The 60,948-nt window shown below is 38.4% G+C and overlaps 1 protein-coding gene, 2 long non-coding RNA genes and 1 pseudogene across 4 annotated transcripts; 3 read left to right on the forward strand and 1 right to left on the reverse strand.

Annotated features, from left to right (window-relative positions):
- Nucleotides 1-12,138: 12,138 nt before the first annotated feature.
- On the reverse strand, nucleotides 12,139-13,558 carry LOC148733639 (uncharacterized). The gene is made up of 2 exons (XR_015999837.1): nucleotides 13,431-13,558; nucleotides 12,139-13,013 (listed from the first exon to the last, which is right to left on the reverse strand). It is a non-coding gene; the product is annotated as an uncharacterized LOC148733639 (long non-coding RNA).
- Nucleotides 13,471-17,534, forward strand: LOC148733640 (uncharacterized; annotated as a pseudogene). Its single transcript, XR_015999833.1, has 5 exons — nucleotides 13,471-14,077; nucleotides 14,554-14,624; nucleotides 15,133-15,239; nucleotides 15,917-16,025; nucleotides 16,555-17,534. The product of XR_015999833.1 is annotated as an uncharacterized LOC148733640 (transcript).
- An 11,538-nt stretch (nucleotides 17,535-29,072) lies between these two features.
- LOC111325340 (uncharacterized) lies at nucleotides 29,073-60,248 on the forward strand. Its single transcript, XM_088756442.1, has 19 exons — nucleotides 29,073-29,089; nucleotides 31,518-31,628; nucleotides 31,968-32,063; nucleotides 32,976-33,104; nucleotides 37,893-38,036; nucleotides 39,435-39,554; nucleotides 40,091-40,213; nucleotides 41,137-41,256; nucleotides 41,486-41,638; nucleotides 41,775-41,897; nucleotides 42,429-42,602; nucleotides 43,448-43,642; nucleotides 44,850-46,198; nucleotides 46,390-46,531; nucleotides 53,030-56,902; nucleotides 57,302-57,466; nucleotides 57,736-57,921; nucleotides 58,697-58,863; nucleotides 59,324-60,248. Exons 9-19 carry the CDS (start codon nucleotides 41,614-41,616, stop codon nucleotides 59,432-59,434), a joined length of 6,510 nt encoding a protein of 2,169 aa, XP_088612568.1. The 5' UTR covers nucleotides 29,073-29,089; nucleotides 31,518-31,628; nucleotides 31,968-32,063; nucleotides 32,976-33,104; nucleotides 37,893-38,036; nucleotides 39,435-39,554; nucleotides 40,091-40,213; nucleotides 41,137-41,256; nucleotides 41,486-41,613; the 3' UTR covers nucleotides 59,435-60,248.
- On the forward strand, nucleotides 51,919-52,620 carry LOC148733641 (uncharacterized). Its single transcript, XR_015999839.1, has 3 exons — nucleotides 51,919-51,958; nucleotides 52,050-52,136; nucleotides 52,588-52,620. It is a non-coding gene; the product is annotated as an uncharacterized LOC148733641 (long non-coding RNA).
- Nucleotides 60,249-60,948: the final 700 nt, after the last annotated feature.

The raw sequence follows: 60,948 nt of genomic DNA on the forward strand, positions 1-60,948 counted from the left end.
AAAAATAAATAGATAAATAAAAAATAAATAAATAAATGTAATAATAATAAAAATAAATTAAAATACCAAGGAACAACATCATTAAAAGGAAAGAGACAATTCTAGATGTTTCAATTGCTGATTAAGGATAGGTTTTTCCCACTTAATATGCAATGCCTCTGATCTTAATTTGGTATTTTGAAGGGGCAGAATCTAAGATCGTGAAACATTCATTATCACAAGAGTCAAGACAGGCCCTTGATGATTGCAGGTTCTTGTAAATATGCGAAGTTTTGTCCGACAAGAGGTGCTCACGAACTCGTGTACAAATGTGGTGAGTGGTCTCACCAATATAACTGACATTACAGCCAGCACATGAAAATTTATATATGACACGCGAACGTAGACCCAGCGGTACTGAATCTTTCACACTGAACATGTTTCTGAGTTTAAACGTACTGAAGACTAACTTAATATGTAAATCAGTTCTACAATAACGTTTGAGTAGTTGTCTTAACTTAGTCTGAGCGATGTTCGAAAACCGACCAACGTAGGGAAGTTTATAATAGTGCGCAGAAGGTTTACCGGAGTTAGAAGAGGCGTTCTGCCCTGTAGGAGGATTCTTTTTCTTCGCTAGATACCTGTAAATGATCTTGTCTATGACCCAAGATGGAAAACAATTTTTCCGTAGCAAGAAAATAAGTTTCTTGACATCTAGATGAAAACCAACCCAGGAATTATTGATCTTATATGTTCTGTCAATCAACGTTCTGACTAAAGCTAAAATAATTAGTAAGAAGGCCAGTAAACGTCTTCTTGCGATATACACTAGTGACGATGGATGTATAATTGTTGTCTAACAATATGTCTAGAAACGATAATTTCTTATCAATTTCCTTTTCCATTGTGAAACGGATACTAGGATGCCTGGCGTTGATATAATCAAAGAACACGAGCGCGTCCTCCTCGCTATTGAACAAACAAAAGGTGTCATCAACATAGCGTCTGTAGAACAGAACTTCAGAGAATGAATAGTTATCTAGCCAGTTTTTTTCATGATGTCCCATAAAGAGGTTTGCAAGTACTGGAGCAAGTGGGGACCCCATGGCAACCCCATCTATTTGATCATAAAACACACCCTTAAACAAGAAACCAGTCTCAGCTGTTGCGAAGGTAAAAAGTGTTTTTAGGTCAGCGGCGTTTATCTTAAGACCAGAGTTACCTTGATAAATGTATCTGATCGCCAGATCAATACATTCATCAAGAGGTATACTAGTGAACAGACTCTCAACATCGAAAGATACCATGAACTTCCCTGAGGTTGATAACTGGTTGATTTCATGTACAAAAGAAAACGTGTCGCGGACGTTGTATTCACGCGGGACATGTGGCACTAGAAGATTACAAAGGAACTTAGATAAATTGTAATTGTTGGTACCTATTGAAGATACTATGGGTCGAAAAGGAGGTGTTTCATTAGGCTGCCGAGCCTTGTGCATTTTAGGTAGCCCATAAAACCTGGCTGGTTGAGAACCAGTTGGATAGATTCTCTCATAGGTATCTTTGTCTAAGTGGCCCTTATTTTTAAGCGCTCTTAAAAAACGTTGTAATTTACCCTCTCTTTGTAATGTAGGATCGTTATCATTAACTTTAAACTTAGAAGTGTCACTGATAATGGAAAAAATACCCTCTTCGTAGGCTTTCCTGTCCATGACAACTAAGCCATTTCCTTTGTCAGGCTTCAGTATTACAATGTCCTTGTTAAACAACAAACATATGAAACATATGTATGAACTGCGGTTATGAGACGTATATGTGAACGATCCTTCGCAGTAAAGCACTATTTGAGCAATAGTGAAAATTTCAGGCCTGCACGGGATTCGAACCACTGACCTCTGCGATACTAGTGCAGCGCTCTACCAATTGAGCTAACAAGCCAACTGGGAGCAGGCCATCAAATTAATTCGACATAAACCCGTAGATGATAAATCAAACAACAACAAACATATGAAACATATGTATGAACTGCGGTTATGAGACGTATATGTGAACGATCCTTCGCAGTAAAGCACTATTTGAGCACTATTTGAGCTCAATTGGTAGAGTGCTGCACTAGTATCGCAGAGGTCAGTGGTTCGAATCCCGTGCAGGCCTGAAATTTTTTTCAGGTGATTTTCACTATTGCTCAAATAGTGCTTTACTGCGAAGGATCGTTCACATATACGTCTCATAACCGCAGTTCATACATATGTTTCATATGTTTGTTGTTGTTTGATTTATCATCTACGGGTTTATGTCGAATTAATTTGATGGCCTGCTCCCAGTTGGCTTGTTAGCTCAATTGGTAGAGCGCTGCACTAGTATCGCAGAGGTCAGTGGTTCGAATCCCGTGCAGGCCTGAAATTTTTTTCAGGTCTGATTTTCACTATTGCTCAAATAGTGCTTTACTGCGAAGGATCGTTCACATATATAAATGTCCTTGTTCTTCCTCAAATCCTTTAGTATCCTACATTTCTTTAAGTCCGCTGCAGCAAGGTTGGTGTGAAGAAACGTACGAATGGGCCAGATGAGAAAGGTCTGCGACTAGTTTTCCCTTTAGCTTCCTGTCGAGTAGATTTCTGACCATGGTGCGATTAATCAGCTCAAAACAAGAGAAGACATCCGTTTTGCTAATGTACCTCTTGTCGGACAAAACTTCGCATATTTACAAGCACCTGCAATCATCAAGGGCCTGTCTTGACTCTTGTGATACTGAATGTTTCACGATCTTAGATTCTGCCCCTTCAAAATACCAAATTAAGATCAAAGAGGCATTGCATATTAAGTGGGAAAAACCCATCCTTAATCAACAATTGAAACACCTAGAATTGTCTCTTTCCTTTTAATGATGTTGTTCCTTGGTCTTTTAATTTATTTTTGTTATTATTACATTTATTTATTTATTTTTTATTTATCTATTTATTTTTTGATCTAGTCAAGCGCGCGCTATTTACATCTTTCGCGTTTTTAACATTCAAATGTAACGTAAGCACTGACACGTAGTTTGTAACGTACCCTAATTTAAATTCAAATGTACAACAGTTAAATGCTCATTTGCAACTGAAGATGACATGAGAATGTCGAAACATGTCTTGTAAATTTAAACTCAAAGTTGTTGTTTCTTTTTTGAGAGTTATTGTCACTCTGCTGTCTTTACGTCCTTTTAATATATATTACCAAAAGGACGTAAAGACAGCAGAGTGACAATAACTCTCAAAAAAGAGACAACAACTTTGAGTTTAAATTTACAAGACATGTTTCGACATTCTCATGTCATCTTCAGTTGCAAATGAGCATTTAACTGTTGTACATTTGAATTTAAATTAAGGAACGTTACAAATTACGTGTCAGGGCTTACGTTACATTTGAATGTAAAAACGCGAAACATGTAAATAGCGCACGCTTGACTAGATCAAAAAAATAATTAAATAAATATAATAATAATAAAAATAAATTAAAATACCAAGGAACAACATCATTAAAAGGAAAGAGCCAATTCTAGGTGTTTCAATTGTTGATTAAGGATGGGTTTTTCCCACTTAATATGCAATGCCTCTTTGATCTTAATTTGGTATTTTGAAGGGGCAGAATCTAAGATCGTGAAACATTCAGTATCACAAGAGTCAAGACAAGCCCTTGATGATTGCAGGTGCTTGTAAATATGCGAAGTTTTGTCCGACAAGAGGTGCTCACGAACTCGTGTACAAATGTGGCGAGTGGTCTCACCAATATAACTGACATTACAGCCAGCACATGAAAATTTATATATGACACGCGAACGTAGACCTAGCGGTACTGAATCTTTCACACTGAACATGTTTCTGAGTTTAAACGTACTGAAGACTAACTTAAGATCTAAATCAGCTCTACAATAACGTTTGGGTAGTTATTTGACCGCTCAACCGTTAATGGCGACTCATACGCTTCAAGAGCTGCTCGCACTTCTGATATTACAAGTGAAACAAGACCGCCACAAATACGGTTTCCCGAAAACAGCATGCCTCAAAGGCCGAAATCTGCCTTCTTTATGTCAAACAAGAATACAAGCGCCCGCACTGTGTTTGATGCTTTTGCCGAGTGTAATGTCTCTCCGACCGACATTCAGTGTTTACAACGTAAACACAACGGTGAAGTTGTGGTCACCTTCAAATCTATTTCCGCCAAAGAACAGTTCCTGCGCCTAAATTCTCTCAACATTGATTCCGAACCTTTCGCCCTTCAAGACATCGACAAACAGCTCACTTTCCTAACTATCTACGACGCTCCTTTCGAACTTTCTGACCTTGCAATAATTAAACGCCTTACGCCCTATTGTGAAGTCATTCATTTTAGCCGAGGAAAACACTCGTACGCGCCCAACATTTATAATGGTCTCCGACATTACAGAGTCCGTACCATTAAGCCCATCCCCAGTTTTCTTCGTTTTGGGAAGTACCAGATTTTTATTAAATACAACGGTCAGAACCCAACCTGCCGAAAATGCAATCGTCCAGACCATTTCAGCAACGCTTGCACAAACAAAATTTGCTTCAATTGCGAAGGTGTTGGCCACAAAGCCCGTGATTGTTCACGCCCCTTGTTGTGCTGTATTTGTAAGCAGAAAGGTCACTTTGGCGTGAACTGCGAATACTCCTGGGTGTTCCCAACAATTCATGGCACTCACACTGACGAAAACCAAGATGTAAATATTGACGAAGAAATAGACGAAAACCTCCCTCTCGCCTCTGTTCTCCTGCCGCCAAAATCATCCATCAACGAAAATTGTACGCAAAATCCTCCACCATTCAACGACGAAAATTGTGCGCAAAATCCTCCACCATCCGCCGACATCTGTACGCAAGATCCTCCATCCACTCCACCGCCCTACGATTCAACGAGACTCAGCCACCCTCTCAACCTGAACAGTCTGAGCAACATTCTCAACCCGAACAGCCTTCGCAACAATCTCAACCTGAACAGCAACACTCTCAACCCGAACTGCCCTCGCACAATCTCTCTGAACAATCTTCTCAACCGTCATCCGTCTCTTCTGATTTCCCGATTCTGGATCCTCATGGTTTCATTGCTCCCACACCCATCAAGCCGTTATCCCGTAGCACACCTGCTCGCTTGCCTGATCTGTCTCTTGCCTGCACTCGTAAACCTACTACACCTACGCTCACCATTGGAAAGCCACGCTCGTCGATACCTGTTCCTACCACAGCCTCGTCTCATCCACTGTATAACCCTGAAACCGAAAATGATATGGAAACCACTCACGATCTCAAAAGAAAATCATCCGATGTATCTCCAAGTCGAAAGGAAACTACCCCCACGGAAAAGAATAAAGGGAAAAAAAAGACACTCTAAAAAGTCCAAGTAAGTTTTAATTTTTTTAAGTGAGTCTTTTTTCCAAGTTCCTTCAAACTCTTAACTATTAATGCAAGGGGGCTAGCAAACCCCCTTACCTACAATTTCTTGTTTGATTTGATCGAGAAGTCCAACTGTGATGTCTGTTTTGTACAAGAAACGTTAATTCATTCTGAATCTACTATCAAATCTCTATCCCGTAGATGACTGGGCCGTAGTTTTTGGTCCTCTGCCTCCGGGAAACAGGGTGGTGTCGTCACCTTGATTTCTTCGAAATGCTCAAACGAAATCGTATCTTGGAATAAGGACTCACAAGGTCGTATTGTCAGTGTTTTGATCAGGTGCAACGACTTTAATATTAATGTAGTCAATATCTACGCTCCTACCAATCCTACCGAACGGAAAATTTTTTTTGTTTCGATTCACGAATTTTTTATTCCCTCCTCTGCGACTATCGATAAATTTGGTGGGAATATCTCTATACACAAAGACTACGAATCTTTAAAAAGTGATTTCGCGCTTTCAGATGTTTGGCGAAATTTGCATCCAAGATCAAGAGAATTTACGTGGTTTAATTCCATACGGTCAATTGGGAGTAGACTTGACAAGTTTTTTATTTCGAAAGATTTATTATCACCTAACTTTAAGTGTGACAGTCGCCCTTGTTCGATATCAGACCGCGATTTTGTTTTCCTTACCTTTGATATTCCCACCGCTGTAAAACGCGGTCCAGGCGTTTGGTGTTTTAACAACTCTCTTTTGAACGATAAGGATTTTTGCGTTACTATAGAGAAACCAATTATGATATTGTACGTTTTTGATCTTGTTTTCCGTGTCTCCAAGATTAGTGGGAGTTTTTAAAAGAGTCTATTAAAGAAGAAACGATTTCCTTTTCCCGTGAAAAGTGAAGACAATTGCAAAGAGACCAGGTGATTTTGACGAACAAATTGATCCGTCTTCGTCAACGTTTAGTTGATAGAGACAATTCCGTTATCCCTTTAATTTCTGACAGCGAATGTCATTTGAAAGCCCTTCGAACTAAACAAGTCGCAGGAATCATTATTCGTAGTAGAGCAGAATGGCTAGAGGAAGGTGAACGCCCCAGTCGGTACTTTTTTAATCTATAAAGAATTAAAGCTCAACGATCCCACATCTCTTCGGTTTATGATTCTACCGGTATCGAAGTCTCCTCCCAAGAGGAGATTGAAAAAGCTCATATCGATTTCTACGCTCAGCTCTTTTCCGAAGAACGGAAAGATGCTGCTCTTCTAGGAGATCTTTTATCTTCTCTATCACGGAAATTAACTTTTGATCAGGCGTCTTCTTGTGAAGGCGAGATCACGCTTGACGAACTTACTCTCGCTATGAAAAATATGAATAGGAATAAATCGCCTGGCCCTGATGGCCTTTCGGTTGAATTCTACGTTAGATTTTGGGATCGTTTAGCTCCACATTTATGTCGAGTGTTAAATGCAAGTTACCAAACCGGAGAGATGTGTGATTCCATGAAGATGAGCAACACACGCGTTATTTTTAAGAAAGGAGATCGTAAGAATCTGAAAAGTTGGCGTCCGATTTCCCTCTTAAACGTTGATTATAAGTTATGCTCAAAAGTTCTCTCTCTTCCACTCTCTAAAGTTCTGGACTATATCGTTAACCCTGATCAAACTTGTTCTGTGCGCGGACGCAAAATTACTTCAAACTTACATTTACTTAGAGATGTCTTAGATTACATGGACCGCACGAATGAAACCGGCATTTTGCTTAGTTTAGATAAAGAGAAAGCCTTCGATCGCGTTAATCGCACCTTTCTGCAAAGCCTCTTACCCCGTTTTGGTTTTGGCCCGTCTTTTTGTTTTTGGATCAACACTTTATATAATGGCGCCAATATGCGTTTTATTGAGATAGAATAAATATATGAAAATCATATATTGAACTGCGGTATTTGATATGTATGATGCACGATCCTCGCAGTAGATAGCGCTATTTAAGCAATAGCGAAATTCAGACCTGAAAAAAATCAGGCCTGTACGGGACTCGAACCACTGACCTCTGCGATACTAGTGCAGCGCTCTAACCAATTGAGCTAACAAGCCAACTGAGAGCAGGCCGTTAAGTTGATTCGTAATGAACCCGTGAATTTCGCTATTGCTTAAATAGCGCTATCTACTGCGAGGATCGTGCATCATACGTATCAAATACCGCAGTTCAATATATGATTTTCATATATTTATTCTATCTCATTTATCACTTTCACGGGTTCATTACGAATCAACTTAACGGCCTGCTCTCAGTTGGCTTGTTAGCTCAATTGGTTAGAGCGCTGCACTAGTATCGCAGAGGTCAGTGGTTCGAGTCCCGTACAGGCCTGATTTTTTTCAGGTATGAATTTCGCTATTGCTTAAATAGCGCTATCTACTGCGAGGATCGTGCATCATACGTATGCGTTTTATTGTTAGTGAATGGCCAACCGATGCGATTCCTTTGTCTCGTGGGGTAAGACAGGGGGATTCCCTGTCTCCCCTACTCTATGTTTTGTGCCTTGAAACTCTCGCATGCAAAATTCGAAATAATCCTGAGATCGAAGGCTTTCTCCTTCCGGGCGCACATGGTCTCTGCTATAAAGTTGGAAATCATGCTGACGATACGACCTGTATAGTGAAATCTTATCGCTCTCTGCAAGTTCTATTCAAAATGATTAATATTTACGAGCGTGGCTCTGGGGCACGCCTTAATCTCATGAAAACAGAGGCCATGTGGTTGGGGGCGTGGCGTACGCGCGACGACCAACCACTTGGCCTCAAATGGATGACAAAAATTAAAATTCTAGGTGTTGTTTTCGGCCGCGATACTGAATTAGATAACTGGCAGCCAAAACTAGAGAAATTAGAAAAACATCTAAATTTATGGAAATCCCGCTCTCTTTCTCTTGTCGGCCGATCACTCATCGTTAATACCCTCGGAATTAGCAAGCTCCTATATCTCTCTACAGTTTTGTGTGTCCCGAAATGGGTCATTTCTAAGGTGAACGCTTTAATCTGGCTATTTGTCTGGGGTTCTCGAATTGAAACGGTTAGCCGAGCGTCCTGCCACCAATCTCTTAGCAGTGGCGGTCTCGGCATTTTGAATTTCCTGATCAAAGGTAAATCTCTTAAATTAGCCTCAGTAATTTCCAATCTAGATGATCGCGAATCAAAATCCTTTTATTTGGCCAGATATTTTCTAGGCTCTAGGCTTGCCTCCTGTCGCTCGGAGTGGAGCTCTCTTCGAGATAACTCCACCCCGAGTACACAGATCTTGACGCCCTATTATGAGAATGTTCTCTCGGCTCTCACCACTCTACGTGGGATTCTCTCCCGCACGGAGTGGTGGGATTTTGAATTTCTTCCAAGAAATGTTATCGAACTCTCTTGAAGGAAAACTCCACATATCCAATTCTTCATCGCTTTTGGACTCCCTTCCTTCCGATTGACTTTGATCTTGACAAATTTTGGAATTTAGTGCGAGATGGCTTTTCTGAAAATTATAAGAACGACACACTCTGGAAAATTGTACTTCGCGCTATTAAGGTCCGCGATTCTCTAAAGAATTGGGGATATATCGACGCAGATAAGTGCGCCTTCTGTTCCCGTAAAGAAACTACAGAAACTATAGAAACTATAAACAAACACTGTTTTCTCAATTGCCCCCGTGTGAAATCTGTATGGACCCATTTTTCCCCTATTATCTCCTTTATCCTTGGAACTAGCTTTCTCCCACCCTGTACCTTTGTTTTCTTTTTTCGTTGGACCCCCGCTAGTCCAAAACAGAATCGTATTGCTCGCTTTCTAATTAAGACAATTCTCTGGAAATTTCGAAATCAATCTACCTTCCACAATGGGAATGACCTCCCTTAGGGTATAATTCGCTATGCCCTCAGCGAGACCAAAAACAGAATTGCGTGCGACTTCTTCCGACTCTTGTTATCAAACTTTAGAAAAGCTTGGGAGTCCCCATCAATCTGTACAATTGATGGAGACTCCTATAGAATACTTTTGTAAAAAGATTACCTTAAGCTTTAGTTAACATTTGATTAAATCAACTTGGAGTTATTTACAACTTAGAATTAGCATTAAACAATCCTAGAGTTACATTAATATTTGTCTACGTTAGCCCTAGGCATACCAATATTATAGATTAAGCTTATATCAATATTAGACCTAACTATTTTGGAATTATTTATAACCTTACATTAATATTAGTAGTATTTAGTACTCGTATATATTTAAAAACTCTTGAACTTTGGAATTTTGGACTGTTTATTAATAATTAGTTGGAGCCAAGCCCACGTGCGTTAGCACTTTTATTTTGTAACTTAGGTGGTTTTTTATGAATAAACCCTTTTCAAAACTTTAAAATATATATAACCACAGGACGAATGTTCTTATTTCAGTGCCTTTAGGCAAAATCTAAAGCAGTCTTAAAGGTTGAGTAAAGCTTTAATCGTCTTTAATTGTCAAATGAAATATCCGAAAGCTAACTCTAACCTTTAATGAATCTTTAATTGAACATAAGTTTAACTTTAGTAGCGCAAATCTTTCAGTATCCTTTAAGTGGTTTCTTTTTTGGCACAAAAGAGGGTGTTTCATTAAAATACATTTAAGTTGACTTTAAGGTGAGATTTAAATGAGTATAGCTGTTCTGACATCTTTAATTCATGCATTAAAGATAGTCTCATTGTAATCTGAACTGTCAACAGAATATTCATCACAAATCAGCCAACACTTGCACTGATGAGCCAGAAGAGCAAATTTTGTTTTACGTGCAGCAACGTGAGCTCACAATTCTTTCTGGGGTCGAAACATCTTATTGAAAGCGACGGTTTCATTTTTGCATCTCCTTTAAAGAGCGCATGGAGTGCGATGACAAGTCAGGAAATGTTTTCTGCGCGCGCTTTAATGGCTTCGAATCACGTTCAACTTTCGAAAGGCATAAGCGGAAAGGTAACGGAAAGAAATTAACAGATACTTTCGTGGCGACTTCAAATTCCCGTGATTTCACGAAATTTCAAGTTCATCTGACTATGAAGGTTAGTTAATTTGAATATAAAAAAAGTCATGTGTATGTATTGATACATACCTACATATATCTTTACGTCTTTAATTATTACATGAGAACATAACCGCTATTGAACGTTGCTTGAGACGATTAACATTGAAACTTCCTCGCACTCAATCCCTGAAGATTTTTTGAGGTCGGAGTTGTCTACTGCCGGTGGGCATGGACGCCCCATTGAGAAAGTACCTTCGTAGACTATTGCGGCAAGTTTGTAATGTTTCTGGTTCATATTATTTGCCTTTGTTTTCTTTTGTCGTGTGGCTTATTTCTTTCTCCGTATTAAATGTAAGGCTTACAATCTTTCTCCTTTCCAGGAATATTGATTAAAAAGCCTGAGGTTTGAATCCTCACATGCGTCCACTCAGAAGTTTGTCTTTCTGCTCTGCTATAAGAACGTTTGGTAGCGATGTTAAATAAATTGAGGTTTGAATCATCACAAAGGTCCACACAAATTTCTTCCTCTGCCCAGCTGATAGAGCAGATGTTCCTTATGAATATTGACCCAGCTCTTACTTTTTTTTGTCTTCCAGCTGATACGGTGATGCGCAATTTTTCTGAGATAATTGATTTTTGACTGATATGATATAAACAATTAGTTCTCGTGGCCCCTCTCAAGTTAAGCTACAGTCACCATTCCGTTCTGCAAATGCCATAATTTTTTAATGTTGTTCAGTTAAAAAGCAGATACTCTCCAACCTGGCTTTAGTCTTTTTGTATTCCTTTGACTTTGAATGTCAAGGGTGCCGGAGAAAAGTAAATCCCCGCTTGAACACAGACACAGTCCTCTGGTGGTTACAGCCGAGAACCGACTTGTCTAGCCTCCGGGTTTGAGACCTATTTAACGGCTCAGTGCTCGTATCAATCAATGAAAATAAAAAAATCATAAAACATAAAAATAAAAACGATACGGATACATCATTGCCGAGGTACCAGAGGGTAAGAACAAAGTATGGGCAATCTGCACTGCACCTCTCCTCGAGACGCGAAAATAGACAAGCACTGAGAGGAGCGCACGAAACTCTCCTCACAGCTGGGATCACCTTCTCTAGGCTGACTGCAGGAGGTTCGAATCCTCGCAAGGGACACAGATTGCAATGGTTTTTCTTTCACTATCCTATAGATGATACCATTAGCTTTCTGTGATCCATCTTGTCTGCTGGGAATGAAATGTCTTCTTCTGAAACACTATCCTCAAGCTGAAAAAGAAGTGTGCTTGAACTAAATTTGCAATAGCTATAAACTGAAGCTAAACTCAAGTATTTGTTCCTGACAAAATTCCATGCAAGTGTGACGTAAATTTGACATTTGCTTTACATTTACCTTGCTCATTGAGCAAAGCTGTTCATTTGCTATAAATTTGCATTGGGATCTAACAAAAAAAGAAATAAAAACCCTTATTTAGTGGCCATTTGCCAGTTCCCTGAGGGTGGCCCATTTACTGGGTTCAACTGTATTCAGAATAAAATTTAATGTAAATGAAACTGGAATTAAATGTGATTGATCTATTTACCTTTGCTAGAAATCCAAGGGAAATAATAATTCAGGCCACAGGCCTGCCAATCATCCACTTAGAGGCTGATTACATGAGTCAGGCTGGCCTGCCCACATAATGCCATCCTAGCAAAGAGTGAACTCGGCTCATGTAATCCACCCTTACTAAAACAACTAATCGGACAAACAAAAGTGGCAGGCCTCTGCCTACCACAGACATAACATTTTATTTTCATAAACACTGCGAACATATATTGCACAAAACTAACAAATTATTTTGACTTCGGCCGAACAAATTGTCTACAATACAAATAATGTGTTCTATAGCTCATGTCTCCAAAAGTCAAGTCACAATAAATCCTAAGAAACTGTCATTTACAATTAAACTGAATAAATAGCTTTATTAATCAAAAGCATTGGTATGCAATTAAAGAATGGGTAAAAGAAAGACTTCTGTCACTTGAAAGCACTGATTTACAAGATGTGCCACTTTTTCACCTGCCAACTTACAAAATGCCATTGAGAAAGCTTTCTACACCCATGTTACTGTCACAATAAATGGGAATTTCAGAGAAATAATTCAAACAATAAAAATGAATACGTAATAGTTTGTGTTTCCAGCACTCTATAAAGGCAACAAAAAATAACTGTCTGTATCAAGCATTACTATAATGAGGTTAGCACTTTTGGTTATTCTCTGTAGTTGGTCTTTTTCTTTCTTTTTTTTTTTTTTTGTATATGTATTGTGAAATTTTTATTTTCATGGATCAGTGTAAATTTTGTTTCATATATACAAACAATGTTATTTGTGGAAATCTCCCTATGAAGCTGACAGACAGTATTGATTTTACAGAAATACATATTAATCTGTTGACTTCGTCCAAAGCTTCAATTCATACAGGGTGACAATTTTACATACACATTGGCAGTACAACAAAAGCACTGACTGACAAGATGTGCCATCTCATCATCTGCCAACCTATGATGTGCCATCGAGAAAACTTTCAGTGCCCTTGTGGGAAAAAGTCTTGGCAGGAAAAGAGCAGATTCCTCACTCTCTGAAAAAAAAAAAAATACAGAACCTAAGAAACAGTGAACAGCTTCAAATATTTAAGCTAATAGCGCTATCTACTGCGAGGATCGTGCATCATACGTATCTAATACCGCAGTTCAAAATATATAAACTTCATATATTTCATTGTATCTGATTTATCACTTTCACGGGTTTATTACGAATCGACTTAACGGCCTGCTCCCAGTTGGCTTGTTAGCTCAATTGGTAGAGCGCTGCACTAGTATCGCAGAGGTCAGTGGTTCGAGTCCCGTACAGGCCTCATTTTTTCAGGTGTGATTTTCGCTATTGCTTAAATTAGCGCTATCTACTGCGAGGATCGTGCATCACACGTAAATTTCCTGTGTTACAAGATATCCTTGACCTACACACGGCTAGATTTTCAGATATATTTTTAACTAACCCTTTTGAAACTTTGGTATCGGTATGAAGCTGTTTACTTGAACAAGTAGAGTTCGAACGTGTAGTTCGTGTTTTCCCGCCTTTCTGTTTCCTTGCTTCCAATTACACTCGAGTCTTCATTTGTACTGGCCAGCGTTAGCTAGGCACAGTACGATAAACATCACAACGAGGCAATATGTCAACAGGAGGTCGTTGTTTGGTTTTAGAAATATTAATTCGCGCGCTTTTTTGAACCTCAATATTCCGTTTGACTACTTTGTTAACAAAGCATCACAAAGCATCCGAGAGAAGCACTTGTAGTGTGGTTATTTTACCGTTAATTCGTAGTTAAAGCAAGTAAGAAAAGAATATGGCGGAAAGACGATTGCACGATCAAAACCATGATGTGGTTCCAGCGGCGAAAAAAGGAATAAAGTGTCCGACGATTGCATTGTGCTGCTGGAGGAGTTGATCCGGAGCAATCACGCTCTGGCGAGCGAAAATGTAAAGCTTCGGCAGCAGCAAGAGCGCAGCAACAAAGAAAACTCTGAAGCGCTTCAGCGGATCGAGGGCCGTCTTCAAACTGTTGATAATAATGCAGCCAACGTCCGTCGGCGCCAAAACAGAAGACAAAGGCGAACGACGGTAGTAGTTCCACCGGCTTGTCGAGTGAGTAAAAAAACATAACTGATAAGCATGAATAATGTGATATGTGTTCATAATTTGCTTGAATCAGTTCTGTTTCGTGGAAGATTTTCTTTTATGTTGAGTAGATGTTTGGCGCGCGAATTATATGCATAATTAACTTAATTATTTCGGCGGTAATCATTTGACATGATTAGATGTGGTTACATTTACTTGATAATCCTTTACCATAAACAGGTCTACCAGAAAAGTTTTTTTCCTCCCTTTTGTTTCAACGAGAATTATCTAGTATGAAAATTCATTTAATCATTTTTTCTCTTGGACCCTTTTGACCTTGCCTGTTTTATTCACATAGATGGGTAAGGTTAATTTTTAATTGTGCTTGTGTCGATTGCTCTACATCATCTAGCCTTCAAACAACCAGGGTTTTTAAAAAGCGTGAGAGTAGAAATAGGACATACTTGACAAACCGATTGTTGAATTTTTTTTCATTCTTTTAGAGAACTGTGAGGAGAATGTACAAACTCCTTTTGAAAAAAGATGACTTTAGTGGTTTCTATCTTGACGAAGAGTGAGTAATATGTTTTTAGATTCAGAGATATTTTACTTTATCTTGATTGAGCGAGGAAATCCGAGTCTAAGCTGCTGCTTGAAATATTGAGATGTTATGTGAACACCTTATGGTGGTTACAGTCGAACCTCGATTATCCGGACTTTTCGATTATCCGGACTTTTTCTCTGGTCCCGTTTTTTTTATGATTATTAATGAGCTTTGATCTTCCAAACTTTATGAGGTAAAAAAATTCAGAGATTATGTCTAAATTCAGGAAAAGTGCGTTTAAAACATTGCCTCCTCCGCTTTCAAAAGATCGAGCACTCGGAGAGTCATCGAAGCAGATTTTTATCTTCATCTCTTTTGTTTACATTATTGTCTCATTAATATTCATATTTTCGATTATCCTGACTGATTACCTAAGTCCCAACAGGTCCGGATAATCGAGGTTTGACTGTACTTTTGTCTTAGTGTTAATATTGTTACTACAGAATACCAGGCTTAATTGTATTTGTTTTTGTCTTAGAATAAATTCTGACAGCAACAAGATCCTTTTTGAGCGGACAATAGAGCAGGCAATACATCAACAAGGAGGACCTGAAAAGTGTCCTTGGACAAAAGAAGTCATAGAAGGTAGCTACCAATAATCATAGCACATGCATTTCACTTTTATTGGGGTGTCATTACATTTTGTGGGTGAGCATAAGGATTTTGCACTCAAGCATATTGATGCATATCTCCTTTATAACAACTTGAGTTTTATTGAAGGCCTTGGCTTGAAAACATCCCGGCAAAATTTTGCTCAAAGTTGGTCAATTTGTCTATTGTCCAGCCCTTAATGATACCCCTGCTTTTAGTCTCTACGATCAATTCGTGTCTTTTACCACTTTCCCCTCAACATAAATGTCAACATAAAACTAGCATTCAGTAATACAGTTAGATACCCTGAAACCTCTAATGAGCACCTTCATTACATGGTCAAATTTAGGACGGGGGGGGGGGGGGTGCATTTTATAGTTTTTCCTAACTTACATATTAACTTTCCCAAATGTTACAGAAATTTAAATATGTTGCAAACTGAAATTTTTGGGTTTATTTCTTGTCTCTAGATCTGAGACACTTCAGTGTGGATCCTCAAAAAAGCATACTTTACACCTTAGCAATGAATCACTAAGGACATACTAACTTGGCAGATATTCTAAGGTGGCCTGCCATAAATTATTATAAATTTGAACATTGTCATTAATTTATGTGGGAATCTTTTTACAATCAGCTTCTCATGGCATTTTCATAATCATTTCTTTAAACAGCTGCTTTACAAATATATTTCAAATATGTGTGAAAACACAGAAACTGAAGAGTGGTAACCACTATGAGGCTCATAAACAAAAAACCTGGAAGAGTGGTCGCCAAAGAGAGGTATTTATTGGCTAGGATACTATTTTGAACATTTTACTTTTCATATACCCTGCTGTTCACAAACGATGGGGTCCGACAGATGTTCAATGTTACCAGACTGAGTACACCCTCAAGTACACTTGATCAATGGGAGGGAAGCTATTTCCCATTGAATGTCTTTATTTTGGCACTTCAAAATTGGATGGCTTTGAATATAGACACATCTAAGGGACTATGTTCTTATTAGAGAAATTGTTAAATAAGTGAGGTATTCTGGTCTGTATCTAGAGCCTCCCAAGAAAATCTTTGTAAAATAAATTTGAAAAATATTAAAATGTGATGAGATAAATGATAGTTTGTATGCACCATTTGATGGAAGAAAAAAAAAGGACAAAGAGACCCTATATTATAACATGCTTAAGAATTCCATTCTTACAATGGGTACACACATATATATATATCAAGAGAAATTAGTGATTTGGATCATATTTTTCATTTGAAGTCCTATAACACCCTTCTCATGCCTGTTTAATTTTTTTATTTTTTTTAGAAGTTAATGAGACAAACTACAGCCCTGGAGCTGGTCAACTGGGCCAACCAGCATGAAAAGGGGAGAGCAGCAGAGGTTCTTGTCATGGAGGCAATGAGCAGTGAGGAAAGCTGCTACGAGGATGACAATGGAAATACCTCAAAAGTAACAAAATACTCTGTGCATCACCTTCAGTGGGAAAGTAGGAGAATGAAAAAAATTGAAAAGAAACTTGACAAGGCTTATAAGAAAAAGCTCACTTCAAGAGCTAAAGAGAGAATCCGTCCAGGGTTTATGGGCAACCTTTTCTGAGATGCCCACCCACTGAAAATTTTCCAGAGTGGGCAATAATACAGTGAGAAAATTGTTTTACTAATCAATGAAATTGAAAATGTACAAAATATCAAGCCAAGTCTAGAATGAGGTTATTTTGCATGCCTGCATGAGGCTTCTTTTTCATTGAATAATTATGGTCTCATCTAAAGTAAGTGATCGTGAATTCTTCAATGTTAATAAATTTCCTCCACATGAGATACTTTTTTATATATAGATGTACACATCATTTTTGTATATCAAAGTTTCAGCTGCATTTTAGAGTAAGAGAACTGTTTTCTATTACTTGTTTACTAAAAGAAATTAAGGTATATGATCATATTTAATAAGTATTACAGTTGTAATAATGTAGCAAATAACTGAGAGTTATTGCAAATTTAAGTCGATTAAGAAAATTTTTCTGAATTTTAGATTGATAGGTTGAACTTATATTTTTTATTGTTAGACAAGTATCATTTCAAATCACATTTCTTAGTAGCTGGATTTGAGAGTACAATTTGTGAATCAATATCTTTTTGTGTAGTTTGTTACTACAGCTAGTTATATAATTTGTGTATTTGTCATACTTTTATAGTGGTAAATATTCTATTACCTGCTTGACGAAGATTATATTATACATTGACAAAAGTGAAACAATTTTAATAAAGTATGTCAATCAGTAATTCAAACATTTGGACATCTCTTTTTTTAATTATGTATGGGGCTCGACTGGGATATCCTCAGCTTCATTGTAGGTTTATGTTATCTCAGGGGAACAAATGAGTTTTGAACGAAACTATTTCATCACTGCAATTTCAAACACTTTGTTATTACTTGAATGTGTGATGCTTCTTTTTCTATCAATTGTAAGGTTGCCCAAAATATCATAAGTTATTGGGATATAAATGAGGGTGTGATTAAGCAAATCAAAAGTCAGTTGAAAGTGAAACCTGCAGCCTTTAGAGGCGCTTAAAGGTCACTTAATGATGAATGTTAACAAAACTTGAAATTTAAGAGAATCAGAAAGTACAACTAAAGATGAATTACAACAAAACCTGTAACTTTAAGCAGTACTTAAAGGGAAACAAAAGATTGAAGAAACCTTTAAGATGCATTTACAAGTGGAAGTTTTGGTTGACTAAAGTTGACTTTACAAGAATTAAGAGGATTCCTAAATTCAATTAAATGGTTATTTAGGTTTGCTTTCATGTGATCTTAAAGTGTTCATGAAATGGTTATTTAGGTTTGCTTTCATGTGACCTTAAAGTGTTAACTAAATGGTTCATAAGGACACTTTAATTGACTTCGGAAAGTTCAATTAAAGATACATTTCAGAACTTTCGTATGTCACCTAAAGATGACTTAAATACTTCTAATGTTAACCTTTAAGTTACCTTTAAGGAAACTTAATTTAGTTATTTCATCCTGTGCTGCAGACAGTACTGGCAGTACAGTACAGACAGTACTGGCATACAAAGCTCGGCAGTCATGTCCAAATTGAGCACTATGGGGTGAGTCATTGCCGCTAGCATTGCGCATAGCTCACTAGGCTTTCCTAGTTTGAGCACTCTGGCATGGCTTAGACGATACCACAAATGTGGGATCGTTCGGGGTAACCATATCGGTTCTCCCCCATCCTAGAATCAGCACTGCACTAATGAGGCCCAAAAGGCCGAAACAGTACTGTCTGCAGTTGCTTACATATTTACGTGATCCGTAAAGCATGGTTGTCCTGATAGTGTTGTGGTCATCACACCTGACTAGTAACAGGGGGACGTGGGTTCAAATCCCGCTCAGGGCAAATTTTCTTTTCAAACATTTATTCTATTAAAGTATGATTATTTGGGGTGTAGAGGGTCAGGGTTTCCGTCATGTACAGAATTTATATATATATATATATCGTGAGACAAACGATGATATTTTATTATTATTGCATTACCACGATGAATATGCACAGCCTTTTTTATGAAATAAAAGACCCTAGTTAATATCATCGAGCCCGTAGTATGCTATGAATATTTATCAGAGGATTATTTAGTGCATCAGCAGTCACTTTAACATCTCAATCTGGATGTTCGCTATAACAGTAAAGCCCTAACGCAGTTAAACGATTGCATTAGAGGCTTATTACATTTAGGACAAAAGTTGAGTACTTTAGTACATTTAGGACGGTTATTATATTTAGGCCTACGCACGAACTTTAAGAGCAAATGACAGAGAAAAGTGAACCAAAGCCCGTACAATCACGAATTACTTTCGAGACTCAACTGAAAATTTTTTTCTTAGTCTTAATGACACAGGCATACTAAAACAAATAAATAGATACTCGCGTACTTTCAATAACGTCGTGTGATCTTTCGATTGTCCTCCACAAATGATTGCTCTACCTTTAAGCCATGGTATGAAAAAGTCATGGCTATGCCATTAGATCATACTGTCCAGCCTTACTACTCCATGTCTTAGAGAATCACAATAGACTGATAACTCCAAACTGTATAGTGTGGGCCCTGTCGTTACATGGATAATGGATGTTTCCTGAGAACTTGGATTGATCTTGAATACAAAATACTTGAGAGCTAAGTCCTTTACACCTTTGAACATATTAAGTGAGTCTTTATTGAATAGGATTTTTGATGTTGATTAGATAGGTTTCAGGACATCTGTTTTTTTTTTCTTTCCGGCTTAGAGCTAAAAATCACGTGAACTTATCCTGAATTTAGAATTAGCCTCGTTGCTTGTGATTCTTCTTGTCCGGCTTGTATTTTGTGATATCAGTTACTCAAGTCAAACATCTGATACCTCAGTCTAGATGAAATTACAAATGCAGTAGCAAATATGGACTTAACCTTTCTGTGAGGGAATTTCTTTCGGCAACAAAATAAGCATCAATTTTCTGGCCATGTTACAGAATTCATTTAGCCAAATGGGTGTTGTTTCAGCTGCTAATTTGGAAAACTTCAGCACATCTGTAGGGCCGGATGTGTCTGTGATATCCTAAGTCAGACAAATGTTTTTGGAAATTTGAGTAATTTCAGTTCAAAATTTCTCCAATGATTTAAATTGAATAGACTTGAATCTTTCAGGAAGTCGAGGACATTACTTTAGAATAATACTCAGAATTAAGATTTAAGAGCAACTCGATAAGTTCTTTGGTTATCACATTCCCTCACTTTGTCTCACTTCGGTTGTGATCTATGGCTGAGAATAAAGGTGTTGTGCCCATAATACCCTGATTAAAACCTTAATTTGCACTTCTAACCGAAATGAAAACATCCGCCCTTTTCATCATGGAGTCCCCCCAACCCCTCCAATTCCGCTCGCGCTGTGGAAGCGGAAAGTGTCCACGCTGCAGGATGTTCACAGACGGAAAAGGATGATTAATGATAAAATGTTTGCGCCAATTTACCGTATGCAACAGATATACCATAAACCGTACAAAACATCTTTCTTTAAGTCGTCGCCATTGAGCTTAACCAGAGCAAAAAGAATTACTTACTATTCTTTATTGTTTAGTCTCTATTCTCTATTCTCTATTCTTTATTCTTTATTCTTTGTTCTTTGTTCTTTGTTCTTTGTTCTTTATTCTTTATTATTTATTCTTTATTCTTTATTCTTTTTTCTTTATTCTTTATTCTTTATTCTTTACTCTTTATTCTTTATTCTTTATCTTTTATTACGATTTAATGCCTAATGGCTACTGGCGCCAAAAGTAAAACATAAAATAAAAATAAATAAATGATAAAAATAACAGGCCAATGGAAGATCTGTTAAGGAGTCCTTAACCCCATGTCAGGACAGAGCACCAAAATGTTCTTTTTTTAGTTTCAAAGCGAGTGTCCATGTTTTCTCTCATCGTTTGTTTCGTTTGCGTCTATTATATTTAGATAAGTTCTTACCAGAGAACTCCTTTATTTTACGATTGACGGGACTTACTATGCACAACTGACAAGACGATGAAAGGGTATTTCGGGGGATAAAGTTACACCGCCCTTGCGCCGAAGATCCTGTGGTTTTTCTATTATTTTCGCCGGTCGCTGAAGGATATCTTCGATACTTGACCCCTCAGTTAACCTCTATCATTTTAGTACTCATATATTCCATTCGATGATTGTGCCAAGTTAGTAGAGCTTTGAAACTTCACACGGGCGTAACTTGACAACTTAATCTACTTCATCTATCCTCCGTCAGAACGGAAACTGCGATCAATGCGAAAAGATCCTCCAGGGGATGATAAATTGTATAAACATTAAGGAAGTAAAAAGATCTTACTACGTAAACTGCTCCCTGTTACTTTCTCTCAGAGACGTTAGTCCTTGTGCAGAGGAAGTGAGGCGTCTTGCTTTTCTTTGGGTGCTGGTTCACCAAGATGATTCACAGCAAGGTGAAAAAGACGGGTCTAGAAGTATTTCTTTTACTTGTGCTTGGCGTTCTCGTGGTGCGTGGAACATTTTATAGTAATGGACTATCAAGATATGGGTATGTTTCTCTCTGCTCATTTTTTGTCCGCTCGGGTGATACTCGTTTATTTATACGAACGTAACAACAGTACAATATGATTGCCAGCTGCTTGCCTTTATCATCTATCTACTGCTCTTTTTCCTAACCTGACAAAGTTGTTTCAAAATCTATTTGCAGAAAGTCATGACGAGATACTGTACAAATTTCAGACTGAATTGCTAGAGACGGGGCTACCAAAACAAAGAAACGCATTAAGAAAAGGGAAACGAAAAAAAATCGGGAGGTTAATTATGATAAGATGAAAATGTTACATGCAAATTTCCATTAAAAGTTAGAGAGTTCTGGTAATGGAAAATAATTGAAAGAGGTAGCTTGAAATAGCGTGAGGTAACTTGAAAGCGCGTGATAAATCAAGAACTGGATGAGCAAACTTTGAGTAAAACGTTAAGATGTTTGCATGTTCGATGTGTTGCAGCTTCTACAGACAACTTTAAACCAAAAGCGCAAGCTGAGATTGCATCCTCTTAGATTAAATTATATATAACTCTTTTAGTCAAGAGTGATTACAAATTTTGTATTGGACTTAAAAGTATTCTTCACGAGCCTCGTAAAATTCGTCTCTATGGCGTTTAAGCTATCTCGCTAAGAGCGGTCCTCTCGACTTCCTGTCGCCAAAAAGTTTATTTTTATTTTTTGCCCATGAAAAGGGTTTAGGACACATGTTTCAAAAGTAGTTTATTTTTTCTCCAATTCTCTTTTTTTGTGTCGCCACATACAAAACTGATTCTTGACAAGACAGCGATCGATATGGTGTACACTTCCCAGATTTTTTAGAGCACGCCACGACTGCAACAAGTTACAAGATGTATTCAATCAATTCATACAAAATATGGAAACGTCACCTAAAATATTTTTCGCGCCAGTCTTCGGCCTTAATTTGCATATAAAAAATTTACCAATTTGTAAGAAAGAATTCCCAAAATGCAGGCGTAAACTGGGCTAAAAAAGCATATCAGCACATAGTTCAAATGAGGTCATCGATTGCCTTAAAAACCCGTGGATATCCCTAGCTTTCATCACCAACATCTTAAAAACAGCGCAAATCAATGTGTTAGCTCGATTGCGCTACTTTCAAAGCTTATTTGCATAATTCTAAAAAAAAGATGACTGTTCAAAGTTCCTTTAAACGGTAATAGATACCGGGTTGTCATAAAACGTTGCATAAAACTTACAAAAGTGATCGGAAACGCCTCCTCGATATTTTTCGTTTAGTCAAGAAATGAACTACACACAGTGTGAAAAAGATTAAAACTAAATAATAAAATTTGGCGCTCTGGTATTTATGGAAATAATGCCTTTCTTAAAGGGTAACATAAACAAGTTAAAAAGCGTTACGTTGTTATTTACAAAACCACACGCACACACGATTTTGATTTTGAAGGCAACTCATGAAAACAACCTTGAAATCAAAGTTGTCTTCCAGACAATCTTGGTTTCAAAGTACAGCTCTGGCTCGTTTTAAATATTTCTCAAGTTCACTGTGTGAAATTCATAGTCATGCATTTGCTCATCACGCCTGAATTCCACTACAGCACCTGTGAAATTGAAATTCATACAACAGGATCGGCATTAACATCATATCTTCTTTTGAAGAATGCGTGATGTGCCTCGATTTTTTCTTCTCTCAAAATTGTCTTTGTAAATGAGAAGAGTATGACAGTCGGATTGTAAACATTCATGAGAACTATCTCCATCTTGTCTTTGTAAATTTCCCACACAAAACCACTAATATATGAACCTCTTGCTGTGAAGTTGACAAGGTTATTTCCGTTATACCGGAAACAAGAAGTGTTTATTGAACCTCCCAATACTCCATTTATATAGTGGCAGCTGATAATTTTCCGCTTCAGGCTTCTGTCGGGTTTTCTTTTTTCTCAAATCCTGCTGAGCGAAATGTCAGCTTTTGATTCATGAGATTTACAAGATTTACCGACAGGCAGGGACATCGCAACAGCTTTGCGCCAATTACTGCGGGCCCAGTAACCACCCATCCCACCCCAGGGGAGGACATCCATCACACAGTAATCTAGTCCGTGGGAAATTAACGTCTCCTACCCCTAACCCTGCGAGACGGGACCTCCATTTATTCGTCCCTATCCGAGAAGACTAGAATATCTAACCGTTTCTTGATATTATAGAAAGGCAGCATATTCTTCTCAATTATTTTAAGACCTTGAGTGTTGGTCAGGCCGGGACTCGAACCCTCGACCTTCCGCACAATAGTCCAGCGCTCTATCGATTTAGCTAACCGGGAGGCGGTTAGCTCTATCCATTGAGCTAACCGGTGGCCAATTTACATTATCAACTCAGTTGATAAAATCAAATTACCTTGTTACCCCCACCTACGAAGCATCACAGTTTTTCTAGAAACTTACTCACTTTATTGAGTTTCTTATATATATTGCTGTTCCACGCAGACTTCTTTTAAATATCTTTATAACAGTAAAGAGGTCTAAGTTATGGGGATTTGTTCTTGGTATTAGAATCAATTTGAAAAGAAGATCAAATTGTCTATTTTTATAAAAAAAAATTAATAAAAAAAAAAACGCAAAAGTGTCTTCCATTGCTTGTGGAAGTAAATTATTCTTGCCCTGAGTGAAATTTTACCATTTTATGTTGCACCGTTTTAAAATCATCATCGATAGGAAGCAGTAGCACAAAATTTATTTTGATGAGATATTTCACCGTTTTAGTTGTGGTCTGTTTAATACCAACAGGTTGCTTTTTCTTTGATGGAGGGACTTCTGTTTGCATTTTTGACGAAAGAGAAAATGAATCGATGGTTTTTTTACATCAACATTTACTTCTTGTTTGCTGCATCTTCGTTCTCAGTTGGATCGGCAAGATTGACGATATTTTTATTATTCATATCTTTATCAGTTTCTTGAATTTATTCGCAACTATTGCTTGGGTCTGTTGAGAGAGAAACGCATTTTTTTAAAGTAGTTTTTGTAGATCAACGAATTCCTTTAGGGGGTAACTCCGTTTTAGGAGGAACAATCTGAAGCTCATCTCCGTAAAATCCATGCTTTGGTGAGCCTTTCCGCAGATATTAAAGACCAGACTTGCCCTTATTCGTAAGTATTTTCTCGATATTGAACAGCTTTACAGGCCTGATTGGATCTGTTGCTCTTCTTCGACCACCTTCCGACTGACGAGCAGCATAGAGACATCTCACATTTTTGAAGAGTCGAGTCTCTTCTCTTTCTAGCCAAAAGGCCTTGAATAAATGTTTAAACTCTTTACGTCTACCGTAATTCCTTTGATTACGTCAAAAGGTTTCTTTCCTATTTACTTGCCTCTTCACTAACCAATGCTGAAAAAAACTCCTGGAAGCCTCTTCCCCTATTCTGTCGATCTCGTTTTCTCTCTAACGTTCATCTCTTGACTGTCTTGGAAAGTGCGGAAGCGCTCACCTAAAGTTTGATTGTATCTCTCAACTATTCCTTCATCGCTATGAACGTTAACATTCCTTCTTCTTATCCTAACATCATGCTTTGTCATCTCTTTGGTTACTTCACCCGGGAATTCGCGCTCATGATCAACCTGAAGAACATCAATGGTCCTCGCATATAGAGTGTCTGAAAAGCTCTTGAGACTTCAGAAGAATCTTTTGAGGTGAGAGGTTCAGCAGCCTTGAGTCTACTTGCAACTGTTACAAATGTAAATGCGTACTTATAGACTTTTCTCCCTCTCGGAAATCTCTCATGTGGAAGAAAAACAACATCAGTTTAATGAACTGCATTTGGAGATTCAACATCAAAAGTTAGTCTCGTAATATGCTTCGGGGCATGCAAACAAATCTGGCAGCATAAATTAAAAAAATGTTATTATTATTATTATTATTATTATTATTATTATTATTATTATTATTATTATTATTATTATTATATCCTCGATTCATCTACCAAAAATTTAACATCAGCTTTAGACACTCCAGCTTATAAAAATATAGTAATAATAATAATTTACGTTTCTAAAGCGCTACAATTATAAAAATATTCTAAAGCGCTTTACTAAATATTCTTTAAGAATATTAGAACGATTAAAGGATAAAAAATGAAAAGTATTAAAATATTAAAATTTTAAAACCATAGAAATGTTAAAACAAATTGTAAGCCAGCTTGAACAGATGTGTCTTAAGCTTGGACTTAAAAATGGCTACACTCTGACTGTTTCGAATTTCAAGCGGCAGTTTGTTCCACAGAAATGGCTCGGAACGGACAAAGGTGCGATCACCAATGGTCTTTAAATTAGTTCTTTGGATCTTAAGAACGCCCTGGTCACAGGAACGCAAGTGATGACCAGAATTGGAGTGTGGCTGCAGATAGTCTTGAATGTTTTGTGGGCTTTGATTGTTAAGAGATTTATAAACTAAGAGTAACAACTTAAAATGAACGCGATAAGTCACAGGAAGCCAGTGAAGATGATATAAGGCGGACGAAATGTGATCAAACGTTGGAATCCTAAAGATTAATCGAGCAGCGGCGTTAAGCAGCTTCTGAAGGCGATCTGTCTGGTACTTGGGGACGCCAAAGAGAAGAGAGTTACAGTAGTCCAAATGTGAAGTCACAAATGCGTGATAAAGAGTATTCGTGGACTCAGGACAAAGGAATTTGGCGAATGTTATACATGCCATGAAAAGCCTCGCTGCATTGGAGGCTTATTACATTAAGGACCAAATGTTGATGCATTTAGGAGTTTTATTACATTAAGGACCAAATGTTGATGCATTTAGGAGTTTTATTACATTAAGGACCAAATGTTGATGCATTTAGGACTTTTATTACATTTAGGACTAAAGGTTGATGCATTTAGGACTTTTATTACATTTAGGACCAAATGTTAATACATTTCGGACCTCAATACATTTAGGCCTACGCACGAAATTTAAGAACAAATGACAGTACAATCCGTACAATCCCTGATTACTTTCTATTCTTTTCAATGACACAGGCTTACTTAAAACAATAAATAGATATTCGTGTGCCTTTAATAGCCTCGTGGGATCTTTTGACCCTCTTCCACAAATCCTAGCTCTAACTTTAAGCCATGATGTGGAAAAGTCATAGCTATGCCATTTGATCATACTCTGTCCAGCCCTACTACTTAATGCCGTAGAGAATCACAATAGACTGATAAGCGCACACTGTACAGTGTGGGGCCCTGTCGCCATTTTGATAATGAATGTTTCCTGAGATTTTGAGTTGATCTTATATGCGAAATACACGAGAGCTAAGTCCTTTACACCCCTGAACATGTGAAGAGCGCCTTTATGGAATGAGAGTTTGGATATTGTTTCGATAGGTTTCAGGATATCTGGTTTTTCTTCCTTTCCAGCTAAGCGCTAAAAACCGCGTAAACGATCCTGAATTCAGAAATAACTTCATCACTCGTGATTCTTCTCGTCCGGCTAGTATTTTGTGATATCAGTTACTCGGGATAAAAGTTTGATGCTTCAGTCTAGATGCAATTACAAATGCAATAAGAAACATAGACGTAGCCTTTCTGAAGAGACGGGAATTTCTTTCAGCTGCAAAATAAGCATCAGTTTATTGGCAATGTTACAATCAGTTTAAATGGGTGTTGTTTCGGCTGATAATTTAGGGTCGGATATGTATGTGATATCCTAGGTCTAACAAATGTTTTTGGAAATTTTAGCAATTTCAGTTCAAAATTTCTCCAATGATTTTAATTGAACAGGCTTGAAACTTTCAGTAAAACGAGGGCGTAATTTTAGAATAATGGTCAAAATCAGGATTTAAGAGCAAGTCCTCAAGACATCATATTCACTAACTTTATCTAAGCTCGACTGCATTAAAGTTTTGTACCCTTAATACCCTAGCTAGAACCAGACTTTGCACCTCTAGCAAAATGAGAAACATCCGCTCTCTTCATCATGGACTTTTTCCCCCCATCTTCATTCGGGTGCTCTAGGACTGTAAGGCGGAAAGTGTCCGCGCAGCTGCCGGCTGTTCACAGACAGACAAGGTCGGTTAATGATACAGTGTTGGCACCGCTTTACTAAATGTAACAGATATACTATAGGCCGGACAAAAAACATCCACATCCAAGCCTCCAATTGTCTTCCTCTTTTAGTTTCAATGCTTGAAAAAACCTGTGTTATTCCTGATGCTGCTTCCGCCACAACTGTGAAGCTTCCGATGCGCTTTTAAATCTTCATGGAGTAAAGTAAAGTAAAGTAAAGTAAAACCTGTACATTAAAAGTAGTATTCTATTGTTGGTTTTTTCTCACATAAGATCAAATTTTTGATAATTGCCTTCCTGTGAGTCGTTGCCATCGACCTTAATTAGAGTAAACAGAATTACTTACTATGCACAATTGATAATACGATGAAAGGGTATTTTCATATATAAAGTTACACCACCCTTGTATCGAAAATCCTATGTTTTTCTTATCATTTCCACCGGTCGCTGAAAGGTATCTTCGATACTTTGACCTCTCGGTTAACTTCTCCATTTATAGTGCTGATATTTTCCATTATTGTGCCAAGTTGGCAGAGCTTTGACACTTCACCCGCGCGTTACTTAAAAACTCTGATCTACTTCATCTATCCTTCGTCAGAACGCAAATTGCTAAAAAATCTTCAAGGTAATTGTATGATTAAGGAAGTCAATGGGTCTTACTAGATAAAATGCTCCCCCCCGTGAGTTTCACTCAGAGACCTTCGCAGTCCTCGTGCAGAGGAAGTGAGCTGTCTTTTTGCTCTTCGGATGTAAGTCAGATGACGCACAGCGAGGTAAAAATGACAGGGATGCGAATGTTTCTTGTTCTTGTGCTCTGCCCTTTCGTAGTACATAGAAACTTTTATAATAATGGACTGTCAAGTTATGGCTAGGTCTTCCGTTGCTTCTTTTTTTCTCGCTCAAGTGTTACTCGCATCTTTACACAAGCGTAACAAAGGAGCAATACAATTGCCAGCTCCCTACCTTTATCATTTATCGACTGCTCTTTTTCCTAACCAGACAAGGTTGTTTAAAAAACCATTTCCAGAAAAATATGATGAAATGTTGTTCAAGTTTCTTCGAGATGATATTAAACTAAATCGTTAGCCGAAGTTGCATCCTCTTAGACTAAATAAAATATGACTCTTGTCAAGAATGATTATAATTTTTGTATGGGACTTATTCTACACGAGCTTCGTCATATACAGTGCGCGAATCAATCCTTCGTTTGTGACTCAAGTAGCGAAATTACGGATGCTAATTCTGTGCCAGTGCTTGAGGCATTAAACCATGTCACACGTCATTATCTCTTGATATCGGGTTAAGGAATTTACTATAGCTCTGATGACCATCTCATGGTCACGCAAACAATCGGTAATGCGCTTTTGATCATTACATGCTAAAAAGCGCACTATGAATTTATAAATTATTATAAATTATTAATGAAACTAAAATTTCATTCGCGTTCTTAATCTTTCTTCCTCTTTAAATACGTCATTCAAGTTCTATTTTCAATTCTCATTCGTTCTCATTTAGCTGCACCGTTCCTCTATCATTTCCCTCACCTATCCATGTTTCATGAACAATCACTGACGCGTTCACTCATTAATTAGATAAATATATGTTTTTGTAGCTCAAACGTCTGCCAAGAGCGCACACGTAGGTCTGTTGCGACATCTACCATGGTGAGGACTCTCAATTATCGAACCTACTACACAAAATGTGGATTTCTCTGGCTTAGGCGCTGCAGAAGATCTAGGTTAGTCAATGAGATATAGGGGGAAACTGGGGAATTTTCTTGTATCAACCGTTCAAATGTCATTGCTATTGAAATTGTTGTTGTTGCTGTTTTGGTTTGTTTCTATTTGTTTCTAATTTTATTGTTTTGATTTATTTCTAACAGTTGTAATTTGAATGTTTAATTTGAGTTGATTTTGTGCCAATTCCAGCAACTTTGATTTATCTTCAATTTGTAACATATTTAAGTTAAGTGGTGATATTTGTCCGACATTTAGGGCACTGCAATCGGAGCGACTTACAAGCACCTGCTCCGGCAAAGCAGTTCCTATCCCAGCGCCCGTCTCCTTTCCCCCCTGGAATATGATTGAGTATCGGCAGATATTTTTTGTGAAGCGAGATAGGTGAACATGTGACGGAGTAAGTTCGACTGAAACTTCGCTAAAAACGGCAACTTATTTTTGTTTTGATTTTGGCTTATCCCCGCACGAAAAATGCCTCCAGTTTGCCTCAATAGTATTACTAGCGTGGGGAGGGGAAGCGATGACCGCATAGCTTGTAAGGGGAGGAGGCGGAAGGGAAGCGATAGTTACATAACTTGTAAGGGGGGGGGTAAGCAATGATCACATAGCTTGCAAAGTGGTCAACTCACACCGTTGTTTTTTTCCCACAGTTTGAAAATTTTATCGTGATACCACTATGTATAATGGTAGGCTCTTTTTGTAGCTTACTGTTCTTGTCGATGCTACGTCTAGTAAAAATTTCGAACTCGCGCTCGGTTGAAGAGACTCGAAGAGCCGATTGAGGTTTGTGACTGAGCGAGTGAGCGAGCGAGGTTCGACTAGGAAAATAAATAAAAATACATGAGAAGAAGGGCCGAGCGATGATAAACATACAAGACAGAATTTAAAGACTTAAAAATGTTTTCCTGAATGTAGCGATGGCGACGAAGCTTAACTTAAGAGTCTAAGATCGTCAACGAAAACTTCGGGGTACAGAATATGTTGAATAATATTGCGCACTAACAAGCCGTAGCGTTTAATTAGTTCCAAAAGGGCATGCATAAATGTAAGCTAAGACAAAAATTTGCACGTGGAATCCCACACTTTTGTTTTTCCCGCTCGTGGATTTTGCTTTGGCGAAGCCCGTTCGAGTATGCGAGGAACTTGAAGAAACAACTCCGAGTTCAATTGGGAAATGACTTCGTCGGCCGGGAAATGTAAATGTGGCTCAAAGTTCCAAGCTTAGAGAAGTTTGCTTGCCGTCACTTAAAATGAACGGTTCGTCGAAGAAAGTGATTTGAACTTGTCAAAACCACGTATTGAGCAGATCTAGTAAATGCTTCTACATGGAATTTTGGAGCTTTTACTAACTGCTGGCGTAAATTGTGATTGAACGATTTTTATTACATCGCTCGCAGCGCCCGTGGGCTAGAGGAAGCGAATCCTGTCTTCTGATTGGCTAACCGAGCGGGCAAGATGTGCCTATCTTGCCCGCTCGAGATTGCCCTCATTGATTCAGCGCATGAAAAAAAAATAGAATTAGACCAATGCTCGTAATTCTTGGACAATTTTGGCGGTGGAAACGCAAAAAGGGGCAGAAGATACTCAAAACGAAGAAAACAGAAACGACTCTCGTGAGTTTGTTGTGTTACAAACACAGTTGGCTTTCTTTCCAGGAAGTAAACAAGTAATTCCTAATTCTTATAAAAGCGAAATCATTTCGCGATATAATAAATCCTTTATTAACCGAGCTGGATCGGTCAAGAGGGCTGGATATTAGCCTCGTTTTTTTTTTCGCATTTTTATAGACCGAAACGCAGTCGAGGTCCATAAAAATGCATAAAAAGAACTCGGTCAATATCCAGCCATCATGACCGAACAAGCTTGGTTAATAACGCATATATATCGTCCCGGAAAAAAGTATTTATCCGTCAGCAAAGCGTTTAGCTGTCATTATTTAAAAAATAGCACTCTGTCCTGCACAGAGAACGACAAAAAAAAAAAAAACATGAATGTCCTTTATTTACTAGTTTAGTGTTCGGAGTGTCACAAAGCAAAGTCCTACCTAAACTTTGCGACAGAAATCAGCCTAACCCACAGTGATAAAGTTAACAAGTATTGATCCCCACCTAGAGTTCGTCACAAAAGGGAAAGCGTCTTCGGATCTTTATAAAATAATTAGCCAAGCGAAGTTTCTTAGTTTCCTAAGTAAACCACCATGTTTTTTCCTTGAAAACACGGAGTGCTCGACTGCAATGGAGCCATCCACTGACAATTTCCAGTGAGATTGCTTTGCAAGTTGTGAGAACATCGTTTCAATTTAAGAGAATGTGGAAGTAGTCCCCCCACCTGTTATAAAAATATTGTAGTTCCCATCCTTTGTCACACGTGTTTACAAGCATGCACACTCATTTGCCCCTGTGTCGATCGAGTGCTCTCTACCTCTAGATCTTATTACTCTTACAAGTGGAAAAAGGATCTACCATTGGACAACTGACACTTACTTGAAATGCTGTCCTGGATGGCAAAGAAAAGGATATAGCCATAGCTGCACAAAAGGTTTGATCCGAGAAAGATTAAAGCCAATTAGAATGCGATTCCCTTTATAGCCCACATTGTTATATAATAACTCTCTCAAGCTGCTTCAGATTACTCCTGAATCCAAAAGGTTCAAGAATACCAGAACATAAGAAGTTTTCAAAGGAGAACCTTAGTTATGAGGAAATCCTATGAGACGTGTATTTATTCTCCACGAAAACTGTAAATCTGCAAGAGATACTAATTGTCATAGCGTGATCGTCTACTGTAACACAAACATGTATGCTGGTTATATTATACCAAAGTACGAAATCATTTGAACGAGTCCTAGCCATTCCTCATATCCTTTTGTTTCTCCAGCAATCTGCAATAAAGGCTGCAACAACCATGGAACTTGCTCCCGTCCGAACTATTGCAATTGTACTCGTTTTTGGACAGGGCCTAGTTGTAGTACAGGTAAGGTAAAAACAAACAAACATATCAGTACCTTGGCGAACAAGGCCAATCAGTTCCTAGGGCTTATAAAACGGTCTGTTGGCACAGCTAATACAAGAACCTTTTTACTGCCGCTACAAATCATTGGTTAGGCTTCTTTTAGAGTACGCTGTACCAGTCTGGAATCCTTACCTGGTCAAAGATATCCACGCAATTGAGAACGTGCAAAGACGTGCGTCAAGATTAGCTCTAAGGCAGAAAAGAGGCGATATGCCCTACGTGGACCGATGTAACAAATTAATTTGGCCATTGTTGTCCACTCGTAGAACATATTTCTGACTAGTGGAATGCTACAAGATTGTGTTTGATTTGTCCCATCTTGATTTCGAGGAAGTTTGAATTCGCAAAAGTCAATTCCACTGGAGCAAACCACTCATATAAACTTTTTTTAAAATCAACCAGAATCAACTGTTTTAAACATGCGTTTTTTGTTAGAGTGATTAGTGATTGGAACAGTTTAGCCAAGCACCTTGAACTTTTAAAATTAAGACTTAAATCGTTTTTAAAAGTATGAATTTCAATTTTTTTTTATAATATGATTTAAATTTTTATTCTGTATATAGTTATATATATATAACTAACTGCATATATATATATATTTTTTTTCTTCAGGGAAGTTTTATTATAGGGTTAACCTTTAAACTTCCCTTTTCAAATGTTGTATAAATTTGAATAAACATGTATGTAAAAAACCTACCTAAAACGAAACGAACCTACATTAACTTCTCTGTTCTGTGTGTACTCAGAAACACTTTACATTTTACCACAAAAGTGTACATTATTTTGAAGAAATTGAGACTTTGATTGAGATTGGAGTTGAACTAATTGAGTTAGATCTTGTAACAAGACGTTTTGGTCCTTTAATTTCGACAGCTGTAAACGAATGCTCCACAAACAATGGAGGGTGTGCGCAGGGATGTTACTTTAGAAGAGGTGCAGCGAGACTATGCTATTGCCGCCAGGGGTACAGTATCAGCAAATCTGATAAGACAAAGTGCATTGGTGAGTTTCAACTTTCCGGGAGAATTAGACAGCCAAAGACTGCATGTGGCTACTGATATAGCTCAATTTTTATTGCACTAAAAAGAGCTAGAGGTTGTTTAAAGTGCATACGACACGAAATTTTTTTCTTTTGTTTCTTGTAGTTGGAAGTCTATAGAAAACGTTTCGAAGCTTTAAAAGTGCTGGAAAATGTAAAAAGCAGTTTTTTTGCTTTCAAAATACGCGCAATTTGCCTTCAAATTTGTCCCAGAGACTGGGACCTAGTTTTTCGCTGTCTAAGTTATTCGTGACGTCACATTTTGTACCTTTGCCGGGAAGGTCTCTTGTCGCTAAGAGAATTCTGCAGTACTTCGTATTAGATGGATAGTGCATTGAAAGGCAAAAATATCCATTGATTCGAGTGATTCCTTTGAGTCCGACTCTTCTGAAAGTTCCATTGACGTCACGTTACGATATCACGTGCGATTTTGGCCGCGCGATGACCGGGACAAATTTGAAGGCAAATTGAGCGTATTTTGAAAGCAAAAAGAATGCTTTTTAGATTCTTACAGCACTTTTAAGGCTTCCAAACGTTTTCTATAGATTTCCAACTACAAGAAACAAGAGAAAAAATTTTCGTGTCATATGTACTTTAATGATGCTAAAAGGTGGTGTTGCAGAACATTTTTCTCACATGCAAAACAGAAAACCTGCCGCATCCCACATATTTATTATGAGTACCCTGTTCCACAAGAGAAAGAATGTATTGTCTTATTTACATTCAACCAATAATTAATTCATTACAAATATATAATATTTACAACGACAACAATGATTAAAATAGTAATATAATAATGATTTTAAAAGACTAAGCTTGAGAGCCTCATGGTTCCCCTATCCTCTGAGCCCCGACAATGATTACCTATGCTTCTTTTAATTTCGCCCGTTAACTGGAAATAATTTTACTTTATTGCAATTCAGTTTGTTGAGGCTTAGAATATTCCGTCATCTTGCGTCTTAAGATATTCCGCCGATCCACACAGCTCCTCCGTTCCACCATTCTGATGAATAACTCGAGGTATCGTATTTCGCAGCTCCACCAAGAATCTCGACAAAATTTGTCCTCACCAATTTCAAATTGTCGACCATGGTCACAGTAGCGTAATTTTGGTGAGCAAGTCTTTTTTTTAAGCGAAAGTTCTGGCCGTCATCACTGATTTTTAATGGAAGCGGAAGAGTGGAAGAAATTTGTGCGGGGAGGGTGAGCGCCGGGGAAAAAAGGGAGGAGGGGGTGAGGAAAGGGGAGTGAATATTTTACCCCTTCCCGTCCCCTTCCCCTACCGTCGATTCTAACTCTAAATCAAATTGAGGCACTCCTCACCTATGGAGCGCCTGCTGTGTATCGGCGTCACTCCCCAACTTCCACGCAGCGTGCTAACATCAATTTTTTTTTCACTGATCTTTTATTACTCGCGCGACAGAAGCAGTCGAAAACGAGGGACTATTCGTAGTCTATTTGTCTGAAAGACTCTCATTTGATACGCGCGATCGAATTTTCTTGATGGAGGTATGCCTTCTAATCGCGGCTTGTAAATTGAAAAATCTGTCAGATTTCACAACTGACAAAAGTTTGTCCTGTTCTGACGGTACCTTTGGAGATTGGTAAGGCTTGACAAAATAATCCCAGGGCGCACTTTGCGATCAATATGCTTGATCAAATTTGCCGAGTGCGCCCGGGCCTTTAGGGGTCCTTTTCGACTGAAGTCGCTGATTCAAACGGTTAAGAGTTTTTTTTTAACGAAAAACAATTTTTCTTAAAGCTTACATTATATGCAGTTTACCTCTATTAGGATATTTCTGCGAGGAAAGTTTTGATTTCAACTAGGCGTCGGTGGATGCCGCTGTGAAATTATTTTGAGATGTTTGTCTACTTGTAGTGTCCATTGCGGCAAGAACTGAAAAAAAACTATATTTTGCGATCTACATAGTTTGTTGATTTACAAATGATAAAATGCTCTCTCTTCAAAAAAGAAATCTTATTCTAAGTTTCAAGATGTACCGATCAGACCTATTAAGATATTCTAGCAAGGAAAACTTCTCTTTTTAGAGCACGCACGATCCTGAAAATGATTGTGAGATGTTTAACACTTTCTGCCGTGTTCCGTAATGTGACAAATTGAACTGAAAACATAATGTGTCCGTAGTTTTAATCCAGAAATCACAAAAGGAAAGAGCTCAATTGTGTTAGAAGCTTTTTATAACACTCGGTTGAACTCCTTTATTTCTTTGCTTGACTCTTAATACAATTTTTCTTTTTCTTGAGACTAGCTCAGTTTTTTAACACAACTCTACTCAATTCAATTTCACTCTGATCTGTACAACTCAATTCCGTTCTATTCTGATTGAAAAATGGTGAGCAACAGCTTATAAAGGTGACACTACTAAGCTGTCAATCCTCTTGCATGGTTATCGTTCTATCTCAACCAGCGAATCACGTTATTAGTTACGTAGGACAGTTCCTGCATACTAAGTATGCCCCTTCCAGTCGTTTACGCAGTTACAAAATCATTTTCTACCTTAGATTTCATATCTTTATGGATGAGATCGGCGAGATTGATAATATAAGATTGATAATATCAAAATTATAATTGACTCACTGACATTACCGACAGACTTAGAATTATACTTGAGAAGATATCTTAAGAGAAAATAGCCTTAGAGGATTGTTACATAACAAAAAGATAAACAGAAATTTCAGAGAAGAAGGGGTGTTCACGAGTATCACCCCCAGAGATGCTATGTGATCTTACGCAGGTTATCTACTTCAAAATTCAGTGCGGAAAATGAAAAGGCAAAAGCTGTTACACTTAGAGTCACCTTAAAGAAAGAGGTGTTCAAGGTGGTAAATTGAAATTTAAGAAATATTCCTTGATCGTGAATTTGACACAGAATTTGTTCTAAAAAAACGAGGCTGAGAATAATCAAAAGTATAAGAGGCAGGAATTTCCAGGAATTCCTGTGCGAGGTTAACTTTTACCAGAGAGACTTACTCTCTTCCTTAACAAGCAGATTGATATAATAAAATAAAAACATAGCCTACCGCGAAATATATCACTACAAGCTGTAATCACCATAGAAACTGAACATCTGCTTCCATATCAAATTCACAAACACAATAAGAAAAAGGTAAAAGAGATTCTACTAAGATGAGACCGCCGGATGGAACAAGAAGTAATCAACCTGCTTGCTATAATTTTTGCATCGAATGGCTTAAAGTAATATAATATTTCCATTCCTTTTCCCAACACCAATATGAGGAAACCCTTACAATATTTCAGATTAAGTATAGTTCTGTTTTTATTGTTTGACAATTGTGTATTGAGTGCGAACATCGAACTACTAAGATTCTATCGTTACACTTACTCACTCACTGACTCACTCACTCACTCAACTCAACAACGTAAGTGGCTTTGCCTCCTATAGAAGGCAGTGGCCACAAAAAATGTCACAGAATCATATCTAAAGTTTCTTTTGATTCACATACCGATGTTCTTTTTAAAGCACATGGGATCTTAAAACTCTCGGACATCTATTTCTACCAAATAGGTAAATTTATGTATCTGTTTAAAAGAGGCTTACTTTCTAATTATTTTTATGATATGTTTACTCTTGCTCGCCAGATACATTCTTATAATACAAGAAATTCCAGCTTTTTCTACATACCTCATTGTCGAACTAATTTTCGAAAACTTTTAATTCGATATCAAGGCCCTAAGTTTTTCAACACGCTAATTCGGGAAATTCAATACTCTGAAAGCATCAGCTTGTTTAGCAAAAGGCTTAAAAAAATTCTTCTTTCTTAGTTAAATATGATCTTTGTTAAGCTACACACCTTTTCTTTTATATTTCTTTTTTTTCTTTTTCTAACTTAATCTAAACTTTCATTCAGCACCTTTGATTTGTATGGTTTGTCCTGTAGTTTAAGGAAGCCTATACTTTATAAGCCCCCGGCTTCTAATAAGTACACATCTATATTTATACAGGATAGCCCCTTCAGTGTAGTAAACACTGGTATCAACGGGGGTCCTGCTACCCACCCATCCCACCCCAGGGAAGGACATCCATCGCGCAGTAATTTCGTGCGTGGGAAATGAACGTCTCCTGCCCCTAACCCTGCAGGAGACGGGACCCCCATTTATTCGTCCCTATCTGAGAACACTAGAATATCTAATCATTTCTTGATGTTATAAAATGGTAGCATGTTCTTCTCAATTATTTTAAGACCCTGAATGTTGGTTCGGCCGGGTCTCGAACCCTCGACCTCCCGCACAACAGTCCAGCGCTCTATCCATTGAGCTAACCGGGAGGCCGTCTTTGATGTATCAGAAATTTTGTATTCGGTTAATTCTTTTTCTGGTAATGGCAAATAAAATGAATAACAAAAGCAAATACAATGGCAAATAGTTGAAATATTCTACTGCGAAAAGGTGGAACGATTTAGATGAATCTATGCGAGCTCTCGATGGCTTTCAAAATTTTAAAGTATGAAGCTTGTAGACTTACGGAATACTTGTTGTTAATATTTTTTATCACAGCTTGGTTTAACAGTTAAGTATTCTATATTTGTTATCAGATTAGTCTATTGTAATGTAACTAGAGAGTTTAATTAGTGTGGTTAATGAATTAGACTTACTTATTTACTAACTTCTATAGTTTTATTTTTGCGGCGAAATTAGCACCGCCATGCCACAGTTACTCTGAAATTTAAACAGAAATCAACTTATCTTTAAATTTTAATACGTTCGGCAGATGTCAACGAGTGCACAAACAGCGCCTTGTGCACCTGCGCTTCCGGATCAAATTCATGTGCAAATAGATGTCGGAATACTAATGGGAGTTTCATTTGCGAGTGTGGCAATGGATACAGACTTCAAAGTGATACAGTATGCACAGGTATGACTGCGTAGAGTCAATTGATTTGAACGGTTATTAAAGCAATAAAAACACTAATGTGACCTTGAATTACTGTAAAATATTGTAGGAGTCCGAGCTCCCGCCGCTCAACGGCATCATCAGGGACGGATAAGATAAAAAATTCCGCGAGGGCCGAATAAAAGGGAGAAAAGTGTCACTATACTAATGAGCTAGTGTCACTGTGAAAGGATCTAGTATGATATGGGAAGCGTTAGAACAATAGGTCCGCGAATTCAATGCGTTCTTCTCGGGAGTTGAGCGTAGGTTTGTTTTTCCTAGCTTATGTAAAACGCTTCAAATAGGAGGAGGTTTACCGGGTCGTTTTCCAATGTAATTATTTTCACTTCAATGCATTTTCTTTATTTATTTCACATGAAGTTTATATTAACTAAGTTGTTTCATCAAGCAAATGACAACGGTTACAATTAAGGAAACCTGGAAAAAGGCAGAGATATAAACAATGGTGCTGAAGTGAAGATGACTTAGTAGATAAATGGAATGTTAGCTTAGTGTGATTAGAGGAGAGCTTAATGAGATATTGAGCAAGATCATGTTCGAAGTAAATCTCTAAATCCTACAAAAGAGCAATCTTTATGAGCTTTTATGGCTCTCTCTCTCTAGAGAATCATTAACCTCTTTCAACTGCCGCGGAATTTTCCTAAATGTATAGAAACGGAATTAACAGACTCGTTGAAATTTAAAACATACTGATGTCGAGGGATGAGAATTTCGGTCAATGTAGTTCACTGAGTTATAGTAAAAATGTTTCATGTTTGTACAAATTTGAAAGGAAAGGGGTGTATATAAGGTAGTTTTTCGTCATCAAAACTAGAATCTACCTTGCCGAAAAAGACAGTTGATGACATAGTCTTCATAGGATTAGCGATTAAAATCTGCATACGGGTACAGGTATACGATTCCTTTTAGTTGGTTATGCTTTTTTTTTTTAAGTCACCACTTCAGAGACGGAACACCTACAGCGACTTTTTTTTCTATGATACACATTAGTATAATTTCAGAGCTGAGCAAAGAGTTTCCAGCAATCTGACTGGTCGAGCGGTTCCTTATATGACGCTATATAAACCGCTCCACGCGGTTTATATAAAATGTTCAAGTAAAATGTTAATAAATGTTTCTAAGATGTTATGATTTTAGAAATTTCTGTGTTGTTCAGCTCCGAAATTATACTAATACAATTATTCGCCTCAGGTTCGGTGAATACTGTCGAATAATCCCCTCGACTTCGTCTCGGGGATTATTCGACGATATTCGCCTCGCCTTTGGCGAATAATTGTTAAATATTAAGTAAACATGTTGGTAATATGAACAAACAACTTTATCGATTCTTTGCGATGAATTGTTGCATGCTTATTACAGATGTCGATGAGTGCGCCTTGATTAACGGAGGTTGCAGACAACAGTGTGTGAACTATCCCGGTGGGTACAAATGCAACTGTCCGCGGGGTTTCCGTCTCGTGTTTGGAAAATCATGTAGAGGTATGTTTTAATAATACTTAGCTATTAGAGTAGCTTTCATATACTTTACGAAAAGACAAACTAATATAAAGATCCCAATCTTTGCTTGGTGATTGGCGTAAGAGAACTCACACAAACCTCACAACCGACGGTTCTCCCTCTCGGTAGACCGTTCAAGTGTTTTTATTCGCGTTTTCTGATGCTGCTTGAATGTTTTTTCTTGACTTGATTAATTCATTTTGCGAAACATTTGGTTTCAGGTACTCCACATTCAATCCAAAATCGTTGTAATTAAGGAAGCCGAGATAGCGTCTGGCAACTTAAGTGAGGGTTCAAAAACAAAGTCAAAGTATTGTTAAGACAATGGAATCTTAATGATCTCGGTAATTAATGAATGCGGACTCCTGAGCAGTGGAATAGGTGAACTAGGTGAAAGCACATCACTAGACAAAAGGCAATAGTTTACTTCTAATGTACGCGGAAGTAAATCGCGGCCCTTTCTTTTCACAAAAGGTTTTTGTCTGTTGTCGAGTTTTTTTTTCTTTTTTTTTTATTAGACATAGACGAGTGTGTCAGCAACAACGGAAACTGTCAACATAATTGCAGGAATCTGTTCGGCAGCCATCGCTGCAGCTGTGATAAGGGATTTCATTTAAACATAAATGGAAGGACCTGCTCAGGTAAAATTAACCTAATGCAGATTGTAATAGCGGAGCTCGCGTCGCGCGCAGCAAGACCCATACTATAAAAAGGGGAATAAGTCCATTAAGTAGAGAAATTTGGTCTGTCCCGTGACTGTACATCCGTACGAACTAGTTAGTATATTCAACATGCGCAATTAACCGTAATCAGCAGAGAAAGGGAGAAGATGATGGGCATGCGTGGCTGCGTGCATAACCTAGAATCCCATTCGAAGAACCGTGGGCACACGACTAGGCATTTCACAAGGGCTAAACTTGAGCTTGTAGATGTGAAGTGGCGCAAGCCAAGAGTTTACATCTTGAGTTTTAGACGGGAAATCATACTGGACAGTGCGTCACACTGTTACAGCTGTCCATGCCTCATACCTGTCAGGATTTTCCACTGTCAAAGCTATCAGGGCTTATAACTGTCATGGTTGTCAGGGTTCTTACTGTTCATACTTGTCTGGGTTTCAGATTGTCATGAATGTCAGGGTTTCAGATTGTCGTGGCGGTCAGCGTTTCATACTCTATTGGCTGTTAAGGCTTCTACCTTGCTTTTCCACCTTATAATATCGGTGGCGTTAATTTTCTTCCTATTTAATCACATTTTACTGCATATGTTTACCTTCTTGGCTGAATTAGTGTTTTGGTTGTTCATATTACTTGACCAGTTTTCGGTCAAGTTGACCACATTGTTATGGAGCGCATTGTTTTTGGAAAGGTAATGGGTTGCTTTACTCGTCCAAAAGTGTATATAACAACCACTACTTCCAGATATGACTTCGCTTATTGAATTATTTTCAGTAGGTATAACTTATTAGAGACAGTGGTGCTTAGGGTAAGCTGTATGCCAGTAGCCATTACAACAGTTAGATGGTTGCGTTGATTTCTAACAACAACACTATATATTCTTTCTTTAGACATTAACGAATGTAAGTTAGTCCACGACTGTCAGGATACTTGCAGCAATACTCTTGGTGGATACAAGTGCTCTTGTGGTAAAGGATATCAACTAAACACTGATAAAAGGACATGCACAGGTAAGTTTAGTGACTAACTACGAAAACTTGTAACGCAGGATTTCGTGTTCGGTTCGTTCTGCGTTCTTGATATGAACGAACATATCGCCTCTCAACAATAATTGGTAATCTTAAGAGGGTTGTTGCTTTTGAGGCGTTGCCGCTAAGGGATTTACAGAATTTGAATTTCTACTATCCCTCAAGACGGAATATCTACATAGGAAAATGACGCACTAGATATTTCTCTCAGATATCGATGAGTGTGACCCCAGAACCATCGAAGGAAGTAAGGAAACAGCCACTCTCTCCGGTTGTCATCATATCTGCACAAACGTTGACGGAAGCTTTCAGTGTTCTTGTAGGAAAGGATATGCGCTGATGTACGACAAGAGGCAGTGTAAAGGTTAGTGATGCAACCTTCTCCGTGGGGCAAAAGTTTGCAATATGTCACCTTTCGACGGCAAAGAGTTCTGGAGAGATCAGATTTGAGACACTGTACGGTCCTATATATATTGCTGTTTTTTTTGTCTTGTCCTTAGATATTGACGAATGCCAGAGTGGAAAGCATTCCTGTGAACATTACTGTCACAACGCAGATGGCCACTACTTTTGCACATGTAGACCAGGCTACACATTGTTATCAGGCACGAAAAAGTGCAAAGGTTCGTATTTAAGAGCGGTAATTGAAAAGGTTTCTCGAGAGAGACTTCGCTTTCATTACCTATCCGTCCTTTCATTCATTTCTCTCTTGAAGCACGAGAGAATAAGTTCTTACGATACTGTATCACGTTAAAATGTTATAACCCACGACTCTTAGAGCCATTCCTTTACAAGGTGAATAAGCACTTGCCTAGTAATCATCTATGCCACTTTCAAGGTGCTATTAGAACTCAAATAATCACGCGACTTTTTCTTTGTTAGGGCTGATGCGTTTAAAACTTCCTGTCTTTTCTTTTCACTCTCACAATTGAGGCTGTGCGAAGTCAAGGCCTTGAACAAATTATTGAAAAACAAAGGTTTTAAGCCTAAAAGCGAGTAGAGCCTCCGAATTTGTAATTCAACAGCCAGTAGTATTCGCTAATTGTGGCCAAAATGGAAAGACAAAAAGAATAAACTAATCGGGAGATGAGAGTAATAAATTCATGTGCATTAGCCTCGAATGAACAAACTTATCGGCTCTAATCATTTTTCAGCTCAGCCTTGTGAGAAGATTTCTTCGCCACTCAATGGTACAATGAATTGTTCCGGACTTGTCACTGATGCCACTTGTTCATTTTCTTGCGATCCCGGATATGATTTGGTCGGACCACGGTTGATTACATGTCTTGCTTCTTCAAATTGGAGCAAAAAGCTACCTTTCTGTCAAGGTAACTGCCATCCCTCATTCTCAAGCGGGTAAGAATCCATCTGAATTAAAGGCAAAACGTTTTTCTTTGCGCGGGTTATCCTTTTCATCGTTCGCGCATCCAGTAAGTCCAAATATTCCGGGTCATGTTGCTCTCCGTATTAAGAAAAGTGGATCAACTTTAATTCCAACAGGCTTTGTCAAGTCATTAGAAATGACTCTATGTGGCCACTTTGGAACAATGGCGGAAACAGCTTCGAAATACAGGCGGGATTTTTTAAAATCTCCGTTGATTGTACGAGCGGCAAAATTGAAACCAACGGCAAAACTGAAGAAAAGACAAATTCTCCCCGTGGGTGTGACAATGGTAGAATTTCTTTTTGATGCAAATAGCCACGGTGGGGTGGATGGTGGGGCGACTTTTGCTCTCGTAACCAAGGTAAAGATAAGTGAATAGAGGGAGAGGGTTTTTAAAGAAACTGTGGTGCTGTGTCGGTGGGAGTAACGAGGTGGTTTAAGTTTTATAAACTGAGTTGATAATGTAAATTGGATACCATAGAAAGTTCCAAAGCTGGCGAGTCACGTGTGCTTTTCTCCATTTGATAATCTCGATTACTGGATATTGTAGAGTTTTGACTGGTGCAGCCCCTGAATGGTATATGAGCGATACGCCCTACGTGTTTGGCGGCTGAAATTCAGAAAGCACTCAGACTTTCAATGAGACGCTAGAGCCCTATGTGATTCAATTAATCGTTAACGTCCAAATTTGGACTTAATTTGGGGCATTTGAACCATGAACTGATACCTCATTGGGTGACAATCAAACTAATCAATTCTAAAAACTGCAATGTTTTTGCTTTCCCCTAGTAAAACATTGCGATACGTTGATCACACGTAACTTGAATCAAACTATCTCAGTACCTTGCTTTACGTCCTTCGGCTCAACTTGCTATTTTGGATGTCGTCGTGGATTTTTCTTGGAGGGAGATGGACAAGTTAATTGCATCCTCAATTCCAAGGGTGACGACGTTTCGTGGAACATTGGGAATTTTTCTTGTAAAAGTAAGTTTCATCGGAAGACTAGAATAAGACCAGCTGTATATGTGCACGATCCTTCGCAGTAAAGCACTATTTAAGCAATAGTGAAAATCAGACCTGAAAAAAATCCAGGCCTGTACGGGATTCGAACCACTGACCTCTGCGATACTAGTGCAGCGCTCTACCAATTGAGCTAACAAGCCAACTGGGAGCAGGCCATCAAATTAATTCGACATAAACCCGTAGATGATAAATCAAACAACAAATATATATGAAATACATATATATGAACTGCGGTTATGAAACGTATATGTGCACGATCCTTCGCAGTAAAGCACTATTTAAGCAATAGTGAAAATCAGACCTGAAAAAAATGCAGGCCTGTACGGGATTCGAACCACTGACCTCTGCGATACTAGTGCAGCGCTCTACCAATTGAGCTAACAAGCCAACTGGGAGCAGGCCATCAAATTAGTTCGACATAAACCCGTAGATGATAAATCAAACAACAAATATATATGAAATACATATATATGAACTGCGGTTATGAAACGTATATGTGCACGATCCTTCGCAGTAAAGCACTATTTAAGCAATAACTGAAGAATTAATTTGATGGCCTGCTCCCAGTTGGCTTGTTAGCTCAATTGGTAGAGCGCTGCACTAGTATCGCTGAGGTCAGTGGTTCGAATCCCGTACAGGCCTGCATTTTTTTCAGGTCTGATTTTCACTATTGCTTAAATAGTGCTTTACTGCGAAGGATCGTGCACATATACGTTTCATAACCGCAGTTCATATATATGTATTTCATATATATTTGTTGTTAAGACCAGCTGTATTACGTTCATGAGATGACTTGAACACTCACATATATGTAAAAGGCTGACACCGGGCTCTTAAGATTCATTGTTCCCGAGAGGAAATGTCTAGAGTATTTCCAATTAAAAGATCGTTATTGACCTTATTGTGGTACAAGAAACACAAGTCGATCACATATTGAGGAAACTAGCTAAGTAATTTAAACTAGTTTCATTTCGTACGTAAAGGAAGATCTGCATTCAATAGAAAGTTGATTAATTAGTACATCTCATGCAGAAAAGGTAAAAACGAAAAAAAAAAAGACGTACAGACAAACATGAAAAACAAAATTCAAAATCCGCAAAGAACGAGAAACCAAATAAATCATTCAGAGTTTTTATTGACAGGTGAAGTTATTTCTTTTTTGTCGTAGTGATCGAGACCTGCCAGCCAAATCCATGCAGACATGGAGGGAAATGTTCAGCGCTGAGAGAAAAGCACTATACCTGTAATTGTGAAAACACTGGTTATAAAGGAAGTCGTTGTGAGACTGGGTATGTCCTGAAGCCTATCTTTCCTAAACTACTCTGTAATAAACAATCCGAGATGCTTTACCTTGTAGCACGACCACTGATACGCCTCAAAGTAGTATTATCATCTGAGGAAGGGGTTGCGTTTCAGCCACAGTCATTTGTATTTAACTCTTCAAAACGGACGCACCTATTTACTGTGATTGCAGAAAAGCCAGGAATCCAAAGGATTAGATATGATCTTGAGGGTGAAAGTGCGAACGATTTTGAAGCTCCTAAACTAGGCGTGTTATTCACTGCGCCAAAAACGTCCCCTAGAAGCAGCTTAAGCACAAAGTTATTCCTTCGCAAAGGGGAGCTACCCATAGGCTGCGAGGAAAATCAGAGAAAACTTTCATGTGAAGTACGTCTATTATCTACCGCACCGTGGACGAAGAATCCTTCCTCTACTAATGGCATTGTGCACATAAACGCTGCAGGAAACCAAGATATTCCTCTTTCTCTAATCGGTTTAAATTCGTGGGATGGTTTTTCTCGAGATAAAGTGATTGAAGCTAGCATATCTATGACAGCTCCTTCCAAAAAGTACGTACTATTGCATTCAAAAAACGGAGCTTGCCAAGCAAGAGTCACAGACACAAACAGTCTACTTGAGCTCATAAGAAACGATGCATTCGTGTCTTCGTTTATGGAGGCACTTTCATCGATGGCTCCGGAATGGCTTTCATTTTCAGTTGACGAGAACAACAATTTGTTTGACATTCAGAACATTGCTGCTAGTCTTGTACCTGATTTGGAACACTGCTCAGGATTTCCCCTAAATCAAGCATCAAGTCTCATCTATTACCGTCCTGCTGTGAATTATAAAATACGAGTTACACAGACTGAGGTTCCTTTATTCGCTGATGGGACAACCTGCTTTGCAATAAATCTATGCCAGCCTGGTTTGTTCGTTAACCTTCGCAAAGGAGACGCTAATCTTTTAAAGAGCACTCTGAATATCCTCCGAGAATTGAAGAATGACGGGCTCAATCTTCAGGTGGATTCGATCGGCTTTCATAGAAACAAGGAGACTGTTCGTTTTGTGAATGGAATTATTTGGAATGGCAAGGAGTTACAAGAATTATCCCCCTTCCACTTCAACATGTGGTTAAAAGGAAGCCTAGAATGGAAATTTGGGGTTCCTAAGCTCCTCCTCTTATCTTTTACGATGCGTGGGGATGCCATTATCAGATCCGACCATATGGAAAGTGTAAGTATACAATCGTGAAAATTGTTTTGTAAATGTCATTATGGAAATGGATCCTATTTTTCTAGGTTCCAGTATAATTCCGGTGATAAAAGTCAAGAGAATAGCTCTTGACTTTTAAAAAAATGCCTCAGACATATTCCTACTTTCGATGACTCCTAACAATGACTTACTTTTCATGCATTCCTATACAGCTATTTACCACTCTTATGTCTCAACGGATGGACATGCAATTAAGAGGAGAAGCATTTCTGAACGTTTCTGGAAGAGCACTCGGGAAAGACTTTGTCTTGAAACTTGGTTTAGCCAAGGCAAGTGGAAAAGCTGTCTTGGGAGGTAGGACAAATTTCTGTGTTAACTTTCTCTTGGGAGAGAGAAACGAGAAAAGGTGTACCTGAGAAAGACATCTCCTAAAGATTTCTATCAGAGTTTAGGTGCATTTTTGGGCGGATAGCTGCTTCGCTGTTTTTACCTGCTTTTCTTTGGAAGAAATTTAAGATACGGAGTAGCGATCAAGAGCAGTAATGTAAAATGTGATTCATAGTAATATCTTGGCCATCAATTTAGAAAAAATGATACTCAGTGTAACTAAGAGCTGCATCTTTAAAATATTGACATTGAGTAATAATAGGCGTTAATCTCTAAACGCATACCCTGGAAAGTCATCATATTGATAACATTACCCTTGGGTTAGACATGGTTTGATGCTACTCTGGTGTAAGGATTTTATAAATATAACCGGGGAATTAAAATTCACAGATCCAACGTTTCGACACTCTTGTCTGGTGCCTTCATCAGGGGTGATCTAGTCGTTGCAACTAGAGGTCCTTTGATATGCTCACTAATTAGCAACCCTTTCTTTCACGTAGTAAGCCGCCATCGTTACGATTTAAAGGAGTGTGGGCGGAGTTAATTTGCAAGGCTTCCAAGCAAAGACGCTAGGCGGTAACGCCGATTAGTGGTGATGATTTTAGAATATCCCACCCAATTGTGAGGTTAGTTAAGCATGCGAGCTCCGACAAAGCTGACAAAAATCTTAATGCTGGTGAAGAATTGGTATCTTCTGACGTTGTTTCGCTCTTCACTAAAATATCAGTTGATCTGGCCCTTATAGTGGGGAAGAGAGACTCCGAGGAGATGCTTTCCTGGCTTAGGACAAATAACTTCTTTTTAATCAATCAATCTGCTGTGTTTTGCCTCAAAACCCTGCAGTTTCCATGCAAAGGCACCTTCTATCAACAGGTCTCTGATACAGCTATGGATTCGCCTGTCTCTGCCGTCATTGCTAATAAATATGGTAATGTCTCTTCACCGGGTTCTAGAAACGAGATGTCAAAGATGTCATCTCAGCGGTATCAGGAAATGAAGCGGAACGTGGAGCAGTGTTCCAACAGAGGAGTCGTGTATCCAATTCAGCTTCGAGCGTGAAAAGGATAGACACCGGCCCTTTATCGATTTAAATGTGTGCAGAGCGGAACAGGGGAATTTAGAGACAAGTGTTCATCGTAAACCGACCCGCACCGATTACCATAAAAAGTCCGTAGGTTAAACTTTACTAAGAAGGGCCGACTGTCTACCATATTCTCTTGATTCGAGGGCCGAGGAGAGGAAATATGTTTCGGAAGTCATAACGGTAAATGGCACCAAAACATCTCACCGTAATAGCCAGAAACCAGTTACAACTAGTAACACTCCTGATGAGAAGGAACCAGCGACTGGTTTTGCTGTTATTGTTACCGGCCGCGGAAGGAGAGGTCGAAATCATTTACATTGAAAGCAAACATACAAGCAATATGGCGGACCAAAACGAACCTCGCGCGTTTATTTATTCTTTTTGCCATGGCAACTCGTGAAAAATACGTTTAAATGGGGGGGAGGGGTGGTGTCCGTTTTCTCAACTTATCCTTAACATTATTCCTTACATTCAGGGTACGTGTTACGTTACCCATCAAGCGAATTTTGAATAGCCACAATGTTAAACTTTAACCTTGAGCAACTTTATCGGACATTGGACATATTTTTGCCAAACCTAAGGATTCTGTTATGAAAGAACAACGAATCGACGCTATTTTTTCTATACCATGCAATGACTGTGATCACGAGTATATCGGACAGACCAAGCATCAGTTTGGTACACGTTTAAAAGAGCATTAAAAGCGGTCTTCTTTTTGAAAAAAGAAAACTCAGCTTTGCCGGAGCATGCATGCCTATCTAACCACACAATTGGGTGGAAAAATTCTCAGCACCTTTGTCGGAAGCCTGGCATATTAAGAGAGTGTCTCTGTAAAAGCGGTCCGGTCGATTTTGCTCGAGACACAGATTTCCCTCATTTCTTGTGTGTTGTAAGAGATTCATGTGCCTATACTAAAACCACAATCCGTTTGATCGGATCTCTTTATTTTTCAAAGTTTTACGGAAATGAAATTTCACTCGAGCGAAGGCCTGTCGTGACACTTTTCAAGACTTTAATTTGAGACAACTTTGGAGGACAATTTGAAAAAAATTATGGAACTCAGCAAAAAACAAATACCACAGCCATGTATATTAATTCTATCTTATCCATCGAGGCGACTTTCGGGAACATCACATTTCAATCAAGGAAACAGGAAGACTTGAATGACACCTTATCGGTTCGCTTGTCACACACGCGAAAACCAATAAAATTTAAGGTAAATTTTTGTAAAAGTGAGGCGTTCTTAACTGATCCAACTAACATAGTTAGGAAGAACACGCCATAGAAAAGGTAACTACAGAATAAAACTTTGCGGCGCGACCTTTGGGAAAACTTTATAACTCCATGAACTTATCTGATTTTTGGCAATCTCCGAGTTTGGCCGCCATTTTGAAGGACTTGTCAACATGAAGCGTAACAGATATAAACCAAGTAGGTAGATCTAAAACCGTCTGAAATACATACGGAAGCAATTCAAATGAACTTTTCTTTCAATTCAAGCGGTAAAATTTGCAATTGTTTGTTAAACTTACCATTCCTACATTTCCAAGCGACCATTTCTTCCAACAATTCAAACACTACAACTAGTGTTCGAATTCCCTTCGTCGATTCCACCATAAGAAATAACCTGTGTCACCCAAGCTTCGACTCGAATGTGAAGTACGAATCACATAACACAACTGCTTCATCTTCGAGACAGTATCAGCCTGTTTTTTTTATTTTCTGATCGACAAGAACGGCGATTACGAAACGATTGCCATGTTTACCTAATAAAGGAACCGCTGACCAGCCGCTAAGTGAAAACAGTACGGCTCAGTGGTGAGGGGGAGGGTGTGGGGTGGGTGCGGGCAGATTATCAGAAGATTTTTGGGAACATTCGAATATATTCATTAAAGTATCATAATATGCATTACGATTCTCAGTCTTTGTGCAAAAGCATGCTTTGTGTTGCAGATCTAGACAACTTTTGTTTCGCTCCGGGTATTCTTTTTCTCTTTAAATACATTTCGTTTCAAAAAGGATCGGCATCAGTTGATATATTTATAAACAAATCTTTACCATGTACTGTAAATAAATGTGTTCAGATAATCGAGATAACCACTGAACCTCTTGTAACGCATCAGTGGTAAGGTTTCTTGTCTTTGCTCAACTCCGAGAGCGTGGAGCGGCAAAGACGCGACACACGAGTCACCAATCTCGCGGCTTCTCCATGCTCACAGGATACGCGTGACCTCACTATATTTAAAAAAAATAAGAAACTGCTCGCAGTCTGTATTCTGTTTAACTATTTCATAGGAGTGACGCGAGTCTCTTCAATTTAGTGAGAAAGTCACAAACCCATTCTTTGCCTAGCGAGCGTAACCACAGACCACTCATGAATTGCTCCTTTGGCGCGGAAATCAGTGAAATCGTATCGAGTATACAAAGTTAGAGCGAGTTCCTTTAGACCTCCCGAGCTCGTATCGCGTTGGTATCAATTATAAGTACAGGAAGAAGTCTTAAAATCTGCTAGATAAATTTGTTTCATACTTTCTGAGAAGTTAAAGAAATTCGGGAGCTTTCCTACAAAGAAACTAAAATGGTAGGTAACCGACTTAGTTTTTCAGATAATTTACAATAACTGAAAATTTGAGTGTCTGTTTGCGGACTTATGCGTCTTGCCCAACAATATAGTTGCAAAGATGTTTATAGTTTTCCCACACGATTAAGCTCTATTCTTGTAACCTGTCATCGTTTCAAAAACACCACGGCAACGGAAAACCTTTCCGAGCCTCCTTAAACACCGTTGTTGTCCAACCACATCTGTATTGTTTTTAATAGAGAACACTTGTGTCCCATTCGCCCAGTGGTTGTTTTGATGACATTCAGGCCACACCTCATAAACTTCGTGATCCCTTGTGGACCCCAGGTCAGAGGTTAGCGGAGAAAGTTTGCTCCAAATCTCAACACGAAACATACTTATAAAGAATTGTAGAGGGTAACTGAAATGAAAAAGAAAAGGCGTCCTGCATAGTAGTCTTTCAAATTTCTTTTAAGCCAACAGGGAGTCGTGCACAGGCATGGGGCGAAAGCAACCAAAAATTAGGATCAGGCCGAGGGGAGGAGCTTATTTAGCCTGCCTTTTCCATGTTTTTGTATATACAAGCATGGTACACCAAAAATTCGGTTCACTTATAAAACTCTTTGTCGTTGTCGTATGAAAAAAAATGGACAATAAATTTGAAAATGAAAATGGAATAGGAATATAGAGGCAAGACCGATACAACGTAGATGAGTTTTAAGACGGAGCACTATATTTCGGCTGGCCAAACCAGCCTTCTTCAGGTGCCTGAAGAAGGCTGAAGTTCTTCTGGTGCCTGAAGACGTTGTATCGGTCTTGCCTCTATATTTATATTCGTTACTTTGGGCCGATTAGATCATGGCTGATCTAACGTACAAGAGTAAGATTATCGCTCACGGTTGCTTGCTGAACATTTCAAAAAGAATAGGGTTTAGTGATAAAAGGTCAGATCGATTAAAGGTATGAGCTGAGATTAACATGATTCACTTAACAATTTTATGTCGAGCTTATAAGTGGAAAACACTAAAAATTGTACACTGTTAATTTTATTGACGCCATAAGTAAATGACATTGGTTTTTTTTGCGGAATATCATATTTTAGAGTCAGCTTTGTATATAAAGCAATGATTTTGCATGCATTCTTGGGAACAGCAGAAATGACTTAGAAAAAACATTCTAAGTACAGTGTTCATTCCGTGCAATGGGGCATAAATAAAAGGTTCTCGTAAAATAGACACCTTATTTTACACCACAGAAGACAAGCAAAAAGTAATATGGATACCCCGGTTAAAATACATCGATAACTCTATTAATACCAGTCCTAATTTAAAGGAAAAAGTTATGTGAACAAAATAAAAGTATTCTGTACCACTAAGCATGCCTTCACGGTTTAGACTAGGAGTCCCAAAGTTTTTTAAGCATGTTTTCTAATATCTTATGACGATAAGCCCCCACCCACCCCACTCCACCCCACACCGTTCTGTTTTCACTCAGCGGCTGGCCAGCGGTCCGTGTATGAGATAATCATAGCGATCCCTTACTGAACACCGTTCTTGTCGATCAGAAAATCAAAATACCAGCATGATATTGCCTCGAAGAAGAAGCAGTAGTGTTATTTGATTCGTACTTCACATTTGAGTCCAAGCTTGGGTGACCCAGGTTATTTCTTATGGTGGACTGACGAGGGGAATTTGAACACTAGTTGTGATTGAATTGTTGGAAGAAATGGTCGCATGGGAATGTAGGAATGGTAAGTATTAAGAATAATTTGACATTTTGCTGCGTGAATAGAAAGTAAAGTTTATTTGAATTGCTTTTGCATGTATTTCTGACGGTTTTAGATCTACCTGCTCGATTTGTGTCTGCAACGCTTCATGTTGATAAGTCCCTCAAAATGGCGGCCAAACTTGGAGATTGCCGAAAATTAGGTAAGTTCGTGGAGTTACAAAGTTTTCGTAAAGGTCTGGCCGCAAAGTTTTTTTTCTGTAGTTACCTTTTCTATGGCATCTACTTCCTAACTATGTTAGTTGGATCAGTTAAGAACGCCTCACTTTTTCAAAAATTTACTTTGAATTTGATCGGTTTTCGCGTGTGTGACTTAAGCATTTCGATAAGGTGTCATTCAAGTCTTCCTGTCTCCTTGATTGAAGTGTGATGTTCACGAAAGTCGCCTCGACAGATAAGATAGAATTAATATAAATGGCTGTGGTATTTGTTTTTTGCTGAGTTCCGTAGTTTTTTTTAAATTGTCCTCCATAGTTGTCTCAAATTAAAGTCTTGAAAAGTGTCACGACAGGCCTTCGCTCGAGTGAAATTTCATTTCCGTAAAACTTTGAAAAATAAAGAGAACCGATCAAACGGATTGTGGTTTTAGTATAGGCACATGAATGTCTTACAACCCACAAGAAATGAGGGAAATCTGTGTCTCAAGCAAAATCGACCGGACCGCTTTTACAGAGACACACTCTTAACTCCGACCACACTCCTTTAAATCGTGACGATGGCAGTTTACTATCTGACACCTATTTGCGTTTGGTCAGAAGAAATGGCTGCTAGATAGTTAGTTAGTTGTTGCGACGACTAGATCACCCCTGATGAAGGAACTAGATAGGAGTGTTCAAACGTTGAGTCTATGAATTGTAATTCCTCGGTTACATTTATGAAATCCTTAAACCAGAGTAGCATTAACCATGTCTGATTTTCAACCTGGTTGCCTTGTGAACTTTAATATATATTACCTTTGGATGTTGATTTGTGAACCAATACTTATCAATATTTGTTTATTCCTGTTTTTTTTGTTTTTTTTGTTCGGTTTTGTCAGGAGAAGCTGGTTGTAACAAGAGTGTTCGCGGCATCTTCTTCACACTTGAGAAATCTGCCAGTAACCTTTTGAATAAAAGCCCTCTTGCAACATACATTCGACCAATAAAAAACGAACCTGTTCGTTTGGCAATGCTCATGTCAGTAAGCGGAGGAATGCAAAACAATATCGTCAACATCGGTGAAGTGAAAAACTTTCTCTCCAGCATTATTTCACTGTTACCTGATCTGCAATATGTCATCATAAAAGCCAAACAGGTTATGCCACATGGTGAAATTGCTCTTCAAAAATCGTTAGACGTTGTTTCTCAAATTAAGGTCTCAGTAGGCGAATTGAAAGAGACGTTAACTGGAGATAAAATAAAAGTTTCACGAGCCCTGAAACTCTTAAACCGTATAGTTAATAAGTTAAAATACTTAAAAAGCATCACAGATGTCATGAGAGATCATTTCCCCACAACAAGCAAAAAAGGAAAGTATACAGAGCTCTCAAACAGAATTGATGAGATTAGGGAACGATTTCCAAAAGGGTTACGCCTCAATTTTGACGGAGAACCAATTGACCAAATTTTTAACGGAATAAGCTTCAAATTTAGAGGAAATCTTTGCATGGGAGACCTGTGCTTTAAGGAATTAAGCACAACAGTTGATTTCCTTACGGACAAAAACTGCCTTTCTAATGCACTTCATACATCAGTATTCAGAGGCAGAGGAGAAGCTTTAAGCCAGATGGCTTTAGGTCAAGACAACATACTGACTCTTCCTGCGGGACACGTTGTTGAATTCATCTTTCCGAGAGACTCTAACGCGGTGTCAGCTCATTTTGTTGGAAGAAGTAATCTTTTGGCCGTTAGTCAACGCGTTAAAGTTTCGTTGAATAAGAATCAACTTTCATTTGAAACGCAAGGGAAGATATTTGATAGATATATGGCGAACATGCATGTAGTGGCAATGACTGGTAATGCTACAAATTGGGGCTCCTCAGTTTTCACAGTTAACGGACGAATGACGGATTCTTCCCACCTTTCAAAACGTCTCCAAGGTCGAGTGACAATCCTTGCCAATTTCTTGGCAGAAAGAGCCGCCAAACGAGTTAGAAGTTGTGAGAGATCGATATTGTATACTGAAGAGAGGCTACAAACCGCAAAGGAATTGGTTAAGAAGAAAGAGTTAATATTCAACAAAGCGTCATTAGAAAAGCAACGGAGGCTCTCCAAACTCCAAAACGTAAAAGCTGCATATGGGAATGCAGCAGCAGAGCTTGAAACTTCCCTTGCCCAATTTCTGGAAGCAAAGCGGAACGAAACATGCCAATTTTTAAAATGTAATTTCAGCGACTCTAACACTTATACACCAGCGGTTTGTCATAAGCCAATCTTAGTGAATTATACCATTCCAGTTTGTCACAAAGTAAAGGAAGCTCTGAAAGAAGAAGTTATCGTTTCAAAGGTGGTAAAAGTAATCGAAATGGTTGAAACTTCCATAGTCAAACACCGTGGTAACTGTAGGCAACGAATAGCCTTAATTAGTGTAATAGTTGGCTGCGATACTTACCAAGTAAAGATACCTGGCCCGAAAGCTCCAGTTACGCATCACGTAACAAAAAACTACCGCGAATACAAAAAGAAGGAAATCGAAAAGTTCATTTGCGATGCAGAAAAGACGGAAACTGTGCTTTCTGGTTATCTGACATATGAATGTTCCAAATATGGAAGCATAAACGTTCTTGACCCAAAGTGCGTCTTAAACAACTTACATTGTATAGGTAAAATGGACTTACTCGCCGCTAAAATCGACTTTAGAAATAAGACCATGTTCAGAGATTTTCAAGAAATGATAACGAGAGAAAAAGACACAACCCATGCTCAGCTGGAACTAAACAAGGCAGAAATAGAGTTTGACAGTGCTGCAAGGCAGTTAAAGCTGGCTCAAGCACGGCTTAAACAGAGTGAGTTTGCTCGAAAAGCCTTAACCCTCAGCACAGTGAAACAGAGAGAAAAACTGGGTCTAACACTTGGCAAAAAAATGGAAAAAATTTCAGGAAAGCCACTGATCTACGTAGAGAGTCTTACATTTTCCGTAGTCTTGACCTCGTCATCTGCGAAGACGCGATTCCCCCTTACAGCTAACGTCAGGACATTTGAAGGCTCGCGCAAAGGAATTCAGTTTCCCATGGACTTCAAAAATGAAAACAGTTCTCTGGCCTTGGCATCAAAACGTATTCTTGAGCTACTCTTTGGAATATCCCAGTCAAGAAGACGAAGGTCATTAAGAGATGAGTCCATCAACTCCAAAAGGAATGATAACGACTTATCAATTGAAAGACACGAATGTCTTCTTTCTAAAGAAGCCCACATTCTATTCTCTGATATTGTTCAATCCATGGATTTTTCGATAAAAAACAAAAGGGAAGCTGATCAAGCTTTGTTTTCGGGAATCAGAGGCATAGAGGAGCTCACTGATGATGGTAGCAACGATGGAAACAGTTCTTACAGCGATATATTTCAGTTTCTCAAGAATGCTCAGCTTAACACCACTGGAGGCACATCTTGGAGTGACATGTTAAACGATACACGTGGATTTCTAGATGCTGTGACGCTGAAGAAGAGGTTTACACAATGTTCAGGGATTCTTGATTGTGCTGACTTCTTCTTTGACAGCCTAGACGAACTGTATGAAAGGGAAAATCACCCCAGAGCAATTGAAATCAAAAAGGGGCTTCAGGCTTTAAACAAGATCATCGATAGTATTTTAAGGGAGGACATTACTATGTCTTTGTTGGAAAGAAAGCTATCTCAAGCGAGGCTTTTCATTAACGGAAGCAACGATGACATGATACTTTGCGGTCAGAAACCTAAAATCGAAAAGAGTTCTCCTGTAAGAGTTGTCTCGCTTCTTGGCGGAGATGTCAATTTAGTTTGTGAGGCTAAAAGTACTCTGGAAGTTGAATACGTGTGGATGAAGAACGGACAGTCACTAGAAGGGGAAAATGGGGCCATACTTGAGCTAAGGAATGTCACCGAAGATAGTGAAGGAGCCTACAAGTGTCACGCTTCCAATACAAGAGGAACTACAGTATCTAATGTCACAATCCTGGTTGTGCATCAAAGACCACATATTACCGAACACCCACTGGATAAGCAGAAGCTCGTTGGAGATGAAATAATGTGGATAGTCTGCAACAGCACCGGTGTTCCTAGGCCATCAACAGAGTGGTTCTTTATTCCAATAAAAGGGATGAGCCAGGATGCTGTTCGTCTTAACGAGACGGGCCAAGTTCTAGAAATAAGAAATCTGAGAAAAGAAAATGCCGGCTTTTACTATTGCAATGTATCTAATTTACATGGTGCTGCTCAAAGTAGAATTGCAAGACTGGACGTTTTAAGATTCATTCCAGGCGTGCCTAGCATCGCTGTCAGTTTAAAACTGAAGCAATGTTTTTCCACGCCTTCTGAGGTAAACAGCAGTCCATATGACTGCAATAGTAAAACGATCGGTAATTTTCATCAGATAGATACTGTGGCTTATCAACATATTACTCAGAAAATGTTGGAGCATATGAGTTGGCCGATGAAAAAAATTAAGGATGAGTATTACACACCATTTCCAGATGCTGCGATCTCGTTCGTTCTTTATGGTGACGACCCCATAACACCAGAAGGAAAGAAGCTCGAAGCGCTTAATGAATTCTCCCTCTCTAAAAGACGCATAGGAGACAGTTTAAAGAAGCTCTATTCTTCCCTAGAAGACGAAAACTTGAAGACTCAATGGGGAAACTTGACAATACTTGGTGCCAAGGAAAGCCTTAAAGCTAGATTTCCTTCACAAAAATGTCCGAGTGGCACAGGAATTCATGAAGATGGGTACTTATGCGGTAAGACTGACATTTAAGGATGATAAGCGATAAATTTTACCTCTAGATTCAACTCAAAATAGAAAATTACCGAAATGAGAACTGCCATTTTTTTGTTTTTGATCATTTTGACATTTTTTTTTTTGGAAAAATGTTTCTTAAGTTACTTTCTTTTGTTTGGGCTTTCGTTTTGTTTTAACTTTGTTTCTTTTTTTTAATTTCGAAAACTTATTAATCGCACACCCTTGGTAAATTGAGAAATTACACATTCTTTCACTTAAATTGAGGACACTGTTCAGCGCTCTCAAAAAATACTTCTTGAATATATAGAGATCTATCAATAGGTTAATAACAAATGTACAGTTTACTCAGTTGACAATTACCACATCTTAAGTAGCACTCACCCAAATACCTTTCCAGTGTACTGTCCGCCTGGTTACTACGAAGTAGGAAATAGAACTTGCGAACCATGCCCTGTCGGCACATATCAGCCAGATGAAGGGAGCACAGAGTGTGTTAAATGTCCTTATCGAGATGCATTTACAGAGCCTGGGGCGGTACGAGAATCTTACTGCAGCGATCTCTGTGAGTACGGAACAACTTCCTATAAGGGTTTTATTCCAAAATTTAGCTTCTATAGCTTGTTTAAGACCCGATGTGTCTGTATTTTGTGTCCCAATGATCATGTAGGGTTTGGTTTCCGGAAACCTCGAAGAACGCCCTATTATGAACAAATTATGTCATGAAGTTACCTCAAAACAACTCTTAGTCGTCTAGTAAGCTATACATTTCTTAGTTGCTTTCCCATAGAAGTTCATCCAAGAATATGACATGTTTTTTATTCTTCCTTTCAGCTATACCCTGCATTAAGCCTCCTCAAACTGAAGTCGCAAGGGCCCAAATGCCAAACAACATAAAGAGTCTTCACCACGCAGGTGAAACCGTTGACTTTGAATGTCAGCCTGGGTACAAAGTAGTAGGCAATGCAACTGCAGAGTGTAACGAGGGAAACTGGACCGAGACTGACTTTTATTGCGAGAGTAAGTTCGTAGAAAGTTTATCAAATGTCCTCTGTATTGGTAGATAAACCCTGTTCGTGGTTTATGATGGGAAACGGATGGTAAGAGGATGATAAATTAAGTTGATATCCCGTGGAAAATTGAAACTTATGTGTCACGTTCTACAGTTGATGGAAATGGATATTTGCGAAGAAAGGACACAACACACGAGTCTTATCTAAACGTCCGCCATGCTACTTTGATAATTAACTTCCTAACCCCCATTGCGTACTTACCAATGTTATGTATGACACACGAAATGTACCTTACAAACACTACACTAATAATAATAATAATAATAATAATACAGCATTTGTAGTGCGCAAATTCCATGTGGATATGCTCAAATGCGCATTACAACATAGTTTAAAACTAAGAGAACAATAATAAATAGTTTAGGATCACAATATATAGAATAATTAACATATAAAATAAAATAAAGTAATTAATATTAGGCAGGCTATGAAAACGCAGCACGAAATAAATGTGTCTATGGACCTTTAGAATGTTTACCTAAAACTTATATCTAAACAATTGGCAAAGAAAGAAAGACAGCTACGTCTAATATAGATTGCGCTTTTGGAAATGGGTCACGCGTTGCACCTCCATTGGTAACAAAGAAAATCTTCAAAACGCTGTTTTATGTTTGTTTATAGGTTTGTTTGTTTGTTTGTCGGTTTTTTGGGGGAGACCTCGATTTCTTCCCTTCTTTCCAATGATTGTAAATGAAAAACTCTAGATTTCCGTTTTTACGCAGAGACTTGCAATCCGCCCTGGACCGAGCTGAAGAAGCGTTGCTACTTGGTAATAGAGGCTCAGTTCCAACTATGGAAGGATGTGCAGAGCCAGTGTCTGAAGCTCAATTCACTGATGGTGACCATTTCCTCGGAAGAAGAAAATGAATTTGTCCATCAGCTTGTTCAGGTAAGTACTGAAAATAATAATGAAAATTTTAAGGGCGTATGTGAAATTGACCCTAACTAAAGCATATATCAACAGTTAAAGTGTGTCACTGATATAATTTATCCTTTTCCAGTTGCAAATAAAGTAGATAAAACTGGTCATTAACACCCCACGACGTTAATTATGTGTTTTAAATCTATTTTAATTACAATAAGGAAATAATTTTACACGCGATCCCGTCTCGTGGTGAATTAAAAGAACTTTTTAACTCATTGCTCAAAGATCCTGATTTTATCATCTCATTTGGACAAACTTTTAAATACGACGTTCTTATTATAAGCAGTAGTAAATTTTATGATTCAAATTAGGGATAAAAAGAGCAGGTTCCGACTCAATTCGTCAGTCTTAATCGTGGAGTAGTCTTCACACTTTGTTTTTCATTCTGTAACATGATGCCGAATGGCATAAACGTAAATTTCAGGTTTTTCTCAGGGAGAAGAGATGGACTCAAGCACAGATGTGGCTCGGCCTGAAGAAGATGCACGCTATTGGTAATTTTCTCTGGGTGGATATGACCACTTTAAAAGGATAAACAAACTGGGTCCCTGGAGAACCAAATAACGCAGGAGGTCAAGAGCTATGTTCTGAGATGTTGGTCTCTGGTAAATACTGGCCGGGCAAGTGGAATGATGTGAATTGCAACGCAGCACGTGACAATACTCTCACAGTCTTCGAGAAACCTTTACGAGAGGAAAACTAAAAATAATGATTTAGGTACTTCCCGAAATTCTTTAGATATGCTTAGCTGATTACTCCTCCAGCTGTGCTGTGCGTAAGACAAGAAATTGTCATTAAACGGGAAGATTCATAGCTGTGGAAGTGTGTGCGTATTACATATCAATACCTCATTTCTCTTGGTGTTCGGTGAAAAACTAAGTTACTCAGTGTATTGAAAATAACTAGTTGATCATATCCTACTCTTTTTACGCCTTCATCTTAATTTTCATTTGAATTAATGTCCTCTCTCATTAGCAGACTTTGGTCTTAAACTTAAAATAATTAGTTACATGCTTCATCCTTAATTTAGTATGGAACCTTGTTAACCGGCTTTCTTTTAAAATACTCTTTGTTAATTTCCTTTTATTTTGGGTAATTTTTTTTTTTACATTATACAATTACCTTAACTTGGGTCGATAGTTGTAGCGGAACTTTATTGAAATTGCTTTTCCTGGGTGACTTCGCTAGTAAACGTTTTTAATTTTTATCTCCTAATTGAAATCTTTTTGTAAGTATTTTCGTTTTAAGAGCACTTAGCTTGTCAATTTATGGAAAAGAAAAAGGAGTGTTAGTTCCTTCTTCTCCTACGTTTTGTTTATTCATAATTGATTAAATATCTTTAAGATGAATTTGTTTCGTTCAGTTTTAACACCTCTAAGTTTATTAAACTTTTGCCTGAATTTAGCTCGGACTGTCCGAAAACCAGGGAAGAAGGCCACTTTGTAGAAAGTAAAGGCTTGCGAAGGGAAAAAGGTTTAATCTTATGCAAGATCTTTCCTAGTGAGAATAGATGGGTGTTACGTAGCAAGGGAATATAAACTGTTTATATTCTCTTGTGCATAGCGAGTGACGCACATAATTTGACAGCTTAGCTACTGTCATCTTGGCATATGTGAGAACGGTTGTTCCAGAGAAGATTGGGTTTGAATTTGAAGTTAGTGGTTGTAAGTAAGTTAAAGGTCTTTTTCAATAAAGTGAGTTTAACTAAAAGAGTGTTAAGAACAAGTATTCTTTCAGAAATATTGAAGCTTTGAAATAGTTACTCGCTACCTCGTTAAAAATAAAACTGGCTGGATGTCAACCAAGGCACTTCGGTGTATAGAAATTAAAAATATTTTTTTTGTTTGGGCGTTTGCGCGAAGCAGAGGGGAAGTGAAAAATGACGATGAAAACAACTTTGGTAAAAGCACATGTATACAGCAAAACAAAGATAATGACGTAACACTGACAGAAAGAAAAACACAGCTCCTGGTCACGAGTAACCATTGACATATAGTTAACCCAGAATATCTTTAATAACCTTTATTACCACAGCAACAGGATTGTGAA

Source organism: Stylophora pistillata, chromosome 4 (assembly GCF_964205215.1).
Source record: "Stylophora pistillata chromosome 4, jaStyPist1.2, whole genome shotgun sequence".
Lineage (NCBI taxonomy): Eukaryota > Metazoa > Cnidaria > Anthozoa > Scleractinia > Pocilloporidae > Stylophora > Stylophora pistillata.

Coding starts and splice junctions, on each gene's coding strand:
- LOC111325340 (XM_088756442.1), top strand. CDS start 41,614: ATGTACGACAAGAGGCAGTGTAAAG. Junction 46,532..53,029: donor TGGAAAAGCTGTCTTGGGAG/GTAGGACAAATT, acceptor CGGTTTTGTCAG/GAGAAGCTGGTTGTAACAAG. Junction 57,467..57,735: donor ATCTTACTGCAGCGATCTCT/GTGAGTACGGAA, acceptor TCTTCCTTTCAG/CTATACCCTGCATTAAGCCT.